The sequence below is a fragment of the Sceloporus occidentalis genome, unplaced genomic scaffold (assembly GCF_023333645.1).
Source record: "Sceloporus occidentalis isolate IW3139 unplaced genomic scaffold, rSceOcc1.0.p SCAF_106, whole genome shotgun sequence".
Lineage (NCBI taxonomy): Eukaryota > Metazoa > Chordata > Lepidosauria > Squamata > Phrynosomatidae > Sceloporus > Sceloporus occidentalis.
Window position 1 is genome coordinate 958,177 of NW_028317086.1, and position 54,698 is coordinate 1,012,874.

General features: G+C 41.8%; 6 protein-coding genes across 6 annotated transcripts in view; 3 read left to right on the forward strand and 3 right to left on the reverse strand.

Moving 5' to 3' along the window:
* Positions 1-3,226, reverse strand: part of LOC149283305 (RNA 3'-terminal phosphate cyclase-like) — a 5,944-nt gene extending 2,718 nt beyond the window's left edge. The window contains exons 1-6 of the mRNA XM_089497745.1: positions 3,176-3,226; positions 2,190-2,290; positions 1,816-1,959; positions 1,351-1,474; positions 1,211-1,269; positions 552-693 (exon numbers count right to left, since the gene is read on the reverse strand). Coding sequence (XP_089353871.1) covers positions 552-693; positions 1,211-1,269; positions 1,351-1,474; positions 1,816-1,959; positions 2,190-2,290; positions 3,176-3,226 — 621 coding nt within the window. The remainder of the gene's footprint in view (positions 1-551; positions 694-1,210; positions 1,270-1,350; positions 1,475-1,815; positions 1,960-2,189; positions 2,291-3,175) is intronic.
* Positions 3,227-5,742: 2,516 nt separating this feature from the next.
* Positions 5,743-13,811, forward strand: LOC149283306 (lipoamide acyltransferase component of branched-chain alpha-keto acid dehydrogenase complex, mitochondrial-like). The gene is made up of 11 exons (XM_089497696.1): positions 5,743-5,793; positions 6,138-6,258; positions 6,984-7,059; positions 9,053-9,234; positions 10,374-10,501; positions 10,681-10,924; positions 12,143-12,309; positions 12,409-12,486; positions 12,968-13,159; positions 13,252-13,323; positions 13,644-13,811. The coding sequence occupies exons 1-11, from the start codon at positions 5,743-5,745 to the stop codon at positions 13,809-13,811; spliced, it is 1,479 nt and encodes a 492-aa protein (XP_089353822.1).
* Positions 13,812-25,029: 11,218 nt separating this feature from the next.
* LOC149283307 (cyclin-dependent kinase 5 activator 1-like) lies at positions 25,030-25,671 on the reverse strand. Its single transcript, XM_089497697.1, has one exon. It carries the CDS (start codon positions 25,669-25,671, stop codon positions 25,030-25,032), a length of 642 nt encoding a protein of 213 aa, XP_089353823.1.
* Positions 25,672-29,447: 3,776 nt separating this feature from the next.
* Positions 29,448-34,699, forward strand: LOC149283308 (leucine-rich repeat-containing protein 39-like). Its single transcript, XM_089497698.1, has 8 exons — positions 29,448-29,572; positions 30,064-30,169; positions 31,363-31,519; positions 31,833-31,969; positions 32,552-32,697; positions 32,818-32,970; positions 33,942-34,087; positions 34,632-34,699. The coding sequence occupies exons 1-8, from the start codon at positions 29,448-29,450 to the stop codon at positions 34,697-34,699; spliced, it is 1,038 nt and encodes a 345-aa protein (XP_089353824.1).
* A 137-nt stretch (positions 34,700-34,836) lies between these two features.
* LOC149283309 (tRNA:m(4)X modification enzyme TRM13 homolog) lies at positions 34,837-40,596 on the reverse strand. The gene is made up of 11 exons (XM_089497699.1): positions 40,420-40,596; positions 39,327-39,373; positions 39,164-39,230; positions 38,217-38,276; positions 37,810-37,879; positions 37,343-37,449; positions 36,901-37,068; positions 36,249-36,315; positions 36,096-36,170; positions 35,113-35,521; positions 34,837-35,014 (listed from the first exon to the last, which is right to left on the reverse strand). The coding sequence occupies exons 1-11, from the start codon at positions 40,594-40,596 to the stop codon at positions 34,837-34,839; spliced, it is 1,425 nt and encodes a 474-aa protein (XP_089353825.1).
* A 728-nt stretch (positions 40,597-41,324) lies between these two features.
* Positions 41,325-52,198, forward strand: LOC149283310 (spindle assembly abnormal protein 6 homolog). Its single transcript, XM_089497700.1, has 15 exons — positions 41,325-41,395; positions 42,007-42,067; positions 42,642-42,721; positions 42,812-42,916; positions 43,281-43,452; positions 43,538-43,615; positions 44,000-44,119; positions 48,067-48,258; positions 48,564-48,758; positions 48,854-48,943; positions 49,067-49,246; positions 50,034-50,115; positions 50,833-50,930; positions 51,069-51,203; positions 52,124-52,198. Exons 1-15 carry the CDS (start codon positions 41,325-41,327, stop codon positions 52,196-52,198), a joined length of 1,734 nt encoding a protein of 577 aa, XP_089353826.1.
* Positions 52,199-54,698: the final 2,500 nt, after the last annotated feature.

Below are 54,698 nucleotides of genomic sequence, written 5' to 3' on the forward strand. Positions count from 1 at the left end.
ATTTAAGAAAAAACATACCCTATATTTAAGTGGAACATGCCTTTCATTGCTTTAATGTCCTTTGAAGGTGCCTTTTAGACCAGAGTCCTAGGTCATGCAAGGAGGACCACGTCCACACTCTACTGAGCACTGCACTATATGCTACAGCTTAACATTATAGTTTCTGTTACAAAGAAGGTCCGTGGTGATGAAATACAAATAAGAGTCACATTTCATTGAATACTATCTTCCAAATGTGTTTTATGCACCACTGGGCCACTTGGCTGGGTTTGCCCTGTTGGCCTAAAAGTTGACACCATCATCTTTATTCACACAAATAGGGTTGTGAGTGTATGCGATATTACTGTACTGGGTCATGGGGGGAAATGAAGAACACTGCCAGCAGCTGTCTAATCTGCTTATACTGTAGCACCACCTCTGTTTAACATTAAGTGGACTACAACTGAAAGAGTTGGTCACTGTTTGATGAATGAGTGGGAATGTCAATGAATGTACGTTAGACATGTAAATACTTCTGATTAAGAACAATAAATCCATTCAGACAAACTGACCTTATAGGGAAGAACTCCAGCCACAAACGCCCGTCCATAGATTTTAGTGATGGTGCCTCGATCGGTCAGGTTAATAGGACTTAAACCCCTGATGGGTGAAACTCTCACAAGAATTTCCCCTCCACCACGTGGGTAATAGCCCCTGCAAGGAAATACATAAGATATTACCATTGCCTTTCCCTGTTTTGCTTTTTTGTTGGGAATGCTTAATTGTCATGTGACACAAAAGCTGGCAATGATAGGTTGTTGCCACAGATATTGTTTTAATATCAAATGCTAAACCTTCAGATTAAAGAATACAATGACAGTTCTCCTAAGGATTAACATACTAGAGAGTCAAGACATTTAACTCACAGACCCACACTGTTCATTCACATGAATCAACCTAAAAAACAGTTTTCTGCACAAAAAGACTTAGTTGGCTCTGCTGAACACAGATAAATTGGTGAATTTTTAACGATTCATTGGTTGTCACCTTTAACCCTTTTTAATTTAATTCACCAAAATACAGATTCATGTGTAGGTTCATCTCATTTGTCATATGGATCCAGGATTAAACAACTTAAGTTTTCCATAATTACTGTATCTTTCCTGTACACGGCAAGCATCAAACATACTTTATTAAAAAAAAAACAAAAAAAAAACAAAACAGAGATTACCTTCGTCTGATGTCACAGTCCAACTTGAAGGAGAAGTGTTCTGCGATTGGCTTGAAAACCTGCAGCGTGTAGAAAGAAATCCATAATATTACACACATTATTGGTAACATATATGGTATATGCATAAAATACATGCTTACCATTGTGGTATAATCAATCTGTGGTGCCATCTCTGCGTTGGTGCCACCCTTCAGGACCAACTCGGAAGGAGACTCGGCATACAAAGCACAGGGTAGAGAGACTTGAAGGAGCAGACATACACTCCTGAAATGAGGTTTAAGGTAAGGAATACGGGATACATGAATAGAAAAAAGGAGCTTTAAGTCAATGAATTCTAGAACTCATTAAAAGCATGTGTCAACTCTGTCCTATTGCTGATGAAGCCAAGAATGTATAATCTATAAAGATAAGAATAACATATGTCTATCCTATGCATGTTCAATTCCCCCATTGTATTAACCCCTACCACTTCTGCTAGGAGGTTGATGACGGCCAAGGCTGAAGTGAGCTGGTATGTCTTTTAGGCTCTAAATGTACCACATCCAATGAGGGAGCTTCAGGTTTCTTGTTAACACCTATATCCACTATACATTACACACACTCACCCCGCTGTCTTTGTATCAGCAGTCAGTGCTCCTCCTTTTAACTTCCCAGGAGTAAAGGTTATGTCAGTGGATCCAATCGCTGCATTTTCCAGCTGCCCGGCACACAGATCTCGAACAGTCTCCAAACCTGACAAATGCTGTGGTCTGAAAAACATTGTAACACATCAGACAGATAAAATATGATTCTAGTTTAAGGGGACATAGCTGTACCTGGACTTTAACGACACAACACATTGGATTCTGTTGTCACCAAGACTACAGATGTAAAATTGTGATTGAAAAGGTTTCAATTGCGTTGCCTCCATTAAAATTCACCACAATAACACAAATGGTACACTCGGATCATTGTTTCACATGTACCCATGGAATTTCACCTGAGTCCTGGTGTGCTCCGTCCAGCTCGGATGCTTCCAATGTGAATGCGTTTCCCCAAGAGACAGCTGAGGGCAGTGCAAATACGGAGAATCTGACCTCCCTGGAGCCAACGCAAAAGGATGAAGAAGACATATACACACATTTTATAGACAGCCTTTATCAGACCGTGTACCATTTCCAATTTCTTTACCTGCCTGCCCAGTCCCATCTTATGTCTAAGTAACGTGACCGGGAAACCCCCTCTGGTCTGCCCTAACCAGACTCCCATGAACAAGCCGGCTATGGGGGCTCTACAAGCCAAAATACACTCAATGCCACTGACAAGGACCTAGCCACAAATTCATAGAACTGTACGGCATCTAGAAACCGCAGCGATTCCCGCCGACAGTTTAAACTGCGTTACCTTTGTCCCATCATGTCACTCTTTTAACATTACATTAAGCTTGTGGCGGGCAACACTCGGTGGTGGTTACAGAGAGGGAGCTCATTCGGGAACCCTGCGCGCGGAATATTCTCAGGGAAGTTTCTGATGCGGTTGCTCAGCGAGCTCTCCATTGGTACCCCGGGATTGACGCCGCTCCCTCTGGATCACCCCTAAATAGTGACTCTTTGTCGGGTGGGTATTGTTGGCCATAGAACTGTATGGTGGCGCCGGGCTGTCTGGTGGTTGATGGGATTGTACCTTTAATCCTATCATGTCCTGTGTATAAATATCTGCTGTCTTTAATAAACAGAGTTCTGTTTTACCCCTACACCAAGTCTTGGCTAGTGCTTGGGGGAATATGAAGGGTTAATCCCCTGAGCAATTGAGCTTTCAGCGGCAAGGAAGACCTCTAGAGCGGATCTACTCAGCCCGAGTAAGGGTCTCCGTCACACTCACTTAAAATGGAAACCCAACACCTTCTAAGAGATCACTCAAAAAGTTCCAGGCAGCCTCCTGGAGCCCCCATACACCTCTTGTACTCCAATGGCAGGCGCCACTCACCCCTTCCATGATTCCACCATCTATTTCTACCATGTCCTCTTCCTCCGCCATGCTGCTCACTCGTCTTGTTCCAACTCCGTAAGCTGTACTGAGTAGAGAGAGATGTCACGTCGATGCAGACGCAGCCATGAAACACATCACATTGAAAGCATAAACACATATGGTTGCTAAGCAAACCTTCAGCAGTTATTGACATTTGTACCCCAACCCCGACCAACTTTATCCTGTAGCTACCTGAGGATGATGGGAGTTGTAGTTCAACAAGAATGTGAAAATCTCACATCTATAACTATTAATAAAACTGCATGCAACGGGCTCTCGGCAAACTACTTAGATACATATACCGTCTATTCATGCAGACCGGATATAGCAGCTGTCTGTCGGAGGATATGTGGGTATATCCAACGCACGGAGCGGTATGATATACAGCTTAGCATATGCCCCATGCAGCAGCTGTCCCATGATATCCACAGCGCATGACATCTGTCTATAGATACCTTTAAATCAATTAGTAACCCGCAGTACTACACAGCCTGTTGTGAACGGCTTTCCTCTGCCGGCTCCACGCACACACCGCCCGCCTCTTCCTGTTTGGGATTTAACCCTATCACAGCTAGAGAGAATATCGTGCACTCATTCACTATACAATAAACCCAGTGGATCGGATTTTAAATTAAGTACTGTGCAGTCGGTTAAATAGCACAGATCAGGCGTCCTCCTCCTCGCTTCTAATATAAAATGAGTTACATTGAATCAAATAAAAATGAAACACTGGTAATGTTAAGCGAATTGGGCAAGCCCAGCCGAGTGCCCCAGTTATACTGTAACGCTACAGATGTTTGGGAGAAGAGAAGGTACAATGTATACTAACCAGTCCTGTCCAATACACTATCATAAACTGAGCCCTGAAAGGATACGGACAGGGTGCAAATGCTGTATAACAGCCCCCTTGTGGCCATAAAGCTTGAAAGCTCCCAAGTATGGTAATCAGTAATCCTGGTGCAAAGCGGTAAAAGTGTAGCAAACGACAGGGAATTACATTGGTTGCTATGGTGACAGCTACCCTTACCACTTGGAACCAAACCTGCTGTTTAAACATACCCTTCCATAGTGTTGAACCCTACTGAAAAAAGCCAGTCTAACTAGATGCGCCTTTGGGCTAAAAGCTTTTCCACAAAAGCACACCTTGAATTAACCTTTAAACACTTCGGGTAGCCAACAGCTAATCATGAGAACCAACTGGTTGAACAACAGCTCATATGTCAACTCTAACTTGGATCTGAAGATACCCTGAAGGCGATAATTCCGTGTTTTTTTCCCTTGAATTAGCCAAATGTGAACCAGCTTGGACCGCCTGAAATGTTAGTAGAGATACATATGCTGACGGGCTCAGCTCAGTGTAGTAGATGTCTTGGTAAATCTGGTCAGACACCTAAAACTCTTGTCAAAAGTTCACTGTCCTCAAATAACCCGATGTTTATAGTCTTTTGGCGCCCGAGTTGCTGGTGCTTTCGGTGTGAAGAAGTGAGGCAGGTGATTCCAATAGTGCTAAAAAAGGGCCACGAGGAAGACCACTGAAGCCTTCAAGGTGCCTCTCCCACCAACGAGTTGAAGTGTCTGAGACCCAGCTCGACCTTGGCATTTCCAATGACCATTTCAAAAAAAGTCTTTATGTTACCCCTGGTATTTTGCTGCAGTATGTCTAGGCCAGGCTTGGACTGGCTATCTGGCACACCAGGCTAATGCCCAATGAGCCGCTGGACGACAGCACCACACACTCATCCGCTACTTTGCAGCACGCTACGTGAGCATAAAAACATAGCGCGCTGCCACTCCTACCAGACGCCAGCCTCACTTATGGAATAGGGCAGCCACTGGACGCATAAAATTGCCAGGTCCAGGGTTAAACAAACCCAAAGCCAATGTAGGGAGGTCGCATCAGCCAGACATGCAGAGATGCAGATACCGTTCCCATGCTGCTGATCAGGGCGGGTAAAGTGCAGATCTGGGGTATTTTAGATGTATAAATGGGTACTTGATCACCTTCTGTGCCTTATCCCACATACTTTAAGGTAGCTCTTAGCATGGATGGGCCAGTAACATGGAGAACGGGCACCCTGGGGAGAAAGGACACCCTACCCCACTCCCCACTTCTGCTGTTTTGCTGCCTCCTGGTAAAACATAGGCTCAGGGGGTGAACTTTTAGTATCGTGCCCTGCTTTTTACTGATTCCGGTAGTAAGTTCCTTGCATCAGCAACCCATAAAATAAAATAGCTACAAGGAAACGAACACGCTCCTTTTACTGTAATTTACAGAAAAACAGCGATCATTATCTATGCACAATGTAATGTTTATAGGTCAAGCGTTACCTCCCCCTTAAGCTCCGCCCCCGTTGCTGACAGGTAGCCTTCAGTGAATCTGTACTTCGATTGGCTTCCAGCGTCGCACGCCTCCCTTCCACCTCCTTCTCCTTGGCGTTGACACTTAGTAATTGCCACCTGGTTTGCTATTGGTTGTTTCTGTTAGTCTCTTTATCCTATTGGCTATTTGTTTTGTTCCGGCTAAGATGGCGGCGGTGAGAGCAGTGAGGAGCTGGAACCGGTCATTAGGCCGTTTGGTGAGAAGCTGTTGCCTAAAATAAATCTGCTCGTAAGGGGAGCATATAGAACACGTGATAAATGCGCCTTATGTTTAATTCCTATTGTACAGTAATCATCACGCAGCCGGCGGGTTCTCCAGCTGCCAGCAATGCAACTATCATCATGCCTGGCAGTGGCTGATTATGATGGGAGTTGTAGTACACGGTTACAAGAATAACGATATCTGTACGTTTTAATGGATAATTCAGTCATTCTAGCTATTTATACAGATCCTATGCTTCCGCGCCCCTTAAAACAGTATTTAAAGTGCCCTGCTGTGTGTGTTCAGCTTCTCCTCACCTGTCGTGTTATTTTCCTTCAGGTCAGTTTGCGGGTGGTGAATGTATGCAGCAGGCGCCGGCTGCTCGCGCTGTCATGCCATCACACGCCTTACTCCGGGGGCCTACAGAATGCACATTACAGGCTCTTCAGGACGACGTCTGGTAAGCCGCCATGTATACTCCAAGATTCTATGTATGCATTCCGTCGGCTTCACTATCCTCCCTGCCGTGTGGATGCATTTGGCGTTTCTGTGACCCCTTTGCATGCGTACAGCTGGCGTTTCCTTGCCCTCCTTATGTCTGTGCCGTGTGATCTCTTGCCCGTTCTGCCCGCTTCTAGCTTCCATGTGATCTGCGTTTGTGATCTTCTGTGTTGCATGGTCTGCCGTACTGTCGTTCTTTGCTGCGGGTTTATAGACTTTCTGCCGCCCTTTTTGCTTTCATTCTTATTCCCTTTCTGTGTCTCTGTTTACATATATACAGAAGCCTCATCATGTATGTGCTGGCTTCCATTAGCTTTCTTGCGTAATCTATGTAGCACTTTTGTCCGCATGGTCATCACCCCATAGTCTACCCTTCTTCTTGCTATGCACCTTCCTTCTGCTGTTATTTGCTGTCAAGGTTATCCCGTTAAAGAAGAATGACACTTTCACTTTGTATTAGTTCATTGTGATCCAAAGGCACTAAGATGACCAAAATAAGGAAAACGGCCTGCACAGTGGTAGCCCAAAAAAATTATTCGCTTCTCACCTGTTCTATGAGTAGTGCCCTTTAGCCTTATGTCATTATTATGTACGGCACGTAGCTTTTTCTTGTTTTGCGGCTTCTGCCTGCCGTCATCACACATAACCCTGCCATGTCTATTTATCTTTTGCGTATTTTATTAGTTGTGAATGGTCAGATCATGCAGTTCAAGCTCTCAGACATTGGCGAAGGAATCACAGAGGTTACAGTGAAGGACTGGTAAGTGAATGAAGCCAATGACTTTCACAACTGATTGGCACCATTCCATAAGACCCCCATAGTGTACCAGTATAGGCTAGTCAGTACCCATAAATGTGGATCTGTTTGTGGCAGAAGTGCTTGGGGGGAAAAAAAAGTGTTGGACCTCAGTCGGTGGGGTAATCACTAATTCATTAACCTTTGGTTGGGAAGCTGTTATCTTTATTGGAGTATGACAAGGTTTGCTTCACTTAAATTTACACTGATAGATGAATTGTTGGCTAGTAAACTCAAAGGCTTGCCTTAACTCCACAGAATGGGGGGGCATTGGCCGCTAAGCTAGCATTTATACTTGAATAACAAACCTGTATATAAATACATGTTGATCTATACATTTGTTAGCAGTTTTGCTTGTTCCTGACTGTAAGTGCTGTGCGATAGGAGCAGGACTATCCATTCACGTCATCAGTCAGCTGCTGTAGGAACGTATATTTATAGTGTTTGGGTGTCTCTGTTTCTAGGATCGTTTCTTTTTTTTCGTCACTTGTGGTTATTGATCAGCCTTAGATACAGGTGTTCTTGGCATGAGCGCTCATTTGATCCTTTTTAGAATAGCCCAAAGATCATGGAGAGGAAAAGAGAATGAAAGCCCCACTCCCTATCAACAAAACTGTCCATAAGCACACTAGAGGGATAGATAACTGACATTTCTAGTTTGGTTTATCTTTTAAATACCACCAGTGTATTCCGGTGTGGATCCGGCCCCTGGTTCGCAGACCACCGGCTTTTTTTTTTTCTTCCCCTCGAGGAGCAGGAGGTTTATAGGGAAGCCTGGCTTTTGCCCGTTTCATGCCATAAAGACCAAATTTGGTTCCAAATGGAAAATAAGTAGTAATGACGGCGATTGCTCCGCAGTTAGAACTTTGGCTAAAGTTTATATATGCTGATCGTTGCTTTTATTGTCTTGTGTGTTGCTTAAAGGTAACTGCTTCTCTTTGCAGTCACACGACATAAGTCGTATCTGCATATGATGTCATGCAGTTCACAGGTAGACAAAGACTCTTGCGATAACTGACTAAGCATGAAAAGGTTTTGTAGACCAATAAATGCCTGAAGGCAACAGTCCTGATAGCTGAAGCGAGAAGGTAGCGTGCAATACTCTCTCCAAGTGACCTCAGTTTTCATTTCTATTTATGAAGATTTCCTATAAACTCCCTGGAAACCTTCTCCAATTAGTCTTAACTGTAATATAGTCCCTTTCAGCAGACTATTGGTGGCTGGATGTCTAAAAATGCTTATTTCTACTTGCTACCCTTGGGATCTGTTGCTCCTCATTCATTATTATATTAATAGGCTGGAATTGGGGTTCACCAACAGCAAATGAGCCGCAGGTTGCCTGTCATGTACTGTGGCTACCTCGGTGAAATCAATGCATACGTTGTTATACGAGGCTAACGGTTTGGTAGATGACCACGTGTTGTCCCATGAACACCACAAGTTTAGCAGCGCACAAAGCTTACTTATACAGGCGGATCTTACTGATGACTTTAAATCTGGAGGCTACCGTAATGGTTCTCTATACTCCATTGAATGTGCTAAATTATAATACAAGATATTTTAGCCCCCGGCTAGCATTTTGCTAGCGCACCACTTATGAAATCATTTATGGCCGATAGTAATCCTGTGGAACCACTAACTAGTAATTCTTTTTATACTGCAAATAAAGTTAGAAACCCCAAGTGGAGACCTGACTATTTTGTTTGTATGATTCTTCTATTTATGATGTTTATCCTTCCTCGATAACATTATTTTTATTGCTTTTGCTTTATTTTAACTTATCGGTGGGGAGATGTATGCATGAATACAAGAATTTTAGAAGGAAAGAGGTGAAACGACCGGTTCTTTTTTACATGACACCCGGATATATAGGGTTCTCCAAAAATATACAAAAATATATGGTGTGTGTGTTTTGTGACAGTTGCGTGACGTGCGGCCGCGCTCTCTCTTCACTCAGGTACGTGAAAGAAGGCGACGCGGTCTCCCAGTTTGACAGCATCTGTGAGGTGCAGAGCGACAAAGCCTCGGTGACCATTACCAGCCGCTACGATGGCGTCATAAGGAAGCTGCATTACAACGTAGATGACACGGCGTTTGTGGGAAAGCCTCTCGTAGACATTGAGACGGATGTTTTAAAAGGTCCGTAATCCAGAGGTTTTCGTAACAATACTGCAAGTGAAATAAACATCCCACCCCTGCCAACTACAAACCTAAAACAAATTTAGCCCATCATCGCAATCGGTTTTTGATCTTGTCTTATATTTAAGATTTAAATTCCCCCGTTCTGATGGGAGTCTGTTCCATGTATTTACTACATCCTTACAGTATATCTAAGCATCTGACCCCCTTACCTTTAGACCTCTAGTTCTAACATTTCTCCTCCTTTGGAATAAACTTCCCTCCTGTACTTTGCTAAATCTCATAATGTACTTAATTGTTTCTATCACATACCCTTTCTCCTCTAAGCTGTGGTGGATAACTGGAACAGCCTTCCAGTAGATGTTAATACACTGGAGGAATTAAAACATCAATTGCTTCTTTCAACTTGTTTTGCCAGATTTCTCAAAATATCCTGGTTTATAAGACTATTTAAAAAATGTTAAACTTTGTGACGTGAACTATATGATTGGAGCGCAGCATGTAACCATCTCAACAGTATTGGGATGTATTTGGATCGTATAGAATAGAAGTGAAAACCAACTTCTGTTATGTCTTAGATCGCATAACCCCCCCCCCCCCCCACCCTGACTGAATTCTGAACGGAATCACTGGCCGCTTTTTAGTTCAAACATACTTTGGTTGAATTAAACAACCAGGGATTCTGCAAATAACTTCACGGGCTCTTCGTTCATGGATTTAATTTGCTTCTGCGGTGATCGGTATTCAGCAATCGTGTTTTAGGCACAAAGATGGGAGTTTCACAGCAAATCCCACCAGAAATGTGTAAATTAACCATTTTATTAGGAAGTCTGGTGCTGTTACAAGCAGCAGAGATATGTTAATATAGCCCCTAGAGATGCCTGTAGTATGGCTCCTAGATAGAGATGCCCCCAGTGGGAACATTACTACAACACGAACAGAGAGTAAAGTATCGTTCTTAGAGGACTGGCTCGTTTAATAAAAGGTTATCCGAGACCCTGGTTCTGTAACTCTTTTTCTCGTAGTTATTATGATGTGAAATCAGCTATGGTTCTACATTTAAACAAGAGATTTCTGACCTGTGCCAAATGGCTGACAACCCCCAGGTTCCCCCTTTGTTTAAGCGCTCTCTGTTCCAGATGTGGCTCCTGAAGAAGATGTTGTGGAAACGCCTGCAGTGTCTCACGAAGAGCACACACACCAGGAAATAAAGGGACACAAGACCTTAGCCACTCCAGCAGTTCGACGTCTCGCGATGGAGAACAACGTAAGCTTGGCATAACTGGAGTATCGACCCATGTGCATCTTCTTAGGATGTATGTGAGGTCTTCATTTCCTATAATGGTCAACTGGAATGATTATACTGTCCTTTTCATGTATCGCAAGAATGTTCAACCCAAGTTTTCATTCTTTAATGTGAGGATCTTTTACTCCTTTCTTTCTCAGATAAAACTTAGCGAAATTGTTGGCACTGGGAAGGACGGACGCATCCTCAAAGAGGACATTCTTAGCTTTTTGGCCAAACAGACGGGGGCCATTCTTCCACCATCTCCACAGATGGAGATCATACCACCTCCTCCAAGGACAGATACCACCAAGCCTTCTGCGTGGGAAAAGGTTACCAGCGTTCCCGCTGCTTTCGCTAAACCCGCTGTATTCACAGGAAAAGATGTCACTGAACCTTTGAAAGGTAATCGGGATCCCAAAGTACATATTAAGGTCTACCCTTGTTTGCTCTTAAACTTCTGAAACTTTTCGTTATTCTGTTCCGTTGTTCTTTTTGAAGAGTGCTGCCTTTGCATTTCTTCCCAGAACATCCGTGGTCACCAGTTCCCCAATGGACTAGCGTCTCCTTCATAACTTACAAATGTACCATACGCTCCTCATTATCTTACAGGTCAATACTTTGTTGGAGACATTTAGAGACTCGTTCTACCATGAGGACTCCAACCTCTGGATTAAGCACTGGTGAAACCCTTTCCAACCTGATCACCCTAGATGTTTACAAACGCTAGCCTGAGTTGAAAAGAGTAGCTGATTTGTTCATCTTGAATTCTTCTTCAGTTTAGTGACCGTTCGGCTAACAGCTGTTCACAGTAGAGTAACAGCTGAATTAACCCATCACCAATGCCCTCTTGGCAGTCCAGGTTCCGAGTTGAGCCGCTGCTGAAATTAATTCCAGCCAATGTTAGGAGATCTGTGAGGAACCTCAAGAGATAGACATTTTTGAGCACCCTTACGAAAAATAAAATAAGTTCAGTTTACTTCAGCTGCCTTGTGGAAACGGCAGGCTCATTTTTCCATACATGTAGTTTGATGGTGGGATTTTGATGGAAAGAGACAGGCAACAAGTCATGATTGTACAGTATTGTTGTTTCATTTACTGGTGGGGTGAATGTAACGGGGAAACTCACAAAACGACTAATGTGGGCAGTCGAGCGTCACTTCTTATTTTCCTTTATAAGCATGTAAAAAAAACAAAAAACAATAAACCTCTTCTGCATGTATTGCTTTTAACCTGTATTGACTGGAAACGTAAATTGTGTTATATTTTGGATAAGAACAGTATGTTCCAAAGAAAGTTCCATTGGTTAACAAGGTTTTGCTGCAAATATTTAAATGACACTTTTTAACCCATAGGCTACAATATAATCTATGCAGGAAACAAAGCTGACTTGCAAATTGAAACCATGCATTAAGCTTTTTTTCCCCCTTGTACCTATGTATACCCCCATAATGAACTCTGGGAGCTAACCACCTTCTTTCTACATGTTGAGTAAGATATTGTGGTTGTTTAATACACAAGTCCTTCATTCTAGGTTGTCCTCTTCTGGTTAGGATTAGTGTTTTGCTCCTCCACCGCGTTTCTTTTATTTGTCTTTGTTCTGGTTGTCTTCTCCTGCCGCAGGGTTCCACAGGGCAATGGTCAAGACAATGTCTGCAGCACTGAAGATTCCTCACTTTGGTTACTGTGACGAGATAGACGTGACGAGGCTTGCTGAGCTTAGGAAGGATCTGAAACATGTGGCCGAAGCGCGTGGAGTCCGTCTATCCTTCATGCCATTTTTCCTAAAGGTGAGATCATATAGTGTCTGTGATACTTGTGGAATATGAAGAGCTGTGAAGTTAGTCACAGCTCTTCATAGTCTAATGCCATCTCAATTCTTTCATCAGGCAGCCAGTCTGGGTCTGCTACACTACCCAATACTTAATGCTTCAGTGGATGAGGCCTGCCAGAACATCACCTACAAGGTATGTCAGTGACCGGTGTCGGTGAGTCCTGCAGAAAGTTCTTGACAGAACCGGCCACAATGCATGATATAGTAACATTTAATATAATGGCAGATAGGAACCATTCGGCCCATCTAATCTGCCTATTTTTCCTGATGTTGAGACTCAACCGTTGTCACTTCTTGGTCTTGTCTTAGATTCAGGAAAGCTTTATGTCTATCCCATGCATGTTTAAATTCCCTCACGTGTTTAGCCTCTACCACCTCTGCTGGAAGGCTGTTCCCAAAGTAAAGCAAGAATTCAGTGCAGACACAGCGACTATTGCCTAGCCTGCCGCTATGTCAAAGTACCCCAAGTTTAGTGAGCCTTATCTTATTTTTCATGACCATTGCACCTATCTACCACCCTTTCACTAAAGAAAAAAAAATATATGTATAATACAGATTAGTTTATTTTGGCAGAAAATAGTTTATGGAGACGGCAACATTTGTTCTTTGTCTAGGCTGCTCATAATATTGGGATTGCTATGGACACGGCACAGGGTCTCATTGTCCCTAATGTGAAAAACGTGCAAGTCCGAAGTATCTTTGAGATCGCTGCTGAGCTGAACCGATTGCAGAGTTTGGGATCAACTGGTCAGCTTGGGGCCACGGATCTCACAGGGGGAACATTTACCCTGTCCAACATTGGATCGGTGAGTAAAATGAACAAAGAAAACCCTTTGTGTCAGATGCGCAAGGATGATTAACGTGTTTTTTTTCTTTCTTTCTTTTTCTTTCCTTCCAGATTGGGGGTACGTATGCTAAACCCGTTATATTACCTCCAGAGGTAGCAATAGGAGCCATTGGAAAACTGCAGGTTGGTATACTTAATATTGTGTTTACTTATGTGATCTAGTTCTTTTCAATGATCTGGATACAATAATTATCATGTGTGTTTGCTAGTGACACTTATGTGTTTTTTACCCTCCTGGCAAAAATATAATCATTTACTATAATATCTGGCATGGTGCTACTGGATGAATTCAAATCAATTTAAATCACAACAGTTGGTACAAAATCTTGTAAAAAAATAAAAAAATAGTATAGTAGGTTTGTTTTAGATTGGCAAATTGTTCCATTTTTTTTGTTCCAAAATTGTTCCAAATTTACACGATGTCATAATCTGCTATTCTACAGGTGGTTCCAAGGTTCGATGCCAAGGGTCAGGTTGTGAAGGCTCAGATCATAAACATCAGTTGGTCAGCAGACCATAGGATTATCGATGGTGCAACAATGTCTCGATTCTCTAACATATGGAAATCTTACCTGGAGAATCCGTCTTCCATGCTAATGGATCTGAAATGAGACCGGAGGGAACGCTGACAGCCCCAAAGAGGAAAAACACCTCCTCTTCCCCCTTCTTTAAGGGACACTAAACTCCTCTCCTACCCCCCGAAAAATACCTCAGCCTGCTTGTCGTTCTCCTGGCCAGCAGACACAAATGTGAGTGGAGGGTTTATGTGGCGTGACACCAGGGTCCAGACAAATGATAGGCCGAGACTTTAACCCCTTCTCTTCCAGGACAGCAGCAATGCAAGCACTGTGGGATTGCTTTTCAATGTGGCTAGTCCACTTGGCAGTGAAAGGGTTAAAGTGATGGTTGGTATCTCAAGTCTAACGAGACTGTGACAAACACACACACTCGAGATTTCTGAGACTGTTAAGAGCCACTGGGATCACATAGGTGGAATGCTTCTTCTGATCTAACTGTATTTTAATCATGCGTTGAGATTGTGTGGGTATAAATGCTTTGCGGATGTAGCAGACTAACTCTTCCCCGGCTAGAACGCTGGAACTAGCGAGGAAAATGCCAGATCTATCATGTTATGTCAGGGAAGTGTAGTTTTCTCAAGTGAGTCTTGTGATCTGGAGTAAATCATAACACTCCTAGTGTGGAACATTCTACGTCGGAATGGGGTGTTGTGATTGGTCACAGCCTTCTTCAGCGACTGCATTTTAGCGCCCAGTGATAGGTCATTAAAAAGGGATGGAGTCCTGGTTGGAAGGCCTATCTCCCATGCTGTTACACTACGCACAGACCAATAAAAAGTATGTTGATTTAAATGGATGTTATAAAAAAAAAAATTGACTAATCATTTTAAATTGTCCTGGAGCAGAATTTCATGCCTGCACTCCATTGACCCAGTACTGTTCAAAACGGATATTAATAAAGGTTGGGGTTATTGGAACGCACACACATTGTCTCAGTCCTTCTGGAAAGTATAGAGTGAGCTGTTGTGTTGATGCTACACGCTGAGTGGTGCAAGTGCCTTTTTCCTGAGTATTGAAAATCGAGCAGCCTTAACCACAGAGGGGGCAACACAACCCCAGTTGGCCTCTAAGGCCTGTCATACCTGCTGGTGGTGTGTATTGTGGTGGAGATCTGTGCCGCCGCTGCCCCTGACCTCTACACTATGGATTTGTTTCATGGTATGTGTACTTCCTAATGCTGGGATTTGGCACTCCGCAACATCCAAAGGTGAAAAAACACAAAAGGACCAAGCAATGGCGTAGAGCTGTGTGCTGTTGACTGCGCAGACCTCCAGTGTGGGCTCCTAAGGTAAGCTTTGCCCTAGGGCAGATGCCCCTTTTGGCCCTGTTAGTAAAGTTCATGGAAAAAAAATCATTCCACTTATTGCAATCTCTCTGCCAAGACACAGACCAATGCATAACCTGCAGATCCTGAACGGGTTAAGTATGCCTAAACTGTACTAAAGGTGCTGTTCCTCTACTCTCTCCAGTAATTCTTTGAAAATATAAAGTGCAATTTTTTTGGGAGGGGGGGTTATTTATTTTATTGGTCTTACTTGCTTAACACACCAGTGCAATTAACATTTTATCTGCATGGAACAGCACATTATAATGTTACAAGGCAGGTAATTCAAACATTTACATTAGTATTAATATAAAGTATAATTAGGTTCTAGTGTTGGCTGTTCATAATTAATAGAAAAAGCAAGAGAGTTGAAACCACATAATTTCTGCCAACCCTTCCTTTAAGGAATAAGCACCTTTGTGTGTCACTGTTTAGCACTTTTACCCAGGAACACAGATAATGATACATAATGAATTTGCAGATAGCAAAACTAATAATCTAGCAAGCAAACCAAGTCTGTTGACATCAACACAAAGAAGTTAAGATTCTTGTAGCAACTATACTTTTAGGTAAACCCAACCACCTCCATTGGCATCGATGTATACTGGATAAAGATGACATCGGCCCTCTGCAGATAATACAGGATAGAATCTTATGTGATGTGACTGGGAGTATTCAGTACACAAAAAAAAGTCATCATACACGGGACGCCTGAAGCCACAATTTAGTGCCATTAATCCGTTGTAATAAAATATGCAGATTGAAACGGAGTAAATAACACAAAACCTTTACTTTTCCTCTCACTGATTTCTGGGCCTAGAAAGTTTTGTCCTCTGAAGTGACGACAAATCCAGGAGGGCGTTTTATCTCTGGATAAGTAAAATTAAATAGTTCTATTTATTCCTGCAGTAAGTATAGTGCCAGGAACCAGACAACCAAATACACACCAGGACAGGCTCTGCCACACCGACACACACACACACACACCAGGACAGGCTCTGCCACACCAATACCCAAAAGACACACACCAGGACAGGCTCTGTCACACAGACACCCAAAAGACACACACCAGGACAGGCTCTGCCACACAGACCCCCCAAAAGACACACACCAGGACAGGCTCTGCCACACAGACCCCCCAAAAGACACACACCGGGACAGGCTCTGCCACACAGACGCCCAAACATACACACACCAGGATATGCTCTGCCACACCGACACCCAAACACACACACTAGGACAGGCTCTGTCACACTGACACCCAAACACACACAAGGATAGGCTCTGCCACACCGACACCCAAACACACAGACCAGGACGGGCTCTGCCACACCGACACCCAAACACACAGACCAGGACGGGCTCTGCCACACCGACACCCAAACACACACACCAGGACAGGATTTGCCACACCGGCACCCAAACACACACACACCAAGACAGGCTCTGCCACACACACACCAAGACACGCTCTGCCACACCGACACCCAAACACACACACACACACACACACACACACACAAGGAAAGGCCCTGCCACACAGACAACCAACACGCACACCAGGACAGGCTCTACCACACAGACGCCCAAACATACACACACACCAGGACGGGCTCTGCCACACTGATACTTAACCACACACACCAGGACAGGCTCTGCCACACCGGCACCCAAACACACACACCAGGACAGGCTCTGCCACACCGACACCCAAACACACACACACACCAGGACAGGCTCTGCCACATTCCTGTTTAATGTTTTAATGATAATCTACTGGAGTGTGTACGTTGCATGAAACCGAGTGAGTTCACAGTGGTTGCTTATTCCCACGGCTTAATACCTAGAAGCTTTCTGGGAATTTAAATCTTCCCGTAATTACATTTTGTTGAAGCACGACACAACTATAGCTTTGTGTTTCTTGGCACAATGCAAACTGCTTCCAGGGGTTTTGTTATGTTCCGTTGACTCTGAATGCAGCAACAAATAATTATATATTATTAATATATTGAATATTTAACCCCTTTGTAACGGACTGTTCTTCAATTATTGTACGCTTCGTGACCAAGGCTGTTTTAACATTTCTGTGGTGCTCGTGCTCAGCTGTAATTTTCTTCTTTCTAAATGACTGTACATATTATACACATATTATATATTGTTTGTTGTTTTTTTTTTCCAAGACAAGAAGGGATATCTTTACCATTATTTTGATCATATCAAATATAATGAATAAAGAAATATTTGAATAAGGGCAATACGTACAATAGTATTGTTGTTTTGTAAGGGAGTAAAATGCCTTTTTACATCCTACATAACTATTCCATAATCTTGTATTTTGGGGGGGAGGTTATTTAATGTATATATCTAGCGGAAGAAGCACGAGGTGTTTGGGCACTTATTTTTACATTTTATTTTGTTTTTTACATTTTATTTGAACTGGATGGTTCCCCTTATGATGTGCGTATTGGCTCGATTATAGGCTGCACCCGATTATAGGCTGCACACGATTATAGGCTGCACCCTAAACGTTTGGTGCTATTTTAAAGAAAAATGTATTTTTAAAGAAAAAATACACATAAGTGTAATGATAAAACAGTATTTTACCTAATACACAGGAATACATGTATTTTAAAATTTTTGGTATCATTTTTGGTGCGTAACAGTTAGTCAGCATATGTTATATATAAACAGAAATATGGAAACCAATAGATGGTTAAGGTCCCCCTTAATTCATAATGCTCCTTATTTGTAGATATGCCCCTCTGACCCCCCAGATATGCTTTATGCCCCCCAAGTGCCAGTCTGCCCCCAGATATCCTTTATGGCCCCAGATATTCTTTATGCACCCTAGAAATGCCACTCTGCCCCCTGATATGCCACTCTGCCCCCCTGATATGCCTCTCTGCTCCCCTGATATGCCACCCACCCCAGACTTACCAATGCACCACCACACTCCCTGGTGTCTAGTGGGTGCCGTCTGCGGGGTGCGCGTAGACAACCTCGGCTGCCGGCACTTCCGCTGGGGCTTGTATGACGGAGAAGCACCGGCGGAAGTGCCGACAGCGGAGGTTGTCTACGCGCATCGCCGCAGCTGGTGAACATCTGTGCGATGCGCTTAGACAACCTCCGCTGCTGGCACTTCCGCCGGGGCTTCTATGGTGGAGCACTGGAAGGTTATGTCAAGCCGGTACTCCACCATAGAAGCCCCGGCGGAAGTGCTGGCAGTGGAGGTTGTCTACGTGCATCGCCCAGGCGTCCACCGGCTGCCGGAGAGTAGGATCCAGGTCCCCTGCAGCGCTAAATGAAAAAGAATCAATGATTGTTTTCTAAGCTCATTTAACCCCATGACATATCGGGCACGTCAATTGTCGTTAACTGCATGTTTTTCTGTAACAAAGGGGGTTAAACTCATGTAAAGGTAACTAAGATTAATGTAATCGAAGTATAGTGGAACACGGGGGTTACCAATTATGTTTTCCCCTGGGTCACCTTGTTAGAAACATACATTTTGATGGCAGATCCATTAGGCCCCTCTACCCTGCCCATTTCAGACCTTAATCAGTCCTTGGTTTTTTGTTAGATTCAGGATAGCCATATGTCTATCCTATACATTATTGTACACCTTGAGAACACTACATTATGCAGTGGAGTAGCCAAGCCATAAGAGATCTGTTCTAATTAGTGCTGAAAAACTAATCTATAAAATCGATAATGAAAATCGTTGTCAACAAACTTCATTGTTGATTAGTTGAATCGATTTTATTGACTATAAGATGAGGGTTTAATCAGAGCAAATGTTCTGAAAAATACCCCTCGTTTTATAATCCGACCTTAAATAGAGGTTGGATTATAACACTAAAATCCAGATCCCCCGCAGCGCTGCAGGAGACCTCCACTTCCGCCGGAGCTTCTATGACTGAGCGAGGGCATGACATTACCTTCTGGTGCTCCATCATAGAAGCACTGGCGGAAGTGGAGGGCAGAAGCTGAGGTTGTCTGTACACATCGCGCAGATGCCCACCAGCTGCTAGGGAGGAGGATCCAGGCCCCCTTCAGCGCTGCGGAGGATACTTCTGTCTGGCAGCCGGTTGGTGTCTGTGCGATGCCCTTCACTTCCGCTGGGGCTTCTATGATGGAGCACCAGTGTCACTTGACCTTCTGGTGCTCAGTCATAGAAGCTCTAGCAAAAGTGCTGGCCAGCAGCGGAGGTTCACCGGCTGCCCCCTAGGTGTATCAGGGGGTATAGTAGCTTATAGGGAGGTATAAGGCATATCTGGGGGCAGTGTGGCATATCAGAGGGCACAGTGCCATATAGGGATATAAGGCATATCAGTATAAAGTATATATGGAGGTATAAGGGATATCTGGGGGACAGAGTGGCATATATGAAGGTATAAGGCATATCTGGGGGCAAAGTGGCATATAGGGGGATATAAGGCATATCATGGGGCACATTGGCATATAGGGGGTATAAGGCATATCTGGGGGTAGAGTGCATATAGGGGGTATAAGGCATATCAGGGGGGCACAGTGACATATAGGCGGTATAAGGCATATCAGGGGCTATTAGACATATCGGGGGCACAGTGGCATATTAGGGAGGCAGAGTGGCACGCCTGGGGTCAGATGTGCAGAACTGGGGGGCAGGTTAGCAAACAAAAGAAAAAAAAACAAGAAATGCATTTCTCTCAACCATAGTTTTATTAAATATGAAAAAAATAGTTTACATGTGAATTAATATTTACTAATAAAATGTTTTTAAGTATTAAAACCTAGTTTGAGAAATATTGTTTGGGTTCTAAAATATAGCTTTTATTATTATGTCAGTAAAATAAGAAGGCAAGTAGGGAATAAAAGGGTTAATGACAGGTTATTGTTAAGTTTGTTCATTACATTATTTTAAATAAAAGAAAAATTTGCATATATATTTTTTAATTAATCGATCAATCGAAAAAATAATCGGCCAACTTATAGATTATGAACGTAATCGTTATTTGCAGCCCTAGTTCTAATGTTTTCAGTTTCTACAGCAACTTGTGGACAAAGAAGACAGTAGACAAAGGAAAAATTTACCATGCTTGAAAAAAATGCATTTTTCCTCCTTTTCAACATATGCTGTATTTGCACAAAACTTTACCAAGTTATCTCAACTGGATATCTATTTCCATTAAGTTGTGAGTTTAAAAGTTCAATAAAGGACAACTGTAGTGGGAAAAAGAAATGCTTCTTTCAATTCTTTAAACATCAGATATGCTGTAAAACTTTAAAGCAAGGAATACCCTTTTTTTCAAGCTCCAACACTCTCCATACAGCCTGCTGCGTGTATCCTTATTGAGTAACCTGACTGAAGATGCGCGTCCCTGTCTGTATGTGACTTTTGCGCATGCATGGTGGCCATTTTTATTGCTGAACTTTGGTTGCATGGACGAAGACCACCCAAAGTTAGTTTATCTATTTGGTGGTGTGCATAATAGGTCTAATTTCTGTGAAGGCAAATCTGGAAGAGGATGTGATTATTTGAGATGCGCACATAGTAATACTTTGCGTTATGTGTGGTGGATGGAGAGTGCCATCCATTCACCAAACTTACCGCATGTTCCACTTGGTTATATTAAGATTTAAACCGATCTGAAAATACATGAAAAAAGGTTTCTTGCTACATTGCAAACAGCGTAAAAGGAATGCTTTACAAGAGGAACTAAAGTTTACTATTGTGTTCAGCTTTTAAAAATAAAGCATCCCGTCCTTCCTATAAATGTTTGGCTACAAGTTGAGGGTTAACCGAAATGAGACAACACAACGTATATTCATAAAGAAGAAACATTACAACCTCAAAGTTATTTACAAGCCAGAAGTCAAAGTTTTAGGAGTGCCTGACTGTTGTTTTCTCGGAGCCGCAGTGCCACTTCTTTTTGTAATAATTATTATTAATTAAGCTTTGACTATTGCTTGCTTTTAATGTGTCCTGGGGGGGAGGAAGGGAGTCTATTGTGTGGATGGTGGGAGGACGGCGGCACGGTTACATGGCAACGTCATAATGTGAGGTTAAAATGCAATTCTAGAAAGGGGCAGGTTTATTTGGCGATACGAGAACACAAAACTGGCACTAGTATGGTGGGGGCCGAGAATACACACGGAGGGGGACTGGATGGCAGAAGGGGAAAACAAACAGTAAAGGATACTATGAAAAAACGAGAACGATAAAGATAGAAAGGAGAACGATAAAGATAGAAAGGAGAATCCTGTCTGGAAGAAGGATAGAGAGGAGCAAGCGCTACAAATACAGAAACTCATCAGAAGAGAACTTTAAAGGTATCACAACTCATGAAGTTATTTAGGCTTCACTCAGTTGTCATTTTTTTTTTACCTGATACATAGGCGATACATACAGGGCGATAGCAAATACGCCAAATACGAAAGAGGCATATGGACAACTCTTAATCAAGAAGAGTTCTTTCATTCTTGAAAGCTGCCTTATGTGTTCTTAGATTTATTTTTTTTTTAAAAAGGGTTTAGAAGTTATACCCTCATTTAAAAAAAAATTGAATGGTTGGTGTGTTCGGTGTTAAAAGCTCTATTATTTGCCACTTGTATGCTCGGTATGTTAAAGATGCTCTCCCATTTTATTCTGCTGAATGTAACACTTTTGTACCTAAAAGCATTATTAGAAACACAATGCCGAGTACTAATGAACCCAAAAGTAATTATTTAGCCACAAAATTTTGCTTCACTTATAATTTGTGCCAGGAACATTAAATTGCATTTAGTTAATTGCAAGGTTGTGCGTTGTTTAGTCTGAAACTTCCAAAGGAAAGAATAAAATGACAGATCTGCTAGCGTTAAAAAGCTTAGTAATGTTTGTCTAAATAGATGTTTATAATATTTTGGTGGCCTCTCTAAATTGTAGTCTTCTTTATTCAGCAATTTAGGATTTCCTAAACAGAATAAAGCGATGAACCCTGGTATTTACTAAACTATGAGTTCTTAGATAGGAATGATGAGAAGATCTCACCAACTGCACTGTGCCATATGAAGGGCTGTCCCAGGCAAAGTCCTCTGCAGAAAGTTTAGAAATAGGTTTGTATATGTGAACTTCTGGCGCTTGTTAGGACCCAGGTCTAGTTCATGGATAGTTTGTAGTAATAATAATTACTGATGTCCCAATCCTTGATCTTTACTGCTACAATTCTATGGACCTGCCTTTCCCAACGATAATAGATCCAAGCCTGATGTTCCAAACAAGAAGCCTGATGGAGGGTCAGTAACTGGCGATCTTACAGATTATGTCTGAGTCCTAGTTTGGTTTTCCTTAGCAAGCAAGTTTCCCAAATCCAGGCAATTTGGTATACAAATCAGTAAATTACCGGTATATAGTCAATATTATTATATATATATTATTAAATATAATAAATATTAATGTGAATCAACTATTTGGCAGATGTAGGTCTGCAAACATTTGTTTTAATTAGTTTATGCATATATATATATATATATATATATATATATTAAAAAAGATGCATCAACATAGCTTTTTTGTCCTTTTGAAACTTACTAGCATCTACAAAAAAAAATACGACGCCTACCAATTATTTTTACCTAGTATGTAAGGTAAATGTACTTTGCCTGTTTGCACACCGGCATGTTAATTAACACAGAGGCTCCAATTACAGGTTTTATCATTGAGCGATTGAAAGATGGATCCAAGTCAGGATCTTGAACCCAGACGCTGGATGCACCCCAACAAACCAAAGACCCATCAGAAGAGGAGTGAGTGGGAGTCCTCCCTGAGTATCAACCAACAGCAAAGTAATGACTCAGGGAGGAAAAGGAAGACCATCACTCAGGATCATCCCAAAGTCAGAAGTCGTCTGGCAACAGAACCTATGAACAAACATTTCTTTATCCCAGAAACAGATCTCCAACCGCAACCTAAGAAATGCTTTTCAGCCGAAGAGGCATCAAGAGTAATTAAGTCTGTTCTGGACCAAGAGCTGCAGGACAGTAGATATGATGCAGCAAACAGCCATCGCAGGGCCCTGCAGCTCGCGGATCTAGTAAAGTCGGCAGTCAGGGAGTTGGGGTACGAGAGATACAAGCTTGTGTGTTATGTGGTGCTGGGTCCTGTGTCACCGAGAGCAATGTGTTGCTGTAGCAGGAGTGTGTGGAGTCCAAATTCCGACACGTATGCAGAATACTTGTTCCAGAATCATTCTCTGTTTGCCCTGTGCGTTGTATATGCAGGATACTGTGAGTAGCACAACCTGCCTTTGGTACAACGATACACATTAGTGAAGTTGATCAATAAAAAAAGTTTCATTTTACTGTAAATCTCCTGCTAAGCCACAGATTAGTGAAATAATAAACACGACTGCAGATCTTTAAATCCTGAACAATTAATAAACTATGGCTTAACCTTTTTAATCATGTACATTTTTTTCCTCATTCTTATTTGTTGCTGGGAACACTGGATCCATCTTTAATGAAGGAAAAGGGACAACTGTCCTTCACCCAGGCTTACATTGCGGGGCCAACACAACTGTCCCGTGGGCTCCCTTAACAGCCTGACTTAACAAGAGCTATTGTTTCATGCTTACATGTTTCCGACCACGACATACAAAGTGCTTCCATGCGATATGGAGGATCTACAAACTTAATTAAGTAATTGATATTCTTCGCCCATACTGCCCCATGCTACTATAAGTGATGGACAGCAGCACGTAAAATTTAGAGGTATCCTGGTTCAATCTAAATGATTGAAATGGCAATACTAGTCACAACACCAGACACTCAGAAGCAGGCATGACTGCACGGGCGAGCGGGCTACTGGGGAAGACATAGTAGGGGAGGCTTGCTGAAGGCCCCATCGTCATTAAAAATGGGTCTAGGCATACATTGGTTGTGCATCATACCCATTAAGGATATTGATTCATTTTATTATTGTTATGTATTTACCACATCACCAGTGGTGTAACTACAGGGGTTGCAGCGGTTGAAACTGCTACAGGGGCCATGCCTCTAGGGAGCCCGTGGTGACTCCTGCGACCACTTGTTCCTGTCTCCTTGCACCAGGGCCCTGTGGTTGTGCCCCTACGTGTACCCCTAGTGGAAAAGGCTTTCGGTCACCCTATAGAGTTTAGCCTGGAGGCCTGTCAGAAGCATTGTGGTGGAGCCTGAATGCAAACTCTAATTTAGATTATTTTTATATGGAAAAATATATCTTCTTTTAAGACTAACCACAAACAAGTTAAATTAAAGGCGTCCATCCCGGTCCTCTCACTTTCCCAATTAATACCTGAAATAATCATGATCGTAAAGGATTATGTATTATTCTGAAATCTGTTGTACTTGGATCTGTCGGGGACAACCAGCGCTTTCTGTTCTTTAACAGCTTCCATAGTGAAGCATTACTGAGTCACGGTCTTCAGAATTGATGTTTTCTGAATAGTTCCTGGCCTTGTCTCAGACTCTTTACCATCTGCCTATCCGATTGATATTTAAATTTCCTTATCTGTACCACACCTGCAGGGAGGCTCCTCCATTTATCTATCACCCTCTCAGTAAAGTAAAACTTCCTTATGTTACATCGAAGCCTAGTGCCAATATGTGTTGCTGTTTGTCAATGTACTTAACCACTGATGGAAACTCAACTCATCTGAAGGGAAGACCTCTGAGGTCCCAGAAGCGTACGTGTCTCTACATCTTTATCTGTGAGTTTGTAACAAAAGATTGCCTATAACTATAGACCAATACAGCCATACCCATTTTCCCTATTCCGCTATAATAGAAATGACTCATTGGGGTTTTTCTATATTTTTTTTTTAATTAAGTAAACAGTATACTGTTCTCCGGTATTAGAGAACAACAACAATATATATATATATATATACAACATCAGTGTATATATCCATCAGTCCTATTCTCCTTTCATCACCTTCCACCTTCAGCCTTCAGATGTTCCAGGGTCTGAGCAAAATATTCTGGGTCAGTGTTGATGAGCAGCATTTTCTCACTCATTGCTCCAATAACCGTAAGGCAGCGGTTCCAGAAATCGTCCGTCCAGCTGTCCACCAGGAAGAACTTGGCCGGGTATGTTACCTCAGGGCCAACATAGGAACAGGAGACGTAGAGACAAGTCATCAACACTGCCTTTAACTCCATCTTGCTGACCAGGTCCGAAGATATAACATCTCTACATACCAAGTAGAGGAAGACCACGTTTGGCAGTGTCAAGAATGGTGTGTCCTGCCATTTGTGGAGAAAGAGGGCTCTGTCCACGTTTTGCAGCCAACGGACAGGGTCCGAGGGTTTAAGAAATGTTGTTATTCTAAAACACCTGTGGCAGACAAATTTGCCAAACCACATTAGCGCTTGGCTGGCAGAAGCCGGCTCCACCACCGAGTAAGATGGCACATTTTCGGTATCGGAGGTGTTTCTCTGGGAGCTGCTATCAGGTTCATCTTCTTGTCGCCGCTTCTTGAACAAGACACCCGCAAACAGCTTCAAGGGCAGGTCTGAGATGAATGAAGACAGCCTCTTGAGTGTTCTGCCCATATTGTTCTGGGAAGCCATACAGTCAACAGCGGTGGCTCATAGACATGGATAATAAATTCACTGCTGCGAAGAAACTCTCAGCTGGTTAAAGCTATGAACTATGCCTTGGTAGCACTTGTACGTTCTGGCTGAGAGTTACAGAACCCTGGAAAGATGCACTCATTGTTCTCCTTCCTATGACATCATTAGATGTAAGCTACCTAACTACAGTGCTCTCCACCAATCCAAAATGTTAACCTTAAACCTGAATATATAAGAAAGTAAAAGTAAGGTTGTGGCTTTCTTAGGAAAATATCTACGTGTGCACAATTATTGGGCAACTATTAGTGTGCAGAATTATTATGCAACTAAATTTCAAGAGTGTTGCATCCTTCCAACAAAATCTCTTTTTCTGCCCATTTTGCTTACCAATTATGCACACCTTGACATAGGGTGTTCATCTCCTTAGGCCACAATCTCCCTCATTACACAAATACACATCACCTGATATGCTTAAAACCAATAATCATTCAAGGTTATACAGCTTAGAGTTGGAAAATATGCATAAAAATGATATGGTCAAAATACTCACTTGCCTAGCAATTATGCACACAGTGTATACTATTAGTGACAGCATCGTGTATCTGTACATTTACATTATGTTATTTTGACACTGGTATTAAATAGTTAATGTTTGTTCTGAAAAACATAAATAATAATTATTTATAACATAATATATAAATTTATGCACATTCTGCTTAGCATCTGAGGGTGGGTGTCATCTTGTGTTGGGATGAGGCATCCGAGATGATCATTCCCCATTCTTCAAGTACCTTTTGGTTCTCTTCTTTGTAGGGTGATCAGGTCTTCTTCCGTGTACCATGTCCACAGTGGGGCGAAATCGCTCTTTCATTGCCACAGTAAGCAGCATTCCTCCCAACATTTCAAAATGTGAAAGAAGGACACACTTTTTTTTTTTTTAAATCGCTCTCGTGCAGCTCACCAGTACAAGCAATTGCACTTTACAAAGTTGCGGCTGCAATCATGCATATTAAAAATAACCAACACATTGAATTGAATTCCCATGAGGCTCACCCAGACATATTACTTCCATGATGCTGGCTGAGCATCATGGGAAGTGCAGTTAACAGTAGATAAAGCTACAGATCTTAGCTGTGAATTACAATTCCCATGTGGCTATAGATGCGCGGGGAAGACGTCCCCAACCAGTCCTGCAGCCAGCTGATTGGGCGGCTCTGCGCCCCCTCGCAGCTGCGCCCGAGGCGAGTGCCTCTCTCGCTTCACCCTTCCTACAGCCCTGGCAAAGCAGGGCAGAGTCCCAAAATTGCGACTGTCCCACCAAAATCTTACAAAATTTACTGTGATTGTATCGGATGTTATAAATATAATTATTTCATAAATAAAAAGTACTAATACCAAATTAGGGATTTTTGAAAGGCTCTATATTATATTACACAATTAAAGGCTTTGGCGTCTTCCCGAAGAGGAATGCTCCCCAAAAGGGCTCTCCTTTCCTATGAGACTTGCCTTTGATGTGGTTTGTCGCTCCCTTTATCAAAAATCAGCCAGAAGAGAGTCAACTTCCTAGAAACTCTTAGGTCCAGACCCCCAGTCTCAGCATAATGGGTGGCGGAGAAGGCTTCTACTTTTATCACAATGAAGTACGATGCCATCTGCTGGTCACTTACCATACCTGCTGCTCTTACCAGTATCCCTAAAGTAATATGGATCACTTCAAATGTAAAGAGAAAGGAATAGGCCAAAAAAGTAAATTTATCCATTAAAACAATAAGGTTTTGCACCTAGATGCTCCTATTTGCCCAAGATCAGCGCATGCATACAGGGCATTCGGAGAATCAATCTCAAATGGCTTCAGTAAATTTTTGAAGATTATTGGTCAGTATTATGTTTACTTTGGACATACAGATAATAACCAATCTCAATAAAAGCTGGGGTAAAATAAAAGATTATAGTTCTGGAAATGCGTGATGTAAATCCGTGGGGCTTGAGGATATAAAAAACCCAAACGGTTTGTTTGAAGGTTTTGGGAAAATGATTTGATGTATGGAGTCGTCGTGCTTTGCATCATGACATCATTCTGAGATCACTGGTCTACAAAATCCTCTACAGAATACCTTCCAAGTGTCCCTCTTTAAGACCTAAATGCCTGTCTCTCTTTCCTCCCATGATGTTTTGTAGGAGGTCATCAAGTTAGCTGGTTATGAGTGTTATTTCACCCTAAATAATATATTTCCCAATAATATTCATAGAAACAACACGAAATGTGTTTATAAATCATATTGTGTAACTAAAACACATTGTTCTTTTTAATGCCTTATTCAATAGGTCACAAAGTCACCCAAAAAGTCCCAGTAAAGACCTCTAACCACACCCGGTAAACCAAAAAATGTCCGCCTTTGGCCATTTGAAATGCTGGCATAGAAATAAATCGAATGGCTCCCAGATGCCACTTGTGTGTCACGGGGTCTGTAGAATCGCGCAGCTATTTTCAGCTGGTCACGTCTCACATTCAAAGGATGGATGACATTCTTTCACTGAGGGCTCAGAACAGCGTCTGCAGGGACTTCTCAAACTCTTTAAAGACACGTGTTGTGCTTCACACTCTGCAATCTCACACAAATTCTCTTTGTTAAAGGGGACAGATCACTGAACTTTATCACGGATCTTGGATTGTTATAAAGGCATGGATTTCCAGACCCTTCCGCAAAAGATTCCATGCAGCGCTCAGAATGCATGGATCCTGTTACTCTGGAGATACTGACTCTATCTAACAAGGATTTTGATTGCATTGCACACAGATTTTGGTTGTGCATGAATCCTAGTGTGTTGCACTGGACGGGAGACTAAATCCTTGCACTGATCTTGGTGAGTTAGTTACTTTTTTTCACGCACAAGCAATGACAGTTATTATTACATTCCGTTATTACATTTTAACCTGTAATTGATTGGGGTGATCACTTTAGATCAAGATATAATAATTAAGTGTCCAAGAGACATGTGATGATACTCCTGGGCCAGTTGAGCGTACTGCCTACAGCTTCCAATAGCACGTTTTATATTGGGGGTGTGGTTAGAGGCGTGTCCTGGGGGCTGGGCTTTGATGATACTTTGTGTGACTTTGTAATCTATTTCTACGTTAGTTGTATAAGGGTTTTATACAATTTTCAATGCACATCATGGTGGCTTTTAGTGTTGTAGGACAATGTAATAGAAACACCATTCAAACAACCAGAAACGTCAAATCCAGCACATATAATATAGGAACAAGAACCATTCCGACCTAGTCTGTCTTTATCGATGCCACATACTCTCTAAGATTTTGCTGATGGACATTGCTAATGAAAGCAATAGTACGTTTATTAAATGTTGTCATTCGAGTACTAGAATACATGGTTTGTTCCTATAGACAACTAGAGCAATATAGAAGGGGTATGGATTGAGTGACCTTATTGGTGATGGATCAACATCAACTTTAATAGACACAGTGTGATGGGTTGTTTACATTATTCTATACCAATAATAAATGCTATGCCAAATAAATTATACAAATGTCACAAACTATTGTATGTTTTAGGGCAAGTATCCAGGTTTGGGGTCTCTGGTGACATTACCGTGTAAATAACCTAACTGTAGACATGACTTATTGTCCCTTTGGTTGTTACACCACCACTTTTTTGTGGACAAACCACATTATGTTAGCACTTTTCTTGGATCTTTTGCAGTTTTGTTTTTCCCAGTTTTCAGATATTGGCATTGGGGACCAAGGAGTGAACATGACAGCTGCACTTTGTTTTGGGTCTATCTCTGGTATGAGAGCTTTGTGGGAAGGCAGGATCCAGAAGCATCAAGAGGAGCTAAAAGCAGAGAAAGAGCAAAGAAAAAAGGTTGCAGTGGGAGAGTAAGTGGCTTTACTGGCAAATACCTTTAATGTATACCTAGTGATCAGATGTCCTCGAACATAGAACAGAACCTCATGGCAACATTCCCTAACAGCTCAGCCATCTAGTTTGCCTCTATGCATTCCTGGGAATTTCTCGGGACTGACTACCCACAGCAGCTGCTCTCCTGTGGCTATGACCAGGGAATGGGTCTAGCCACCCTACATAGTGAAAGGGTGGGACAGCACAAATATTTCATTGTGAAAGAGAGAGACAGACTACATGACATGGGGTGAAGGGTGTACATTGTATCACTGGTACATGGACAGAGTGTGTGGCAAGGAAACATTAAATTAATATTCTTCTAAACCCTGTCTAAAGCACTGAAAGTGCCTGCTGCTAAGCCTGTTTTGGACACACCTGATGGCGATAGTGACATGAATTTGATATTGGAGATAAAAAAAGGCTTAGAATGTAATAGAATCCCCCTAACATTAGTCTGATCTCACAGAATATCTCACCTGTGGGAAAACCGTATTCAATTGTCCAAATTGAAGGAGAAGGTTTGTAACGAAGATGGAAGATTAATTCTAAGGATTGAAAAGGAAGAGTGGAAGGTAACCTCTACATTATAGAGAATAAAAATGTGGATAATTATTATTATCTTGATTTCTTAACAACTGGCATTGTGAATTAGGTCATACATTCAATCTAAATCAATGCAAATATTTGTGTCAAGATGGTGGTTTTCAGAAGGCCTGGAACATTAAACATGGGTCCAAAATCCAACCAAAATCTTGGCTGGGCGTCCATTTCTAGGGGGAGTAGTCATATTACTAAATTGTCTTCATTTATAAAAAATTAAGCAAGTCTAACTGTGGACTGCTGACTATTTAAACTAAAGTAATTTGAGATTACTTTGTAACCCATTCCAGCTTAATGCGAGTCAAGAATTCTTGATTGTAAGTCTTCTGAGATATATGTTTGTGAGGCATGGATTATATCAGCAGATGCTTCTTTAGAATAGCAAACTCAAACTCGAAATGTTTTAGTTTTTTATGTCAAAGTAGCTCTAAAACACATCTCCAATCCCATTTCATTGACTAAGTTCCAGGTTTGCTAACTCCTGACTCCAATTAGGTTTTGTTGAAGTAATTAGCTGAGGGGTCCACATACATTTTCCAACCCACACTCTGAATGTTTGAATAATGTATTCAATATGCACAATAATGTGTGTGTTATTAGTTAAAACAGATTTTTGTTCACTATTCTAATTTATATGTAGATCATATTTTAACACAAATCTATACATAAATGCTGATAATTCAAAAGGGTTCACTTACTTTTTCTTGCCATTGTATGTTAGAAAATATTTTTTGACAGTTTTACGTTACACATTTTTATGCAAAACAAAATTTTTTTTTTAGGTAATGTTCCTTCAACATGGGTTAAAAATTAAAAACTAGAGCAGTTTTCTTACAGATAGTAAGCATCTCTGCAACTATTTGTAATTGCTTTGCCACAAAATAATAGAAAATAAACATTCATATAGGAGTAGATATTTGCATACGATTGTAAGAAAAGTGTGTTCATTTTTAAAAAGAAATTGTAGCAGAAGTATCATGTAGAACTGTATTTGAAATAATTACCAAGCAATAAGGATTACAATGCAACTTGATAATTGAGGATCACACCTTAGAAACTCTGGCAAAGATTAGGAGTTAGTACCGTGGAGCTCCTGCAAATTAATTGTTCTAGGCAAGGTATTTACAATCATTACTGTAATAATGTTGTACTGTATGTGTTTCAGACACTACCAGCTTGTTTAGTGAAGATCCGGCAACTCCAAGAGTGGCAAATACACCGCACAGGACTGACCATCATACCCACATTCATTGCAAACTTTACTAACTTACTTGTCCTAGATTTATCACGAAATCAAATAAGTACAATACCACGAGAGATTGGTGAGTCCCCGACAGGTTACAGTATATAATGGCGTTTTACAACTAAAGGACAGTAAAATGGTAAATATTTTTCTGACTTTTGTGCCTAATGGTAATTCTGATGGGACATTGTATTGATCCACAATTGCAGCATAACACAGGTGGGATGACAGAATTCTAATGTTTAGCATGATAAGTAGGCCCAGTTAATTATAAGAATACAGTTTGGAGATGTACATATTTACATATCGTTTGTATTTTAGACTAGTAAGTGTTCTACTCTGATGTGTTCTACTCTGAATTATAAGAGCACTTCTCATGTTCCTCTTCCCAGGAAGGCTGACTAAGCTCCGGGAGCTCCTGCTCAGTTATAACCGTATCTCAAAGGTTCCCGTGGAGCTGGGTTCCTGTGAGAGTTTGGAAAGGCTGGACCTTGCAGTGAACAGAGATATATCTGAGCTCCCATCACAGGTAGGAGGACACCATAATGTGTCAAAATGCCAGTTAAGTACATTTTAGACTTTAAATTAAGAACTCAAGGTATGCAAGGTTGCAAGCTTCAGGATTTCGGTAACTTAGGTTGACAGAGATCTAACTACAGTACAGTATGGACTGGGAGGAATGGTGGGACCAACAGAAAATGAATATTTTTTACTTGATAATTATCAAGATTATCATTGAAAACAATGAACAAGAAACAATAATCGTAGACTGAGCTGACCTTTAGCCTTACCTTCTCTGACACCTAAAACATACGCTTCTCTGTAGTCTTCTGAGTAGTTAAGCTGGCCCTGGGCGCAACATGTCCAGCTCCCTCTCAATGCCAATGCTTATACATTAAGACAGACCACTTGGGTATCTAATAACATATAGAGAAAATAGATGTAAAAAAACCCAACCTCCTCCTGTGTTGTTCCGTGAGAAGATCTTGCCCTGTATACTGTGCTTTTGCTAAAGTAATACAGCTCAGTGGCGTGTATAGATCAAGTGATAATAGACAGAGTTCCGTCAGTCTATTTTGCAAACGTACTGATCTCTTATTGTTTTTCCTAGCTCAGTTCCCTCAAACACCTCTTTCACCTGGACTTGAATATGAATCAGTTTATCAGCATCCCAAGTGTGGTGCTGGAGCTGCCAGCTCTGGAGTGGTTGGACATGGGCAGTAACAAGTTGCAAGAACTGCCCGCATATATAGACAGGTGATTGTGATGCCTTTTTTTTTTTTACTTTGGATTTTGGAGTATGCACCATTATGTCCTGGAGCAAATGGGGATCCTGCCAAAGATCTTGAAACTTACACGCTGGCTCCTCTTCCATAGAATGCAGAGTTTACAGGCGCTATGGCTTCAGAGAAATGAGATTTCCCAGCTCCCAGACTCAATTGCTGGCCTCAGGAACCTCAGCACATTGGTTCTAAGCAACAACAAGATGAGAGGAATCCCACCGTGCCTGCAGAGACTACAAAACCTCAGGTACAGACAAGAGACTTTCACAAAAGTAGAGATCCAGTCACCATACTATTTTTGAGATGTGAGCCACTAACCTAGTGGTCATTGGAGGCAGAAAATACATCCATATGTATAATTCAACCAGGAAAACAATCCTGACAAGAGTCTCAGATTTTACCTCTGTTTCCATTGGAGAGAAAAAAGTCTTCATTGGCACATCATATCTGTCTACATCCTAAATACGGAGCAAATATCCTCTGCATGAAAGAACCAAAAACCTCAGGGATATGAGTTGGCCTTCACAGTCCTCATCAGCGGTGTGTTTGCTATTCCTCTAGCCATAACAAAAATATAAAACACCATAAAATCTAAATCTAGTGATATAGCAACAATGCTGACTATCAGGATCAGGTACAGGTAGAAAGATGGAACAGTGATGATGGGGTCTTGGAACGTTGCACTACTGAGGTGGGCAACTGACCACCACGCACCTAGAGTTTCTATAATAGTATATAAAATAGTTCAAATACTTTAGATCTACGAGAGCGAACACAAACACTGAAACAATAGGACAGTTTTTGCAAAAAATTAATAGCCACCTAAACCATATTTAACAGTGAAACAAAGTGAACATAATTAGAAAAAATACAAAACCTAAAAAAAAAACTAAAAAAGGTAAAAGACGGCGAGCATGCTTTATGTGCATGGATACCAGTACCTTTGTATACGGCAGCATCACATGCACTCATAGGTCTATAAGGGCGTTTGGGGCAGGGGAGGATGACATGATCAGAGAAAGTCGTGATATGAAGCTGTCATATGCGTACTGAAGATTTTTAATCATGCAACTCCACATATAACCTTGCATAGCAAACACTTAAGGGACGCTCCAGCCATGGATGGTCCTCAGAGAGTATATTGTTTACCAGAGGGAAAATTCATGACCCATCTCTGGTTTTGGGTTCATAAATTAACATTGTGGCTTTCATTGGCAGGTTTGTCAACTTCAGAGATAACCCTCTGGAGCTTGAAGTGATTCTGTCACCATGTGAAGAAGAAGAAGCGGAAGATGAGAGGGAATTATTTGGGCTGCAATTTATGAACAAATATATAGAAATGTCCCTGAGCTCTGGTTATACAGGTAGGTCTTGTACTTATACACAATACATTATCAGATTTGCCCCTATATTCTTCATCCTACCAATGCAAACATCTATACATAGTAGGGCAAATCACACTTACATGTTTCTAATACATGAAATCTATTTTTTGACTATTGATGCCAATAAAATTACACAGGAAACTGAATAAAAAGTTGCTTTATGCAAACAAAAGAGCAATTTCCAGATCCAACTATAAAATTACACAACAAAAAATAATAATTTATGAACCATGTCATGTTGCCTTGGTCATAAAAACATAATTGCATGTCAATGTGCTCATTTTTAAAAAGTATTAAAAAAAACCCAAACAATAAATACATAATATATTTCAGGACACGCAGACGCTGCCCAAGTAGGACAAAGCTGAGAACTTGAATTTATAAAAAGATTTTGAGAACGTAGTGATGCTTGACTGAGCCAGTTATCCAGGAAAACATCTCTGGGACACTTTGACAATAAGAAGACACATTGGCGTTGGACAAATCTTATCAACATTACATGATATTTTCAATTATGTTAAAGTACCTTGTGATGTAATCTATGTAGGCAGAGCACAGAACAGCACTTTGACCCGTAAGTTGTTGTCTTAACGTTTCATGTTGAATCTAAAGTCACCAAAGTGCCTTTGATTTCAAGTTTAACACATTACTCAACCCGCTTCCTGCACCGCATGATGAAGAAATGTAAGAACATAACATGTCTCTGACTGCGGCCCGCGTTGCGCGGCTTAGCTGGATGTATTAGGTACAGCTGTGAGAAGAACATTCTCTAGAGACACTTCTGGATCTGTAAAATACTGTAGAGCGGCTTCATATCCCATCCCGCGCAAGTAATCCACGCGCCCACGGTCTATCAGTAGTTTGCAAAGACGCCCTAAATTCTCCCGCTCTTCAACCGTCAGAAGCCTGAAAACCAAACAGATAGGACATGTAGAAATGGTGTAGGCCAACAATAATATGCATGCAGATTTTTGCAGAAAGGCATAAACCTGAGGTTCTCTCACCCTTGCTCAGTCTCCGAGTTAAAGCTTGGCATTCTCTGCCCTCCATCATCATCATCCTCATCCTCATCTTCTCTACCCTCTGTTGCACCATGCTCACTGACATGTGACGTATCTGGAAGAGACTTCCTAGTCCCACAAGTTGCCCAACTGGACATGCGTTGAAAATAGTTGAATTCCCTTTGTCCAAGGCCCAAATTCTGGAAGAACTCTCGTCCCACATAGTGTTGCCAGTCACAACGATGGTGACAGCACAGGGCAATTACAATCCCCGCCACTGGATTTTGCTGACTTGGTACGGACTCGTCTTCTTTTGCACAGTTTGAAGCATCAGGATTCATTCTGGAACGTTTACACTGAGGCTCTCCCAAGGGAGAAGAATGAGCCTGCATGAGACAGCGCAGTGCTAGGTCTGCAACAACGAAACATTGCCTGTAAATTTACAGCCAGAAATAAAACAAAACCCCATTTTAAAGGAAAACTCAGCTGTTATATGCTTTGATTAGAGCACTTTAAAACCCAACATTGAACGTCTTTAATCTTTCAAAAACAAGCACTGTGTTCGTAAAATGTATTGTTTCTGCAGGCATGTGCTTTCTGATAATAGAAGGTTCTTTTTTTTAATGCGTTTGGGCAACACTGTGACAGGCAGATAAGTATTTATGTGTTAATGTAAAGACGAGCAATTATTGCATATATGTTCCCACCAGCCCTATTTTCTTGTTAAGCCCGTACTGAAGACCACATTGTATTGAATGGGTGTGCTATGTAGCAAAATGTATTGGAGTCCACGGAAAAAGGAACCAAAAACGCATAAAAAGAAAAAAAAAAAATGGGACCGGCTTGCTTCTTAAAGTGCTTACTATATAGTGTGAAACCACAATTTTAAAAAATTGATTTATATTTACAGAACTATCAATGTGTTGTATAAACAGAGCAAAACTAATAGTGGGGGAAGAGCAACCTCTACGAGATCTTCCTCCTACCTGTCCCTGCTCCGCACAGGTGCTTTCCAATTCCGATGACCGGAAGTTGCTTCTGAACAAGGCTTGGGACCTTACCTGAGAAGAAGACATTTTACAAGTCTCATACTGTCCCTCGATCACTCATCCCACCCTTCTGTTTCAAGCCCCACCAACCTAAACATAGATGCTGAATGTCAATATGAAGCCTCTCAAAAGTCGAATTTCTCTGCTTTCCATCCACCTAGGGTGAAACATGGGATTATTCATTATAATCACTTGACCATTGTGGCTGGGAAAACTTGGCCGGGCTGTGTGCTGCTAGCATACAATGCAAGTACATAATTCTTAATATAGTATAAGATACAGAACGACACTAGCTAGAAAACCGGATCCAAATGTGGTTTCAACAGCTTGACACCAAAGCTCTACAATGACGAAAGCAACCTGCACCCCGAGATATCTTCTGCATGCTGGGAGAGATTGTCCACCAACAACATGCAGGTTGCATGAACGCACATATATATCTGCTGCCAAACAAACAAGAATTAAATATGATATAGATAAGGGATATATATATATATAGATATATAAGGAAATATAGATCAGGGATCAGACATGGAATCGTAGAGAAACCTTTTGTCCATGGCAATACAAAAATTGGTTTTGGGGAAAACCAAAATGTTTGCACATCGATTTTGTGTTACTGGAAACTAGTGTGGAGTTATATTGTGTTACACATGTCTGCGGCAGTGATTACATATACGTAGGTGCACAGCCATTAATACAGCGTTGGCTCTTGCACAAGAAGCCTGTGGATTCCCCCTACCTTAAATCTAGTAGTCGCTCTCTCAACCAGAAGAAAGTGAACGTTTTCTGCGTTTTCTGTAGCAATGTCCACCCAGTGAGACAGCTTTCCTCGGCCTGCCCCAAACTCCACAAAACACAGAGACCCTCCTAGTAAACCCAGACTGTCCAAGTGACCCAGTATAGACCCCTGTGGACACAAAAAAAAAGGTAATTACGTTTTGTTTTAATTTTGTAAAACAGCATCTACTGTTGGCATTGCCTCAGCCTGCAAAAGAACACTCAAGACAAAATACAGCATTAACTACTACACTGCCACTCGCACTCACAGCGACAGGTGTAGTGTAATGATACTGCGTCTGCACAAATACCACAAGTAAAGCATAATAAAAAACACCAGCCACGCTCTATTGCCGGTTATAGGAGACGCATCTTAAAATAGGAGGAATCTCTTGCCGTCTGACCTGTTGTTTTAGGTGTTTTGCAGCAGAGTCTCCATTCACAGGGTCACTCAAGGCTTCGTCTAATGCCGAATGGCAGAGTTTCTTGTCTGGCAATGGGGGTTCCAAATCTGGATAACATATTCACATTTAAGGTTTCTTTAATCGGTGTTTAAATCCAAGTAAAATTGAAGGGTGTGATTGAGTGGTATTAAGATTGTGTAGGGGTGAATTAGAGTGTGTATGTGTGTTAGAGTGTTAATATTAGGTGTTAGTGTGAGTGAGTGTGTGTGCCGTATGGTGTACGTATATGATGTTAGAGTGAATGAGGGCGCCAAATAAATCCTGCACCCATGCGCCCGTAACCCTAGGCTCACCCCTGATAGCACACAGACCCCGCACTACTACAAGAAATAAAAGACAGAATAACTGGAACTTCCAGCCTTTGGGGCAGTTTATTTTGTACAGGATTATCTGGCTATTGGACTCACCATTAGTGACCCGTTTCAGTGTCTCGGTAAGCTTCTGAAGATCTTCTCTTGAAAGGGCACTGATTGCTACCTAAACACAAGAAGTCGAAGTTGTAGCGCTGATAGATGGCCATGCATGTTGAATAACCATTACCAAAATGGATTTTACTAGACTAGTTCGTGGGAGAATTATGGTTTCAACTCACTGACTTCACTATACATTAAGAGGGCCCTGAGTCAGCTTCTGATGCAATATTTGCATTATTTTTGAACTATTTGTTATGGTTTGGTAGGTGGGTGCAAAGAGATATACAGGTTAAGAATAGCCATGTACGGATTTTAGGTAAATATTCAACCTGATGACATGACAGACAATGTACTTAAATATAAGAAGTTCTGAGTCAAAGAAGAAAAAACTAAAAAGGTACCTGTTTCTCACATGGGTCACCTTCCAAATGTCCAGCATTTAAATCCTGCACATAAAATACCTTGAGGAACAGATATAAAAGGGTTCTGGTTACAAGGGTGACAATAGACCGTTTGACACCCCCACCCAACCACTAGCTAGGAATGGTGGGACTTTAATTTGCACACACACCCTAATCACATACGTTGTGGTGGGGTAAAGGTAATGGAAACCCCAGCACTTAAAATTAAGTGGTTGCATAGGCATTATTAAACACTCATCAACATCCACCGGGCAGCCAGAAGACCTACTTTTCCTACAGAAATTGTGCAGCGCCACCACCAGTAAGGGTAGGCATAGGTAAATAAGGCCAACAATGATCACCTGTTTGCCTCTATATTCCAATAATACATGGACCCCTTGGAGCAAATGTCCGTTGTACTAGACATCCTTTAAACAAAGCCTGGGACAGAGGCGCTGGAGCCAGACAGCCACTTATGGACAACTGTTTTGTCCTTAATGGGACTCTTCAGGATGAGGCAATACATGAAGCACACACAACAATGTATAAAAACTGGATATAAAGGCAAAAGGTGATCATTGTTGGCCCTTCTTGCGTATTCCTACCCTTAATCCTTAGCAGTGGTGGTAGCACTTCAAGATTTCTGTGGGAAAAGGCGGTGTTCTGGCTATTCTGGTGGATGAGTGTTTAATAATGCCTCTGCTACCCCCGTACCCTCATCAAAACACATCCTATAGCGAGTGGAACAAGAGAAGACACCATTTTTTATATGAAAGTGGGTTTAACAATGTTGTGTTGATGCTTCCATCATGCCAATATTTCTTATAATCACACCACAATTTGTACCAAATCTTCAGACGCCGGAATGAAAAACACCGCAATCTCACGGAATGTTTTTAGTTCTGCTCACGTTGATACATTAAGAGGTATCACTCGTTCCTACATACCGGCTGAGGCTTCTCTCGGGAGTTACATTTTTTCAGGTGTTTTTGGAGCTGGTCTTGGTACACGGTGCTACGGAGAAAATGTAGAGAATGGGAAATTTTACAAATTAAAAAATATTATTATTCTTCATAAATAACCAGTAAAAAAAAAAGTCTGTTAACTCACTGTTTGGGGTCCAGAGGACATGGAATCCGCTTCTTGTTGCCCTGCTCCTTGAATACGAGCATAGATACCAATTACTAAACAAACCAGCTGTGTTTATGAGACTAGAGAAAATCATCCAGTATTGCTTTAAATATGACCTTTAGACCTCGTATTTACTATAACTCCCATCACTCTTGATGTAACGCTTTTACAGGTAAGCATTCGTGTCCAGTCTGGGGTGGAGGTTGGCAGCTGGCAAGGAGCAACTGCCCTCTAGGGTGCTCTGATATAAATATTGTGGGTGACTGTCACGTGCTTGTTTTACATTCAACATCACGGTGTTTAAAGTTAAAAGAACTAAATAGCATACACCTTGACTGGGTCCTTTGTGTGTTCTGCTCATTGATATTTCTTGTGTCCTTTCTGACAGATGTGTATTGGGTGAGAATAGCTAATATGCAGCACTGTATCGCTGGACAGTTTGTTAGGCTCACCTCGCCCTCCGCATCTTCTCTGTTACATTATTCTCTCCTGCACTTAAATTAAACGCCGCCTCTCACACGGGCGCTCTCATCCCCAGTGCCGCCTCTCACACGGGCGCTCTCATCCCAGTGCCACCTCTCACACGGGCGCTCTCATCCCAGTGCCGCCTCTCACACAGGCGCTCTCATCCGCAGTGCCACCTCTCACACGGGCGCTCATCCTCAGTGCCACCTCTTACACCCTACCCTCTCCTGTACCGACATAACCAGTGCCACCTCTCACACGGGCGCTCTCATCCCAGTGCCGCCTCTCACACAGGCGCTCTCATCCGCAGTGCCACCTCTCACACGGGCGCTCATCCTCAGTGCCACCTCTTACACCCTACCCTCTCCTGTACCGACATAACCAGTGCCACCTCTTACACCATTCTCGGTCAGTACAACCCAACATAATGCTCCCCATGGCAGTTTAAATACCCCAGCCTGTAAATAACCAATAGGGCAACCGTATTGACCTTTTATTTTGGATCACTTATGGGAAATAATGGCTGCAGTCGTATAACGATCGTGTGCATGTTTAATAATAAAGATCTGTAATTCAAAGCCCGCGCGTCTCCCTGTGGACTCCGTACCTCCCCGTTCTCTGCATGTTCCCCACACAACTTCTTCCCTTCGGACACAACCATCTTACAGAACCTCCGCTTTCTCTGCACAAAGTAACTGCATCTGCCGGCTATGGGGTTCTCCGAAGGGCGTGGAGCTTTACAAGACTCCCGGTGTGTTCCTTCGGGTAACGGGGGTCCCGGCATTTCCATTGCAGCCTCTACCTGAACCCACGCCTTCACCTTTCTGTATAGCCACACCAGCCCTTCCCTTATGCCTCTATGCCCCGCAGTTCTCTTCCTACCACCCCGACTCTACTGCTCACAGTCCACGTTCACTTCTTTGCCAGAAACAAATATGTCCGCTCGGGCGACGCCAGCCACGGCACGTAACACATTGGGCAGAAGAGAGACTTTTCCAAAAATCACAATGGCGGCTGCAGCCTCAGCAGCGCTCTGATGTCATCACGCAGGGGACGCAGCAGGCGGTTGATTTGGAAATTGAGCCGCGACAGCAGGGACATAGACCGATACGGGGCTTCGAAGGAAAAAGTAGGGGGCATATAGGAGGAGGAGGAATTTTACACCGGGGCAGCACTTAAGCTCGGGAAGTAATGCAGGAAGAAGGCTGAGTTGGTGTAAAGGTAACAGGAATCAGTAAATAGGTGTTTCGAGGATACAGGAGACCAGTAAGGAGCGGGGCCAAGAAGGGGGTTGGGAATACATTTTGTGACCAGGTGACAGAAGGACCCACAGTGGGTAAAGGAAGTTACAGAAGAAAGTGGTCTCGATAAGGACACCGCAAAGGCCGTGGGGCTGACCGGGAGGTAGTCATGTGTGTCGGCGGTGTCGCAGTGTGACGGAGTGGAGGTGACAGTAGGCCAAGCATTCCTGCAGGAGGAAGGCGCCCGGATCACAGGGACACGGGCCCAGCGATGGCTCAGATCCAGGAGCTGCTGAGCCGGGAACTAAAGGTCCAGCTGAGGGCCAGAGACACAGAGGAGAGGTAACTCCACAAGTGCTGGGGGCACATGATGTGATTTTATAGTGTAGCTTGAACAACAAATAGTTAAAATGCAATGGAGTATTTTAGGGATAATCTGCACTGATTCCGGGGCACAAACTAGTCTCTAGAAAGTTTATGTATCATCGATAGAAGGCTTGTTACTGTCTGGAGCGTATGGAATACGCTCAACGCCCGAGTCAGTTTGGGCAATGTGTAGCCGTTGCCCGTTAGCCTCTGATCTGTGTTGATTGACATTTCATGGATGTAGTAAGGGACGCTATTTAAAGGCATCCATGTGAGGCAGAAACATCGGGGATTCCGTCACACTATACGACATTTATTGCTCGGAGATCTCGTTTGGTTGTGTGTACATGTTGGTCATTTCAGCAGCGCCCCGGAATCCGAATGCTAGTGGTTTTTAGGGTGTACTTCCCTTTCTGTACTTTTTATGGATGAACTAAGGAGCATAAATTATTTTAACGTCTGTGAATTGTCAGATATCAACTTAATGAAATATATTGAAAGGCCAGTGATGCGTTTTCTGCTTAAAAGAGTAGAATGTTATGCTTTCCGCACCCAGCCCTGTCATCTTTCTGCTGTTCTGTTTCTAGATCTCTGAACGTGAGGATCTGTATTGAGCTGCAGTCTTCTGCCGGTCTGAGCCATAAAAAGGTATGTGGTGTTATTCCGTGTAAGCATGAACTCGTACGCGAGAGTGGCTCAAAGCCTTTTACAGGAACACGACCCTGCAGCGTCACTCGATTACAAACCAGAAATGGATCCTTGGTTTGTCAAATCACTTTCACTGTACTTGATACGAAGTTGTCACAGTATGACAATTTCCCAAATAGCTCATGCAGTGTGACGGCCCTCTGCTATTATATGGGTTATACTTGACCTGTCTAAACCATGATAGCACGTTGTCTATGCCAGCGCTCCTCAACCCTCGCCTCAAAGCCAGGATTTAGGTATTACTCATTTGTGTCTATGGTGTTTAAGGTTTTTTTGTTGTTTCATTTTGCAACACCTTAGACACACCTGAGTATTACCTGGACTGTTAGGTGTGCCTTGAGGAGAGGGTTGAGGAGCACTGGTCTATAGCGCATTCTGGTGTTTTATCATGTGGTGTTCGGGGTATCATCAGTTGTTTCTGGGAACCCTATTACTGGGGCCACTAATGGCCATTTGTGTTAGAAGTGTTTTGTCAAACTGGGACAGATTAGTGGCTAAAAGTTGTCCTTTGCAGGATCTGGTGGTCCGGATGACAGATGACACAGATCCATTCTTTCTCTACAATCTTGTGATCTCTGAAGAGGATTTTCAGAGGTGAGATCTGTGCCAACTCATAATATAAATTGTTATCCCCTTAAGGTGCTTTATTAACCATCTCCTATCTTCCTTTATACATGAACCCAGTCTGAAGACTCAGCAGGGCCTCCTGGTTGACTTTTCTGCATTTCCGCAGAAGTTTATTGATTTGCTCTGTCAGTGTATCCAAGAGCAGAGCAAAGAGGTGCCAAGGTAAGGTGATAGTTACCCCATAGCAAACAAGAGGTCCATATAATATATATCTCATATGCTACTTTGTGGTATAAATTCAGGCTTTGGGTTATCTTGCAGCTTTGTCATCTCAACCTGAGTGTAAAAATGGTCTTTCGCATTTGACCCGTAACTGGTGGTCTGGAGTATGTTGAAACTAGTAGAGGGCAGTAGAGTCAAGTTTGAGTCAAGGCAAGTTCCCAAAGGGCCATGATAAAGACAAAAAAAACTCTTGACTTTCATCCACCACCAACTAACAGTAACAAGCACTTGGATCTTCAGTCCTGCTTGTGGCCGCGTTGCTGTTACAGTATGATGGCTAACCGTAAATAATCTTTTCCTTCAGATTCCTGCTGCAGCTGTCTCCTTCAGCCTCTGTCCTGGGCAATTCCCCTGCTCAGCTGGATATTATAGAGACAAATCCGTTTAAGCATCTGACACACCTTTCATTACGACTTCTGCCAGCAAGTGACTTGGAAATTAAGAGCTATCTGGCCAACTGCTTACGATGCATTAAGGTAATGATCTCCGGGGACCGCACCAAATTAGTGTTTCCTAATGTTGTTTGTGCATTTACCAGAAAATGTTTGGTTTTTTTTGCAGGAAGAAAAACATTTGCTACAGCAGACACTCAAAAAAACCGAGGAGGATCTCAGTCGGCAGCTGATTTTCACTCAACAGGTAATACGCGGTACAAGCGATGTATAAAACTTTTTATCCCTAACGAAAACAATGTAATGTTTCATTCTGACCGCTCCTTCAGTTGCTGTAGTAACAAGGTAACTTTTCAAACTTCGTATACATAACTTCCAGGGTGATGCAGAATTCAAGCCATTGTATAGACAAAAAAATATTTAGCTTGCTTCTTTTTCATTATATCCCTTCACCTTAAAAAAAAAAAAAAAAAAAAAAAGTAATGAGAAAACCCAAGCTTTTCTTCATATATCTGAATTATTACTTATAATGTATATCTCACAAATTGTACTAGATACATCTAGTGTTTTGTCATGAGTACCTCGGTTCAGCGTAGCATGCACTTTTAACCCTTTATTGTGTTTTATGTAGAGCCTGTCTGAGAAGTGTCTGGAGTTGGAAAGGATAAAGAGCGAGTCATCAGCTATGGCCACAGCATTAACAAGCAAACACTCAGTGGAGCTGGCAAGCGAGAAGGAAAACGCTCAGAAGGTACAACATTGTTCTTCATGTTATATTAAGAATGTAATTCTGCGTATGTAATATGTAAGTGGACATTAGGAAATCATATTGAAAAAGAACCAGAATGTGTATATACCGTATTTGCTCGAATACAAAAAGAGCAAATGCTCTGAAAAATAGTCTTATATTCGAGGTCGTCTTATAATCAGACCTCAATTAGAGGTCTTACTACAAGACTAATATCCAGATCCCCCGCAGCGCTGCAGGAGACCTGGATCCTCTCCGGCATCTGTGCGATGCGTGCAGACATCCTCTGCGGCTGCCGTCACTTCCGCCGGGGCTTCTATGACAGAGCACCGGCGTGACATGATCTTCCAGTGCTCAGTCATAGAAGCCCCGGCAGAAGTGTCGGGTAGCAGCAGAAGTTGTCTACGTCCACCGGCTGCCCCCCCGCTAACACCAGGGAGTCTGGAGCACAGGGGACAAGTCTGGGGATGCATCAGTAAGTTTGGAGGGGCATTTAGGGGATATAGGGTATATCAGGGAGGCTGAGCAGGAAATAGAGGGGTATAAGGCATATTTGGGGTGAAGATGCGTGAAGATGGAAAAATCTGGAAGCCAGCTGGTTATTTTTAGGAGCCAGTATGAGGTATGTCAATAGAGTACAGAAACTTAGGAGCCAGATGTGAAAATGTACCATGGCTACCTGGGAATTGTCAAGCCCTGGAGTAAAGAACGCACAGGTGGAGTGGGCATGGAACGTGTTTTAGGTGATCCCTTCTTTCTTTCAGCATTTAACACCTGAACTGTTTCTATTCTTTCTACTGTTCCTTTTACAATTTATCTGTACGGTGTTTAATCATTACTCTGCAAACTAATAGAGTCATTTGGACTATAGTTCAATCTCTGTGCCTACAATAATCTTCCCCGATTTATTCTTCTCCACTTCGTTTTTTGCCTCTTTGAAGTTTCAACTTATTAACACAATTAGCTGAATTCTAATTCTGAGATTACTGGCTTCATTCTAAATTTATTGACTTTCTTCCAGGCAAATCAAATGCATTTTATCCCGGTTTAGCCACTCGAGGGACAAAATTAAATCTCAGTGATCAAGAATTCCAAGTTAATGAAACTCAAAGCTGTATTCCCTTAGTCCCTCAATGTCTCATTGACTCATGTGTTACAAGCTGATCATACTGTAGTTCATAATAGAGAGGGCAGATGCAGAGAATGGTAATGTGTTCAGTGTGTCCCACTTTTCTAGGAACCCGAGGTGCATCAAGCTTTTTAAAACGCATTCATTGGTAAGATGCAGACAGTTTTAAGAAATAAAAAAATAACTTCCTGCTTGCAATTATTATTTTTTGTTTTATATAGCGCCTTCAAATTTCGTAGCGCTGTACAATGGGTAGACAGGACGTAACAAGTAGTATATAACATAACAATTTGACTTACAGAAACAGGTGAGGAGAGCCCTGCTCAAACTAACATTTTTTTTTCTTTTTAATTTTGTTTTTATTGTAATTTTCAATACATGTAGACACACATAAACAAAAAATACCAACATTTAACAGTCTTAAAATTAAATACACATAAAAAAGGATATATGGATATTTCCAATCAGGAATAAATTCATTGTATACATCTTGTTTCATATTAATGTAATTTTACATTTATATCCAAAAAAAAAAAGCCGTGGTATGTGTTTAGTTAATAATTGAATCATAAATCCTTTAATTTTATAATTATTTATGAGGACTGGATTATAAAATTAAGTGATTTATGATTAAATTATTAACTAACTCAAACTAAAATTTTTAACCTTATGGCAGCCCTTTAAATGTACAAACTGCTCTCTTTGAGCTTGTCATGTAAGTATTACAAGTGAAGTCTGAGTAATGAGGCTAATCATATTTTAGCGTAATACACAAGCTGGTTTTAGGATTATATAAATTATAATGCTGAAACTTGCTAGTTACATCAGGTTTAAATTGACAATGGGTTACCTTTAATTATTACTATTATTATTCCATGAAGATTAGGAATGATACCTTGATATTCTATGTTGTAATGCAATGCTCAAATTCTGATGTTAATTCTACCATTAGCATCTAAGTGGATGTCTAGTATGAAAAATGTCTGTCTATACCAGTCTATGCACAGAATATTGTCACTATTTCTAAGCTAACTGCATTGCTTATGAACCATTTTCTCTGATTGCTGTCTGATAACGATAGCTTTCTGGACACGAATCTTCAGCCTGCTTATTTGCAATGAAGAGATCCTACTGCAGGTCTCGCCTTTGTTGGCACGCATACAGTGAAGGAAAAAAATTTTTGAACAGTGAGAGACAGAATAACAACAAAAAATCCAGAATAACACATTTCAAATAAGTTATAAATTGATTTGCATTTTACTCAGTCAAATAAGTATTTGATCCCTTTGCAAAACCTGATGGTGGCAAAACCCTTGTTGGCAATCACAGAGCTCAGATGTTTCTTGTAGTTGGCCACCAGGTTTGCACACATCTCAGGAAGAATTTTGTCCCACTCCTCTTTGCAAATCCTCTCCAAAGGTTTCGAGGCTGACGTTTGGCAACTCAAACCTTCAGCTCCCTCCAAAGATTTTCTATGGGATTAAGGTCTGGAGGCTGGCTAGGCCACTCCAGGACCTTAATGTTCTTCTTATTGAGCCACTCCTTTGTTGCCTTGGCCGTGTGGTTTGGGTTATTGTCATGCTGGAATACCCATCTAATGCCCTGGCTGAGGGACATAGGTTCTCACCCAAGATTTGACGGTACATGGCTCCATCCATCATCCCTTTGATGCAGTGAAGTTGTCCTGTCCCCTTAGCAGGAGAACACCCCCAAAGCATGTTTTCACCTCCATGTTTGACGGTGGGGAGGGTGTTCTTGGGGTCATAGGCAGCATTCCTCCTCCTCCAAACACGGCGTGTTGAGTTGGTCTCATCTAACCTGCAACCCTTTCACCCAGTTCAGATAATCACTGGCAAACTTCAGACAAGCCTGTACATGTGCTTTCTTGAGCAGGGGGGCCGTGCAGGTGCTGCAGTATTTCAGTCCTTCACAGCGTGGTGTGTTTCCAATTTGTTTTCTTGGTGACTATGGTCCCAGCTGCCTTGAGATCATTGACAAGATCCCCAGTGGAGTTCTGGGCTGATTCCTCACCGTTCTCATGATCATTGAAACTCCACAAGGTGAGATCTTGCATGGAGCCCCAGACCGAGGGAGATTGAAAGTTTTATTTTGTGTTTCTTCCATTTGCGAATAATCACACCAACGTTTGCCACCTGCTCACCAAGCTGTTTGGTGATGTTTTTGTAGCCCATTCCAGCCTTGTGTAGGTCTACAGTCTTGTCCCTGAAATCCTTGGACAGCTCTTTGGACTTGGCCATGGTGGAGAGTTTGGAATCAACTCGTTGATTCCAAACTCGGCTCGTTACCTGGGAGCCAGACATCTTGCCGATTGATAGGGGATCACCTACTTATTTCACTGCGTAAAATGCAAATCAATTTATTTATATACATTTTTTTTGTTCTGTCTCTCACTGTACAAAATCAGCAGGGGGATCAAATCATTTTTTCCTTCACTGTACTGCTTTTGGTGACATAGCAGAGTATAAGTATCGTCTCAGTTTTTTGTCACGCCAAAACTCGTTCTTAATCCTCACGCTTGAACAAGTGAAGTTGCTAAAATAATCTATTGATTAATCCATGGTTTGTCAATCTGGATGAAGGGATATGCTCATGATCTGCAGTCACACAGAATACACAAGGCCAATCATTCCATGCACTCTGCCTATAGTTTGGATGGTATGTGTAATTAGGGAATAACTCTAGTTCGCTCAACCTCCATTTTCTTGGTTTCAGGATATGTGTTTCTGTAACTCGTCAAAAACCAGCATCTGTATTTCCTTCCTTCTCATCAGTTTTATATGCTCTTTTATTAACCTTTTAGACACGTACTCGGTTAGTACAGCAGTATGAACAGCAGAGGAAGGAATTGGAGAGCTCCCTCCAGAAGAACACAGAGATGATGCAGAGCCGCCTCGCAGAACTGGAAACCTCCAACAAAGAGCTTCTAGAGAGGCGATTCAAAGCGGAGTCAACCATCCGCGAGCTCCGTGCCAAGTACCAAGGCCTAGAAGAGGTAATTTACCCTATAATTCTCTCATTGCAAAGTCAGGTTTCACAACGTGAATTATCATCCAAGTAAACAGCGTTTGGGTTAGCATCACACAAGCAGCTGACTATTCAACTTTTAGCCAAATGTCTTGCTTTAGTACCCTTTCCTATTTATGTGTTCACTCTACTTAGAACTCAGAGTCTCTGTGTCGTCTTAGATAATTTTAATATTACATTTATCTCCAATTTAATGGCTGAAATTGAAGTCATGGGGTGCTGGTTATGCAGGTTGGGGCAACTGCTATCACTTACTGACTGTCTCCATTTCAGGAGTCCCAAAGGACTCAGCAGAAAGTTGTGGGGCTACAGAGAGAGAATTCCGCTCTGGATGCAGAATGCCACGAGAAGGAGAAAGAAGTGAATCGTCTGCAGACGCGATTAGCTGTTCTAGAACAGGAGCTTAAGGACAAAGAGCAGTTGTTGCTGAGAAGCAATGAGGTCCTAAAAGCAACCCAGGAGCAAAAGGTATTGTTTGGCAGCATTTAGTATGATGTATACATTCACATGCACAGTGATTCATGTTTTGTTTGCTGTAATGCCGGATTATCTGTTCTCTACAGGCCAGCCTTGAAACAAGTTCTGAGAAGAAGAAAGTCCAGATTGGGAAACTAGAGGCAACAATAAAATCATTATCCTCGGAGCTTCTAAAAGTAAGAGTCAGGAATAGACAAATGTTGCTTTCGTTTTGCTTCTAGACATTTCTTTTCATTGTTATTTTTACTGATCCATTTTAAAAATAAGTAACTCTCCCTTCTGACCAATTTTTTGTAAAGGCAAATGACATAATAAAAAAACTGCAGGGAGACCTGAGGAATCTTATGGGAAAGTTAAAGCTGAAGAACGCAGTGACTGTGCAGCAGGAGAAGCTCCTGGCAGATAAGGAGAAGCAAATTCAGGAGGATCAGAAGCTGCGGCACGAATGCGAAGAGACATTGCACGTGAAAGAGGAAGAGGTGAGGCATGTGTGAGAGACGGGGATCCGAGCTGGAGGTGGGTGGACTTGGATATAATCAGATGGATTTCAAATGTGCAGGTTCCGACACGCATATTCACATACATTCACATATATTAACATACTAACATACACACACATACTCTTACACAGTAACATACACACGCATACTAACACGCACAGTAAAATACCGTATTTGCCCGAATATAGGCCGCACTTTTCCCCCCTGCTTTAAGTCGGCGCCCGGGACATGCAGTTCTGGGCGCCGGGCATGCAGCAGGGGACCTGCATCCTACTCTGATACGCTGAGACAGCCTCCCCTGCCAGCAGTTTCCACGGGGGGAGTGCCGGCACGGGAGATTGTCTAAGCGCATCGCACAGACGTTCACCGGCAGCGGCGATGTGCGTAAACAGCCCCCGCTGCCGGCACGTCTGCTTGATGTGCTTTAACTGGGGGGGTGTTTGGGTGTCGGCAAGGGAGATTAGTGAACGTCTGCGTGATGTGCTTTAACAATCTCCCTTGCCAGAACTTCCCCCGGCGGAAGTGCCGGCACCGGAAGCTGTGTATGCTTTTTTTAAACGGTACCGTTGTTGGCTCAGGGCAGCTCCATTGGCTTAGCATTTCTGGCATTGAAATACCTTAAACACTTTTATTTCTGATTTGTCCACTTTAACAAACGTACGCCTAAATAAGACTGAATTACTCCACGCTGCAGTTCTTTCATGATTTTTGGCGAGGGCTCATATCGAGCGGACTAGTGAAAAGTGGTTGTGCGCTTCTCTTACAGGCCAACAAGTTGCAGGAGCGTCTTCAAGAAGCTGAGCAGAAGCTACAGGAAAGCAAGGAGCTGCTGAAGACCAACGAGAATGGTGACTATACCGTCTTAATGTGATTGTTACACCAGCCGATACTGAGCTGGTCCTGCTGGATTTTCTAAACGTCTTTAATGATTGTATAGCTTACTCCTTTGGTGATCAGCATTTCTTTAAGTTTTTAGATTCATTTTATTACTTTACATTCTGAAGTTCTATTGTAGCAAGAAAAATGCAGTTTTATTAAACAATTGGAGGAATTAGCTGGTATTGACAAAACATGATTTATTGTTTTATTCTCTAATAACCTAGATATATACTATTGAGCCACATTTGACAGATCCTACATGTAGGAGTTGTTTTTGGTCATACGTGTAATACACAAGAAGGTTAAATGTCTGTTGTGGTGCGATATACGAAAGGAAGAGAAAGTGAGAACATGAATCTATACCCAGAAAAGACATTAATCGCTGCTAATATAGTAAAAGTATTAACTACAGCAGTAAAGTATTTTCTTTGGACTGGAACAGTAGGTCAAACACAATATCCATACAAACATTTTCTTGCACTCCTGCCTTCAAAACTATTAAGTCTCGACTTGCTGGAGATGTGCCGAGACATATACGTGCGACACATCACGATGGTTTCTACAATTTTATTTTACAATGACTACTAATCTGTGCAGCAGGTACTGGTCCTACGTATTATTTTTGGCCTGTTGTTAGGGTTCTGTAATGTCCCAAATGCCTGTATGTTTACTTATGTCTTGTGCAGTTATCAACTGGCTGAACAAGCAGCTCAACGAGAACCAGTGTGCGGCCACTAATCCCATCAACGCTCCTTTCAGCACAGCCGTGCCTGCCCGCCAGCCGGTGAGTGACACAACCTATTTGCATGTGGTCATATAATTCCAAACCACTGTTTTTTTTTATGTTTGTTGTTAAGAAAATGACTAATGCTCTTACGGTCTTAATTTGAAAATTATTCCAACGTTGCCTTTTTCACCACAGCCAGAAAATAGGTTGGCTTTTCACGCTTCTCGGACGGCTTACCCATTGTCTTCTTCGTACCCAGTTAAACCCAACGTATCATCAGCTGTGGGATCCCACCAGTCCACACTAGAAGCAGCCTACACAGTTCCAAAGGTAAGAGCGTGATATATGAACAGTTTGTTGTGTTCGATGTCACAGTTCTCCCTCATTGATAATCTTGCCTATAGGTTCAATACAACAACCAAATTCCCAAACCAGAGACGCCAGGTGTTGGAATACCCCAAGGTCCTCCTGGATTAGCCTCTAGCACAAACAAGGAGAAGTGAGTATCTACTTCACGTAACTTAATGAACTTTCACTGTGATCGATAACGGTTTTCCCACAGTAACCTTTATATTATTAACCTTTTTAGTTACCATTGATATGTCTAATTTCAGTGGAGAGAGATCGGGTTTGGATCTAAAGTACCTTAAAAAGAGAGAAGTTGGATTTCCTCTACGGGGACTCAACCAGAATCTACCGACAGCCAAAGGTAGGGCCTGATGTGTTTGTCTATAAGTGCCTGTCTTATACAACCAGTTTTGGCCAGAGGACTGAATTCCAGACTTGTGACATTAGTGGCCCCAGAGATCCTTGATACTCTGTACAGTCAGGACATTGAATTTATTTCACAAATGATTTTTAGGAGGTTGTTTGTACAGCTACCAAGGAGGTTAGTCTTGCCTTACTCTTCCCAACACCCACCTGCAATGATGAATGAGATGCAGGTTTTCAGTTTGAGATTATGCATCAAGAATTGTGTTTGAGGAATCATGTGAGATATATATATACATATATATCATATGCTTAATGTTGTTGTCCATGTTTCATAGATATATATATGCTAAAGTATGATGAAGTCCCTCATTCATGCTCCTCTTATATGCTATAAAGCTAATTACAGGAGCTAAAGTCCTGTTTAGGCTACAGCGGAATATTCTCCATGTAGCAGCAGGGTAGGTGTCCTGACTTACTGAGCTAGCGCTAAATCATTTATGATAAGTGTTTAATACGGTTTCATTTGCACATTACAGCAACACAGACCAGGACAGGGGCTCTGCTTACCCAGTCTGCGTACTTCCCAGGACAAACATCTTCGTGATGGATAAAAAAATTCCTGGGTGATTAATGTTCTGGCTCCCGGCACATAGCACAGGAACCTATTATGGGAGAAGAGTCCGGTAACTTGAACAGTGCCCTCCATCATCAATAGAGCAGAAATGGCTTCTGCTTTCCCTGTTCATCCTTTGGATCTCGTTGCCGATGATGTCCACCTTGCCCTGGATTCTTGACTCTCGTGTATATCCCGTTTATTTTCATCTCCTCTGCATTCGTTCAAAAACTGTACTGTATTTTAAAGGCAATTTTTTTTACATTTTTTTCACATTAAACCTGCTGTGTTGCTACTGAAAAATTGCTGATGTAGAGAAATATTTTACAGCAGAACACTTCTTCAGTTGAACTGAAAAGGAATAATTCATCTAACCCCTGTACGTCTAGGTCCGTCTCGTGTAAAATCGTGACTGATCCGGTTACTTAAGTGCCTGTCCTGTCAGCATATTTATGGCAACGTTTTTCATTAGGGAACCATCTAAATGCGTCTCCTTCAGTGTTGCCCCCAATTATTACTTGGACATCAGTAATGCTGTATTTAATATCACATATACACTTAAGGGCTTTATCACCCATCATTCCAAAGTTGCTTCCTTGACATACTCCTGAAATTAAACTTTTATTCATGTAGCTGTGGGATATTTAAAAGGATGTTAACGTGCTCTGAAGGATGAGTTAGCGTGACGGAGGCAGAGCCTTGTATTAAATGACATATTGTAACCTTATCTGCTAACCAAGTGGTTAGGTTGCCGTTCTACCTCTCCTGTCTTCTAACATTTAGCCTTTTTAATGTGGTAATCAGGTTGTTTTATAAAGCGATATGACAGATGTGAATATTGAACACTGTAGAACTGTGAAATTGTTTTTTTTTACAGCACTTTTCTTGTAAACATTGATTTAATTGGTCATACTAACTATGGGTCCCACCAAAAACCTTTATACCGTTTTTAAAATGGAATTCTATTATTCAAAGTAGGAATAAAATGTGAGTTTCTTGGAGGGAGACACTTTCCTTCTTCAAGGGTTGTAGTCGCTCCAAGGTTAGCTTATGATTCAGTGGAACAAGAGATTTAAGAGGAAGGGGATAAAGCTCAACCTCTGAGACGGCTGCTGAATAGAAGCGCGTGGAAAGGTGTGCTCTTCCGTGTATTTAGCGTACTGCGCCGGGTACAATAGTGGCAGATGTGACAGTTCTTCTTTAGTACAGTAAACAAGTTAATATTTTCTGATAAGTATATGGACTTTGCTCTTCTCCAAGGACTGTCTGATACAATAATGGGAGAAAAACGTACCAATTGATCAAAGATAAGCCCGGAAATACCACCGCTTGCTGTATTTCACATTGTAGCTCAGAAACATTGCCGTCTGATCTCCGGTATTCTGCCCCCTCTGACTTCCGCGTAGTTCATTTCACTATCTATGTTAATTCAACATTTTTGTCAGATTATCAGTAGACGTATGTGATTATTCTAAACATGTTAGTATTACCATTTCTCCATGTTGCAATATACTTTGCTTAACCCCCTTATTGTATAGAAAATATCCTTAAAGGTTGTCATCTATCCTTAAAGGTTATTCATGTACAATCACTAGTCTCTAAGACTAGTAACCATAAAAAAAAAACAAAAAAACTTACCATTCAACAGCTGTAAATGCTAAATATCCTGGGGGAAAAAAGGTTGTTCCTTCAAATTTCAATATAAAAATATTTAGGTTTATTCATAAATGTACATCATCCAGATCTGAGCCAGTGAGAAATGTTCAAAGTAACAAGGGGGGGAAAAAATAAAAACAAACAGGTCTTGTTAAATTATACAACACTTTATACAAAAAACACTTTAAATAACCAAGCAAAAATATACACAAATATATATATTTTTAGAAGAAAAATTCACATCGGTTATTTTATAAAGCTTTTTGCGGATGTTTATCTTCAAAATCTAGGACTAAAATATATGCGATTTAAGACCCTTGAACGTCTATGGGATGCGGTACATCGCTGGCCGCCATAGCTATGTTCAAGTGGAGGAAATAAGAAGGTTCTGAGAAAGGCCACCAATAAAACGTACAGACAACCCCAGAGCAACCGGCTTGTGCTTTGTGGGTTGTGTATTCAAGTTTTGGAGATCAAGCATCCAACAGATAGTGGTATTTATACTACATAAGGGAGTAAAAGGGGAATCGGGGTCAAAGCCAAAGGTATAATTGTAAAAAGCTGTTCTATCAAACGTTTCAAGACGAGCAACAATATATCTGATCTTTCTGGTATATAATTTGATGGTTGCAGCCTCAGCATTATCCCCTGCCTGCGGTAACCGATCATTTCCAACGCATTTCGCTTTCCCCAGGAAAGCAAGGTTTGTTACATTCTGTTCCATCGTAAACAAACCAGCTGTGCTTTTTGTGGTCCAACTGATTTTGACTGAAATAGATGGTAGAGGATGACAAGGACATAGAAATTCCATTCCAATATGAAGTTAAAGATGATAAAACGTG

Excerpts from the sequence above, each read along its gene's own strand:
- LOC149283306 (XM_089497696.1), top strand. The coding sequence starts at position 5,743 with ATGGCGGCGGTGAGAGCAGTGAGGAGCTGGAACCGGTCATTAGGCCGT. Across the intron at positions 5,794-6,137 it reads ACCGGTCATTAGGCCGTTTG|GTCAGTTTGCGGGTGGTGAA; the intron begins GTGAGAAGCTGT and ends ATTTTCCTTCAG. Across the intron at positions 12,487-12,967 it reads GCCAGAACATCACCTACAAG|GCTGCTCATAATATTGGGAT; the intron begins GTATGTCAGTGA and ends TTCTTTGTCTAG.
- LOC149283307 (XM_089497697.1), bottom strand. The coding sequence starts at position 25,671 with ATGGCTTCCCAGAACAATATGGGCAGAACACTCAAGAGGCTGTCTTCA.
- LOC149283308 (XM_089497698.1), top strand. The coding sequence starts at position 29,448 with ATGACAGCTGCACTTTGTTTTGGGTCTATCTCTGGTATGAGAGCTTTG. Across the intron at positions 31,970-32,551 it reads TATCTGAGCTCCCATCACAG|CTCAGTTCCCTCAAACACCT; the intron begins GTAGGAGGACAC and ends TGTTTTTCCTAG. Across the intron at positions 34,088-34,631 it reads CCTGAGCTCTGGTTATACAG|TACCTTGTGATGTAATCTAT; the intron begins GTAGGTCTTGTA and ends ATTATGTTAAAG.
- LOC149283309 (XM_089497699.1), bottom strand. The coding sequence starts at position 40,596 with ATGCCGGGACCCCCGTTACCCGAAGGAACACACCGGGAGTCTTGTAAA. Across the intron at positions 36,316-36,900 it reads GAGCGACTACTAGATTTAAG|GTGGATGGAAAGCAGAGAAA; the intron begins GTAGGGGGAATC and ends GTTTCACCCTAG. Across the intron at positions 36,171-36,248 it reads CATTCAGCATCTATGTTTAG|GTAAGGTCCCAAGCCTTGTT; the intron begins GTTGGTGGGGCT and ends TCTTCTTCTCAG.
- LOC149283310 (XM_089497700.1), top strand. The coding sequence starts at position 41,325 with ATGGCTCAGATCCAGGAGCTGCTGAGCCGGGAACTAAAGGTCCAGCTG. Across the intron at positions 42,722-42,811 it reads TCTGAAGAGGATTTTCAGAG|TCTGAAGACTCAGCAGGGCC; the intron begins GTGAGATCTGTG and ends ACATGAACCCAG. Across the intron at positions 49,247-50,033 it reads TGCACGTGAAAGAGGAAGAG|GCCAACAAGTTGCAGGAGCG; the intron begins GTGAGGCATGTG and ends CTTCTCTTACAG.